Source organism: Tachypleus tridentatus, chromosome 2 (assembly GCF_004210375.1).
Source record: "Tachypleus tridentatus isolate NWPU-2018 chromosome 2, ASM421037v1, whole genome shotgun sequence".
Classification (NCBI taxonomy): Eukaryota; Metazoa; Arthropoda; class Merostomata; order Xiphosura; family Limulidae; genus Tachypleus; species Tachypleus tridentatus.
Genome location: NC_134826.1, coordinates 134,321,032 through 134,387,342, shown reverse-complemented (window position 1 = coordinate 134,387,342; position 66,311 = coordinate 134,321,032). Strand labels below are relative to the sequence as shown.

Below are 66,311 nucleotides of genomic sequence, written 5' to 3'. Positions count from 1 at the left end.
TAGGTTAAAACAAATCTATGTGTTCTGAAAGTTACAGTTACAGTCTTGGTATTCTAATAGTTCTATAGGTTAAAACAAATCTATGTGTTCTGAAAGTTACAGTTACAGTTTTGGTATTCTAATAGTTCTATAGGTTAAAACAAATCTATGTGTTCTGAAAGTTACAGTTACAGTGTTGGTATTCTAATAATTCTATATGTTAAAACAAATCTATGTGTTCTGAAAGTTACAGTTACAGTCTTGGTATTCTAATAGTTCTATATGTTAAAACAAATCTATGTGTTCTGAAAGTTACAGTTACAGTCTTGGTATTCTAATAGTTCTATAGATTAAAACAAATCTATGTGTTCTGAAAGTTACAGTTACAGTCTTGGTATTCTAATAGTTCTATAGGTTAAAACAAATCTATGTGTTCTGACAGTTACAGTTACAGTTTTGGTATTCTAATAGTTCTATAGGTTAAAACAAATCTATGTGTTCTGAAAGTTACAGTTACAATCTTGGTATTCTAATAATTCTATAGGTTAAAACAAATCTATGTGTTCTGAAAGTTACAGTTACAGTCTTGGTATTCTAATAGTTCTATATGTTAAAACAAATCTATGTGTTCTGAAAGTTACAGTTACTGTCTTGGTATTCTAATAATTCTATATGTTAAAACAAATCTATGTGTTCTGAAAGTTACAGTTACAGTCTTGGTATTCTAATAATTCTATATGTTAAAACAAATCTATGTGTTCTGAAAGTTACAGTTACAGTTTGGTATTCTAATAGTTCTATAGGTTAAAACAAATCTATGTGTTCTGAAAGTTACAGTTACAGTCTTGGTATTCTAATAGTTCTATAGGTTAAAACAAATCTATGTGTTCTGAAAGTTACAGTTACAGTCTTGGTATTCTAATAGTTCTATAGATTAAAACAAATCTATGTGTTTTGAAAGTTACAGTTACAGTCTTGGTATTCTAATAGTTCTATATGTTAAAACAGTTACAGTCGTTAAAACAAATCTATGTGTTCTGAAAGTTACAGTTACAGTCTTGGTATTCTAATAGTTCTATAAGTTAAAACAAATCTATGTGTTCTGAAAGTTACAGTTACAGTTTTGGTATTCTAATAGTTCTATAGGTTAAAACAAATCTATGTGTTCTGAAAGTTACAGTTACAGTCTTGGTATTCTAATAGTTCTATAGGTTAAAACAAATCTATGTGTTCTGAAAGTTACAGTTACAGTCTTGGTATTCTAATAATTCTATAGGTTAAAACAAATCTGTGTGTTCTGAAAGTTACAGTTACAGTCTTGGTATTCTAATAGTTCTATAGGTTAAAACAAATCTGTGTGTGCTGAAAGTTACAGTTACAGTCTTGGTATTCTAATAATTCTATATGTTAAAACAAATCTATGTGTTCTGAAAGTTACAGTTACAGTCTTGGTATTCTAATAGTTCTATAGGTTAAAACAAATCTATGTGTTCTGAAAGTTACAGTTACAGTTTTGGTATTCTAATAGTTCTATAGGTTAAAACAAATCTATGTGTTCTGAAAGTTACAGTTACAGTCTTGGTATTCTAATAATTCTATAGGTTAAAACAAATCTATGTGTTCTGAAAGTTACAGTTACAGTCTTGGTATTCTAATAGTTCTATAGGTTAAAACAAATCTATGTGTTCTGAAAGTTACAGTTACAGTCTTGGTATTCTAATAGTTCTATAGGTTAAAACAAATCTATGTGTTCTGAAAGTTACAGTTACAGTCTTGGTATTCTAATAGTTCTATAGGTTAAAACAAATCTATGTGTTCTGAAAGTTACAGTTACAGTCTTGGTATTCTAATAGTTCTATAGGTTAAAACAAATCTATGTGTTCTGAAAGTTACAGTTACAGTCTTGGTATTCTAATAGTTCTATAGATTAAAACAAATCTATGTGTTTTGAAAGTTACAGTTACAGTCTTGGTATTCTAATAGTTCTATATGTTAAAACAAATCTATGTGTTCTGAAAGTTACAGTTACAGTTTTGGTATTCTAATAGTTCTATAGGTTAAAACAAATCTATGTGTTCTGAAAGTTACAGTTACAGTTTTGGTATTCTAATAGTTCTATAGGTTAAAACAAATCTATGTGTTCTGAAAGTTACAGTTACAGTCTTGGTATTCTAATAATTCTATAGGTTAAAACAAATCTATGTGTTCTGAAAGTTACAGTTACAGTCTTGGTATTCTAATAGTTCTATAGGTTAAAACAAATCTATGTGTTCTGAAAGTTACAGTTACAGTCTTGGTATTCTAATAATTCTATAGGTTAAAACAAATCTATGTGTTCTGAAAGTTACAGTTACAGTCTTGGTATTCTAATAGTTCTATAGGTTAAAACAAATCTATGTGTTCTGAAAGTTACAGTTACAGTTTTGGTATTCTAATAGTTCTATAGGTTAAAACAAATCTATGTGTTCTGAAAGTTACAGTTACAGTCTTGGTATTCTAATAATTCTATAGGTTAAAACAAATCTATGTGTTCTGAAAGTTACAGTTACAGTCTTGGTATTCTAATAGTTCTATAGGTTAAAACAAATCTATGTGTTCTGAAAGTTATAGTTACAGTCTTGGTATTTTAATAATTCTATAGGTTAAAACAAATCTATGTGTTCTGAAAGTTACAGTTACAGTCTTGGTATTCTAATAGTTCAATAGGTTAAAACAAATCTATGTGTTCTGAAAGTTACAGTTACAGTTTTGGTATTCTAATAGTTCTATAGGTTAAAACAAATCTATGTGTTCTGAAAGTTACAGTTACAGTCTTGGTATTCTAATAATTCTATAGGTTAAAACAAATCTATGTGTTCTGAAAGTTACAGTTACAGTCTTGGTATTCTAATAGTTCTATATGTTAAAACAAATCTATGTGTTCTGAAAGTTACAATTACAGTCTTGGTATTCTAATAATTCTATATGTTAAAACAAATCTATGTGTTCTGAAAGTTACAGTTACAGTTTTGGTATTCTAATAATTCTATAGGTTAAAACAAATCTATGTGTTCTGAAAGTTACAGTTACAGTCTTGGTATTCTAATAGTTCTATAGGTTAAAACAAATCTATGTGTTCTGAAAGTTACAGTTACAGTCTTGGTATTCTAATAATTCTATATGTTAAAACAAATCTATGTGTTCTGAAAGTTACAGTTACAGTCTTGGTATTCTAATAGTTCTATAGGTTAAAACAAATCTATGTGTTCTGAAAGTTACAGTTACAGTCTTGGTATTCTAATAGTTCTATAGGTTAAAACAAATCTATGTGTTCTGAAAGTTACAGTTACAGTCTTGGTATTCTAATAGTTCTATAGATTAAAACAAATCTATGTGTTTTGAAAGTTACAGTTACAGTCTTGGTATTCTAATAGTTCTATATGTTAAAACAAATCTATGTGTTCTGAAAGTTACAGTTACAGTCTTGGTATTCTAATAGTTCTATAGGTTAAAACAAATCTATGTGTTCTGAAAGTTACAGTTACAGTCTTGGTATTCTAATAATTCTATAGGTTAAAACAAATCTATGTGTTCTGAAAGTTACAGTTACAGTCTTGGTATTCTAATAGTTCTATAGGTTAAAACAAATCTATGTGTTCTGAAAGTTACAGTTACAGTCTTGGTATTCTAATAGTTCTATAGGTTAAAACAAATCTATGTGTTCTGAAAGTTACAGTTACAGTCTTGGTATTCTAATAGTTCTATAGGTTAAAACAAATCTATGTGTTCTGAAAGTTACAGTTACAGTTTTGGTATTCTAATAGTTCTATAGGTTAAAACAAATCTATGTGTTCTGAAAGTTATAGTTACAGTCATGGTATTCTAATAATTCTATAGGTTAAAACAAATCTATGTGTTCTGAAAGTTACAGTTACAGTCTTGGTATTCTAATAGTTCTATAGGTTAAAACAAATCTATGTGTTCTGAAAGTTACAGTTACAGTTTTGGTATTCTAATAGTTCTATAGGTTAAAACAAATCTATGTGTTCTGAAAGTTACAGTTACAGTGTTGGTATTCTAATAATTCTATATGTTAAAACAAATCTATGTGTTCTGAAAGTTACAGTTACAGTCTTGGTATTCTAATAGTTCTATATGTTAAAACAAATCTATGTGTTCTGAAAGTTACAGTTACAGTCTTGGTATTCTAATAGTTCTATAGATTAAAACAAATCTATGTGTTCTGAAAGTTACAGTTACAGTCTTGGTATTCTAATAGTTCTATAGGTTAAAACAAATCTATGTGTTCTGAAAGTTACAGTTACAGTTTTGGTATTCTAATAGTTCTATAGGTTAAAACAAATCTATGTGTTCTGAAAGTTACAGTTACAATCTTGGTATTCTAATAATTCTATAGGTTAAAACAAATCTATGTGTTCTGAAAGTTACAGTTACAGTCTTGGTATTCTAATAGTTCTATATGTTAAAACAAATCTATGTGTTCTGAAAGTTACAGTTACAGTCTTGGTATTCTAATAATTCTATATGTTAAAACAAATCTATGTGTTCTGAAAGTTACAGTTACAGTCTTGGTATTCTAATAATTCTATATGTTAAAACAAATCTATGTGTTCTGAAAGTTACAGTTACAGTTTTGGTATTCTAATAGTTCTATAGGTTAAAACAAATCTATGTGTTCTGAAAGTTACAGTTACAGTCTTGGTATTCTAATAGTTCTATAGGTTAAAACAAATCTATGTGTTCTGAAAGTTACAGTTACAGTCTTGGTATTCTAATAGTTCTATAGATTAAAACAAATCTATGTGTTTTGAAAGTTACAGTTACAGTCTTGGTATTCTAATAGTTCTATATGTTAAAACAAATCTATGTGTTCTGAAAGTTACAGTTACAGTCTTGGTATTCTAATAGTTCTATAGGTTAAAACAAATCTATGTGTTCTGAAAGTTACAGTTACAGTCTTGGTATTCTAATAATTCTATAGGTTAAAACAAATCTATGTGTTCTGAAAGTTACAGTTACAGTCTTGGTATTCTAATAGTTCTATAGGTTAAAACAAATCTATGTGTTCTGAAAGTTACAGTTACAGTCTTGGTATTCTAATAGTTCTATAGGTTAAAACAAATCTATGTGTTCTGAAAGTTACAGTTACAGTCTTGGTATTCTAATAGTTCTATAGGTTAAAACAAATCTATGTGTTCTGAAAGTTACAGTTACAGTTTTGGTATTCTAATAGTTCTATAGGTTAAAACAAATCTATGTGTTCTGAAAGTTATAGTTACAGTCATGGTATTCTAATAATTCTATAGGTTAAAACAAATCTATGTGTTCTGAAAGTTACAGTTACAGTCTTGGTATTCTAATAGTTCTATAGGTTAAAACAAATCTATGTGTTCTGAAAGTTACAGTTACAGTTTTGGTATTCTAATAGTTCTATAGGTTAAAACAAATCTATGTGTTCTGAAAGTTACAGTTACAGTGTTGGTATTCTAATAATTCTATATGTTAAAACAAATCTATGTGTTCTGAAAGTTACAGTTACAGTCTTGGTATTCTAATAGTTCTATATGTTAAAACAAATCTATGTGTTCTGAAAGTTACAGTTACAGTCTTGGTATTCTAATAGTTCTATAGATTAAAACAAATCTATGTGTTCTGAAAGTTACAGTTACAGTCTTGGTATTCTAATAGTTCTATAGGTTAAAACAAATCTATGTGTTCTGACAGTTACAGTTACAGTTTTGGTATTCTAATAGTTCTATAGGTTAAAACAAATCTATGTGTTCTGAAAGTTACAGTTACAGTCTTGGTATTCTAATAATTCTATATGTTAAAACAAATCTATGTGTTCTGAAAGTTACAGTTACAGTCTTGGTATTCTAATAATTCTATATGTTAAAACAAATCTCTGTGTTCTGAAAGTTACAGTTACAGTCTTGGTATTCTAATAGTTCTATAGGTTAAAACAAATCTATGTGTTCTGAAAGTTACAGTTACAGTCTTGGTATTCTAATAGTTCTATAGGTTAAAACAAATCTATGTGTTCTGAAAGTTACAGTTACAGTCTTGGTATTCTAATAATTCTATAGGTTAAAACAAATCTATGTGTTCTGAAAGTTACAGTTACAGTCTTGGTATTCTAATAATTCTATATGTTAAAACAAATCTATGTGTTCTGAAAGTTACAGTTACAGTCTTGGTATTCTAATAGTTCTATAGGTTAAAACAAATCTATGTGTTCTGAAAGTTACAGTTACAGTCTTGGTATTCTAATAGTTCTATAGGTTAAAACAAATCTATGTGTTCTGAAAGTTACAGTTACAGTCTTGGTATTCTAATAATTCTATAGGTTAAAACAAATATATGTGTTCTGAAAGTTACAGTTACAGTCTTGGTATTCTAATAATTCTATAGGTTAAAACAAATCTATGTGTTCTGAAAGTTACAGTTACAGTCTTGGTATTCTAATAATTCTATAGGTTAAAACAAATATATGTGTTCTGAAAGTTACAGTTACAGTCTTGGTATTCTAATAATTCTATAGGTTAAAACAAATCTATGTGTTCTGAAAGTTACAGTTACAGTCTTGGTATTCTAATAGTTCTATAGGTTAAAACAAATCTATGTGTTCTGAAAGTTACAGTTACAGTCTTGGTATTCTAATAGTTCTATAGGTTAAAACAAATCTATGTGTTCTGAAAGTTACAGTTACAGTCTTGGTATTCTAATAGTTCTCTAGTTTTATATATATATGAAACTGATACCATGAATATGAATACTTCAATAAAGTGTTAGTTTAATAGCTACACTTCTCTTGCGACTCAACATTATCAACTTTAATGCTCGAAAATAATTTGATATTATGTGTAAAAGTTTTTGAAACTAATTATACGTATAATTAAGAGAAAGGGAAGTCACCAGCAGCCCTTTCCGCCACATATTTTGATTCTGTATCTTTGAGGCAAATCACAGAATGAGTTGTCAATTTTTATATTGTACCTACAAGTTTTATTTGGTTGAAATTAAGCACAAAGCTACACAATAAGTCATCTGTGTTGTACCTACCACAGGCATATAAACCGTATTCTAGCATTTTAAGTCTACTGACATCCTGCTGTTCCACTGAGGTGCATGCCAATAGTTGATAACGCGGAGTATACTGAACAACATTTCGTTTTGAACCTTGGATTCTTAGATCCGCAGATTAATAAGTACAACTAAAACACCGATGGCTGTTCTTTTCAAACATATGTTAATTTAAATATCTATTTAATTATCTCTTGAAACTAATTAGTTTCGTAATTGAACACATTTAAACTATTTACACGCGCTATTTTTTATTTGCCCGTGAACTTTGTGGTTACAGAGTTTCTAATGAAATATCAGTCACAGAGAACGTGAAAACAAAAAATATTATTAATAGTGTAATTAAACCCAACGCTTACCACTACGGTCGCGTTATTCATTAGCTTCAACAACTGAAAATTACTCGATATCTGGACCCTGTAACCGGTCAGTTATCTTAGGGATAAACTTTTAGTCGTCTAATTGACGTTTTGTGAAGCTATGAAGTTATCAATTGTCGTATTTATTGAAAACAAAATGCTCCCCAAATAGTTTGATATCTGTTTCTATTTTAAGCTTAATAACACCAAAGAAACAACACGTTGTCTTCAGGTGTTACGCTTGCCTCGTAGTTTGTTTGTTTAAAATTAAGCACAAAGCTATCTCTGTTTTGCCCACCATGAGTATCGAAAACCAGATTTTTGCCGTTCCCAATTTACCAACGAATAATAGAACTGAACATCACATTACATTACAACACAACACAACAACCCCACGGCTGAAAGGGCGAGCATGTTTGGTGCGACCGGGATTCGAACCCGCCACCCTCAGATTACGAGTCGAACGCCTTAACACACCTGGCCATGCCTGGCCGCCTTGTAGTTAACCATTCTACTTGCTTTATGATATTATCCACTGGTTCACTGAATATTTATTACCTTGATGAAGTTTATCAGCGTCAGGACGAAGGGAATTATTTACAAACACAAATAATTTCTATAAAATACACCTTATTTTGACAGTACTTAAAAGTATGTATATATATAATAAAAATAGTTTTTTAAATGACAAAGGATTTAAAGTTTGTTATCTATACCATACATATTGTTGTCTATATTTTGTTATGTATACCATTCATAATGTTATCTATATTTTGTTATGTATACCATACACAATGTTATCTGTATTTTGTTATGTATACCATACACAATGTTATCTGTATTTTGTTATGTATACCATACACAATGTTATCTATATTTTGTTATATATACCATACATAATGTTATCTATATTTTGTTATATATACCATACACAATGTTATCTATATTTTGTTATATATACCATACACAATGTTATCTATATTTTGTTATCTATACCATACACAATGTTATCTATATTTTGTTATATATACCATACACAATGTTATCTATATTTTGTTATCTATACCATACATAATGTTATCTATATTTTGTTATGTATACCATACACAATGTTACCTATATTTTGTTATGTATACCATACACAATGTTATCTATATTTTGTTATATATACCATACATAATGTTATCTATATTTTGTTATATATACCGTACATAATATTACCTATACCATACATAATGTTATCTATATTTTGTTATCTATACCATACATAATGTTATCTATATTTTGTTATCTATACCATACATAATATTATCTATACCATACACAATGTTATCTATATTTTGTTATATATACCATACATAATGTTATCTATATTTTGTTATATATACCATACACAATGTTATCTATATTTTGTTATATATACCATACATAATATTACCTATACCATACATAATGTTATCTATATTTTGTTATATATACCATACATAATGTTATCTATATTTTGTTATCTATACCATACATAATATTACCTATACCATACATAATGTTATCTATATTTTGTTATATATACCATACACAATGTTATCTATATTTTGTTATCTATACCATACATAATGTTATCTATATTTTGTTATCTATACCATACATAATGTTATCTATATTTTGTTATCTATACCATACATAATATTATCTATACCGTACATAATGTTATCTATATTTTCTTATCTATACCATACATAATGTTATCTATATTTTCTTATCTATACCATACATAATGTTATCTATATTTTGTTATCTATACCATACATAATGTTATCTATATTTTGTTATCTATACCATACATAATGTTATCTATATTTTGTTATGTATACCATACGTAATGTTATCTATATTTTGTTATATGTACCATACATAATGTTATCTATATTTTGTTATATATACCATACATAATGTTATCTATATTAAGTATGTCATTAGTGGCTTCTGTGAGACTATCACCGATGCTTCACTGAATTACAAAAGGTAGGATTTTCTTATAAAAATCACGTTGTGGTATGAATTATTTAGACAATGTAGACTTAACGCAATTAGTGGACCTCGTGAATCATCAGTTCAGAGTGACATCTGAATGAACAAATGAAGCAAACTAAGAGAAACGGGTTACATAAAACTGGACTATTATGTCGTACAACCAATGACGTGCGTTTTTCCAATCCACTATTACCGCAGAACAACCCGTTTTTAGTAGTGTTAAACATGCGTGAGCTGGTCAGACGATAGTTGAGCAAATTTCTTTTTGTCACGAACGAACCTTGAATTCGCCAGATACGAGACCTGTACTCATTTAAAAAAAGTAATCAGAATTCTATCGAACCTCGGTTTCACGGAGAAAAGACACGACGGTGGCATCCGTGTGTGAAATGACCACACTGACCTCTGTGTACTAAACGTGGCATTATGAAAAGTTTGTTTTAAGACAGCCTTACAAGTAACTAGTTGGTTAACTTCCGGAAGGGGGGTATCGAGTGTTTGGAATAGCCAGCAGGCTCATCTTGTTTAAATCCCATTTTATAACGAGGGGAAGGAGGTAGCCTTTAATCATGTAAATCAGCTCTGAGCATTCACTATTGTCAAAAAGTAAACAGCTCTGATGAAATAATGGGTGGTGTTGCTCCAAGATCACATTAATGTCCAAAAATGATCGCACGCTTAATTAATAAACAAATTTTTTCTGATAATTTACTGGACTATGAAGTCTGTACTGTCCTATTATTATTCGCGGATATGGACTTCCAAAGTACACATTGACATATCAGATCACGTGACACATATTTTGCATACGAATGAACTCAAGAGTATCCATGATATTACTTGCGATAGACGGAATACGGGGAACTCCAATTATTCATTAATTATTTTGAGCAGTGTGCAAAAAAAAAATATTAGTTCCATATAGAATAACATAGAAATGTCAGTTTCTTCACAATGCCATATAAAATTATTTTCAAATACAGCCTGTCATGAACAGATGGTTTGGACGTTTGACTCTAAATTTGAGGAGCGCGGGTTCGTCTTTGTCCCACCAAACATTCTCGCCATTTCAGCTGTGGAGCTGTTATAATGTAACGACCAATCCCACAATTCGTTAGTGAGAGAGTAGTCCAAGAGTTGGCGGTGAGTGGTGACGATGCCTTCTCTCTAGTCTTTCACGGCTAAATTAAGGACGGCTAGAACAGATAGCCCTTGTTTAGCTTCACGAGAAATTCAAAACAAGCTAAATCTTATCAAAAAATAGATATTATAGAATTGATTGGAAAGTAAAATATATAAACATTTCATTTTATAAGACCATTAGTGTTACATGCTACCAGGAAGGTCATCAGTTCCTCACAGAATTCACGTACAAACATACTTTGTATGTTCTCGTTTTAAGAAACCTTACATTCACATTATTTACCATACCAAGCCTACAGCCACAGTTAAAAGGTTTCATGAGTTCTTAACAGGATACGATTTATTTACAGAAACGAATGTAAACTTCTGTCCCTTTTCAAGTAACATGTAAACAATATTCTTGTGTTGATTCTAACACTAAACATCATATTACAAACTACCAGAAAACATCATCTTATAAATTAGCAGTAAACGTTACCTTACAGATCCCTCATGAACTTAAAGAAAGTATTACTTTACAAACTACCAGAAAACATCATCTTATAAATTAGCAGTAAACGTTACCTTACAGATCCCTCATGAGCTTAAAGAAAGTATTACTTTACAAACTACCAGAAAACATCATCTTATAGATCAGCAGTAAACGTTACCTTACAGATCCCTCATGAACTTAAAGAAAGTATTACTTTACAAACTACCAGAAAACATCATCTTACAAATTAGCAGTAAACGTTACCTTACAGATCCCTCATGAACTTAAAGAAAGTATTACTTTACAAACTACCAGAAAACATCATCTTATAGATCAGCAGTAAACGTTACCTCATAGAACCAAAGAAAATGCTGTCGTTCTATCAACTGACCGAAGCCATCACCATATAGAGCCACAGAAATTATGGACACCTAGAGACCCGGCATGGCCATGGAGTTACAGCGTTGGACTCGTAATTTGAGGTGAGTTCGAGACTACTTGTCCCTCCAAATATGCTGAATCTTTCAGCCGTGGGGGCGTTATAATGTGACGGTCAATCTAATTATTCATTGCTAAAAGAGTAGCTCAAGCGTTGGCGGTGGACAGTGATGACTAGCTGTCTTCCCCCTAGTTTTACATTGCTAAATTAGGAACGGCTAGCGCAGATAGCCCTCGTGTAGCTTTGCAAGAAATTTAAAACAAACAAACTTATAAACCACCAGAAAACATCACTTCATAAGCTTATTACATCTTTATCACCGATCTAGAAGTGCTCAAAGTTCAATAGTTCCTTAGAACTGACTAATTCAAATTAGTACGAAAGTAACTAGGTTTATGTTTATGTCTATTTCCAATGTTAAAATTATTAGATGGTTGTCATCGGTTAACAGTTTGTCTCAAGTTTACAACTTCAATTCGACATTTCAATGTTAATACATGTTTTGTTTGTATTTGTAGGCCCACAGGTGACGCGAGGGTTCTTCAGAGTGCCGGATATTTCAAATTTCAAACGTGTTTTCTAGTTACGATTCTGTAACAAATTAGTTCTTTTTTTGCACCTACCAACCATTTCCGAAACTTTTGAGATACATTGCTTATTACAATGTGATGCCTGCTTGTCGATTTTGAGAGTTTAGACCAGTGTAAAAGTGTGTTCAATCAATCTGCTAGCTAAATGTCTTATTTTCCCATATTTGCTCATAGCCTCGTCTTCTCGTAAAATATCAACGGTTTGTATACATACGCTATCTTAATCCTCACAAAATGTATATACATGCAATGTTTTCTTTGTTATCACACAGAAACATGTGAAACTTTCTGTTTATTAACACATAAGCATGACGTGTCTGCAAGTTTGTTTGTTTGTGATTAAACACAGAGCAACACAATGGGCTTCGCTCTGCCCACCAAGGGTATCGAAGTCTAGTTTATAGAGTTTCAAGTCCGCACACATAACACTGTCTGTATGGAACTCTTACGCACAACTTCCCCTTTTTGTTAACATTTGGAAACAACTGTTGTCTGTTCTATTTAATAACACTTATAAACAACACATGTCTGTAAGAAACTTTCATGTTTGAATTTCTTCTTAATAACACTTAGAAACATCACGTGTCTGTAAGAAGCTTCCATGTCTACATTTCTTTTTAATAACACTTAGAAACGTCACATATCTGTAGCACTTCTAGGTTCACATCTCTTTTTAATAACACTTAGAAACGTCACATATCTATAGCACTTCTAGGTTCACATCTCTTTTTAATAACACTTAGAAACATCACATATCTATAGCACTTCTAGTTTCACATTTCTTTTTAGTAACACTTAGAAACGTCACATATCAATAGCACTTCTAGGTTCACATCTCTTTTTAATAACACTTAGAAACGTCACATATCTATAGCACATCTAGTTTCACATTTCTTTTTAGTAACACTTAGAAACGTCACATATCAATAGCACTTCTAGGTTCACATCTCTTTTTAATAACACTTAGAAACGTCACATATCTATAGCACATCTAGTTTCACATTTCTTTTTAGTAACACTTAGAAACGTCACATATCAATAGCACTTCTAGGTTCACATCTCTTTTTAATAACACTTAGAAACGTCACATATCTATAGCACATCTAGTTTCACATTTCTTTTTAGTAACACTTAGAAACGTCACATATCAATAGCACTTCTAGGTTCACATCTCTTTTTAATAACACTTAGAAACATCACATATCTATAGCACATCTAGTTTCACATTTCTTTTTAGTAACACTTAGAAACATCACATATCAATAGCACTTCTAGGTTCACATCTCTTTTTAATAACACTTAGAAACGTCACATATCTATAGCACTTCTAGTTTCACATTTCTTTTTAGTAACACTTAGAAACGTCACATATCAATAGCACTTCTAGGTTCACATCTCTTTTTAATAACACTTAGAAACGTCACATATCTATAGCACATCTAGTTTCACATTTCTTTTTAGTAACACTTAGAAACGTCACATATCAATAGCACTTCTAGGTTCACATCTCTTTTTAATAACACTTAGAAACATCACATATCTATAGCACATCTAGTTTCACATTTCTTTTTAGTAACACTTAGAAACGTCACATATCAATAGCACTTCTAGGTTCACATCTCTTTTTAATAACACTTAGAAACGTCACATATCTATAGCACATCTAGTTTCACATTTCTTTTTAGTAACACTTAGAAACGTCACATATCAATAGCACTTCTAGGTTCACATCTCTTTTTAATAACACTTAGAAACATCACATATCTATAGCACATCTAGTTTCACATTTCTTTTTAGTAACACTTAGAAACATCACATATCAATAGCACTTCTAGGTTCACATCTCTTTTTAATAACACTTAGAAACATCACATATCTATAGCACATCTAGTTTCACATTTCTTTTTAGTAACACTTAGAAACGTCACATATCAATAGCACTTCTAGGTTCACATCTCTTTTTAATAACACTTAGAAACATCACATATCTATAGCACATCTAGTTTCACATTTCTTTTTAATAACACTTAGAAACATCGCATATCTATAGCACATCTAGTTTCACATTTCTTTTTAGTAACACTTAGAAACGTCACATATCTATAGCACTTCTAGGTTCACATCTCTTTTTAATAACACTTAGAAACATCACATATCTATAGCACATCTAGTTTCACATTTCTTTTTAATAACACTTAGAAACGTCACATATCTATAGCACTTCTAGGTTCACATCTCTTTTTAATAACACTTAGAAACATCACATATCTATAGCACATCTAGTTTCACATTTCTCTTTAATAACATTTAAAAACGTCACGTGTCTGTAAGAAACTTCCATTCTACATTTCTTTTTAATAACACTTAGAAACATCACATATTTCTGGCACATCTAGGTTCACATTTGTCCATACTAGTACATAAAACTGAATTCATTTATCCAATAGAGTGATTAACATGGTCCCTCATCAATGGGTTCCACCTCGATTTTTGTAGGTGTTTCTTGCGATATTTAACAGAAACTCCAATTCCATATTTCGGTGCTGTATATCTAAACTTCAGTTTCCATCCAGAATATTAACTTTACATAAAGCTAGCTAACTCTAGTACCATAGGTGATCATGTAAATCTTCAAGTCTTACCTCTAAGCCTAACCATCGTGAAGTTATAGCCTTTTCTTTATACAAGATTATTCCCTAGTACAGCGATCATCTTTCTTATCTTATAAGCCTAACCATCGTGAAGTTATGGCCTTTTCTTTATACAAGACTATTCCCTAGTACAGCGATGAACTTTCTTACCTTATAAGCCTAATTATCGTGAAGTTATAGCCTTTTCTTTATACAAGTTTATTTCCCAGTACAGCGATCATCTTTCTTATCTTATAAGCCTAACCATCGTGAAGTTATAGCCTTTTCTTTATACAAGATTATTCCTTAGTACAGCGATAATTTTTCTTACCTTATAAGCCTAACCATCGTGAAGTTATAGCCTTTTCTTTATACAAGTTTATTCCCTAGTACAGCGATAAACTTTCTTACCTTATAAGCCTAACCATCCTGAAGTTATATCCTTTTCTTCATACAAGATTATTCCCTAGTACAGCGATAAACTTTCTTACCTTATAAGCCTAATTATCGTGAAGTTATAGCCTTTTCTTTATACAAGTTAATTCCCCAGTACAGCGATCATCTTTTTTACCTACAAGCCTAATTTTACAGTAGAATTTTGCTATGATGGTACACTTAAAGCTCAGACCGTGATATTATGGTAATGATACTCTTAGATCACCATATCTTAAATCGTTATGCCACTGCAATGATATACCAAAGATAACCAAATCTCAAGTCGTGATGTCACTGTAATAATACACCAAAGATAGCCAGATCCAAGTCGTGATGTCACTGTAATGATATACCAAAGATAACCAAATCTCAAGTCGTGATGTCACTGTAATGATATACCAAAGATAGCCAGATCCAGGTCGTGATGTCACTGTAATGATATACCAAAGATAACCAGATCCAGGCCATGATGTCACTGTAATGATACACCAAAGATAACCAGATCTCATATCATGAAGATACTGCAATAATACGAAGGAGGTAGGCAAAGTTCAAATATTTAAAGTAAGAACGTTTCAAGTGGACATTTGACTCTCAAGAAAAAAGATATTTTGTAATTATATATAAACCATGCATATTAGGACTACTCATTTAGTGAACTGCAACCAAAGTGATCGTTCTGTATCAGGTATAGAGTTCAAAATAACTGTAAATCTGCTCTATAATCAGATCACATCTCTAAACCCATAAATGGTCCCGAAACTATAACATCGTTAATTTCTGTTCACATGTAACCAGATGTAACTAGTGAACTTATATGAAAGCTTGTTTGTTTGTTTGTTTTTTAATTTCGCGCAAAGCTACACGAGGGCTATCTGCGCTAGCCGTCCCTAATTTAGCAGTGTAAGACTAGAGGATTTTGGTTTGGTTTGAATTTCGCGCAAAGCTACTAGAGGGCTATATGCGCGAGCCGTCCCTAGCTCAGCAGTGTAAGACTAGAGGGAAGGCAGCTAGTCATCACCACCCACCACCATCTCTTGGGCTACTCGTTTACCAACGAATAGTAGGATTGACTGTCACATTATAACGCCCCAACATCTGAAAGGACAAGCATGTTTGGTGTGACGAGGATTCAAACCAGTGACCCTCGGATTACGAGTAGAGCGCCTTAACCACCTGGCCGTGCCGGGCTCTCACACGAAGGAAACTACGGTTTACACTTAAAAGGTTTAAATGGACAAGTATTCAACTAACAGAAGTTCAAGCTATCCCTACTAATTCCGTAAAACATTTATTAAAATAAACACTTCTGAAATAGAGAGAGAGAGAGAAAGAAAAGAGTGCAAGACTGTGGCAAAAAGATGGTTTAGTAATATGAAGAGAAACGTTCATCAGTGATTAAATTACGAGTAAGACAATTATACAAAAATGTGATTTCCTGTACAGACTCTGCAATGGATATGATGCAATTTATAAAGACAGGCATGACTTGCATGCCGACGTTTTTATGGTTGACACATAAAATATTACGTTGCTCGACTGGCAACCCAGATTTCGTCTCTATGCGGAAAGACGTGAATGAACTACCATAAAATGATTCTTTTTGAATGCCGGTCTTAAGTATCAAATCAGAAACACTTGCGTAAGATGGCGTGCAGAAGACGTAAACCTTGACACTGTTGGCTTTAGAATCGTTACATAAACCTAAAATATGTTGTTTCCTCCACTACATGGAGTTCGAATGGAAAAATTCAATGTAGGGGTGATTTCATTTAATATATTTTTTCCCGATTACATATCATGAATTCTTTAATTGTATATTCAATCGATAATTACGACTCAGATAAAGTCTACAGTTCTAGCTGCTGAAATTATTATTATTATTATATTTACTGGTATTCGCTTTAGCCAACTGAAACAATGTAAATATATAAAACTTCACATTTTATTGCGTTTTATTACCTTTGGATTTACGCTTTAAATTACATCATAACATTCTGTAGTGGTTTCCTGATATCAATAAACAGTGAACACCAATAAGAATTTGAAATATTTAAAAGTAATTTTAGCTAATTTTTAAAATGGCAGAGTTAACTTTTGAATCACAAAAACTAAAGCGACTATAAGAAATAGAGAAGGAATGTTAGAATAAGCAGTTAGAACAATCTAGTTTGGACGTAGTTTCAGATTCAGTAGCTATTTCAAACAACAATGAAGTTCATAAAAATATAATAATTTCTGATTGTTGTTCTACACAAAACTTACAATCACTCAATTCACTTCCTTATTGCCATCTTGTGGACACTGAAAGAGTTAATGTAAAGAATGTTTGTGTGTGTTTTCTTATAGCAAAGCCACATCGGGCTATCTGCTGAGCTCACCGAGGGGAATCGAACCCCTTATTTTTAGCGTTGTAAATCCGGAGACATACCGCTGTACTAGCGAGGGGCAAAGAATGTTTGTAATTAAACACAAAGGTACAGAACGGGCTGCATGTGGTCTGCCAGCCACAAGTATCGAAACCTGGTCTCTAGCGTTGTAAGATATGGTGCTGTGCTACTTAGGTGCATGCAGAAAATAGTTAGTTAATTATCAAGGGTGTGGCGATATGGCGATGCAATGTTTATATCGTGTAGTGAAGCGTGGTACAATTGTTTCGTTAAATCGTCTGATACGATACAATTCATGTGTCTTCACAAAATTTCATGAGTTTCCAGTTAACATTGTAATACTATTTGTTTGTTTTTTGAATTTCGCACAAAGCTACTCGAGGGCTATCTGTGCTAGCCGTCCCTAATTTAGCAGTGTAAGACTAGAGGAAGGCAGCTAGTCATCACCACCCATCGCCAACTCTTGGGCTACTCTTTTACCAACGAATAGTGGGATTGACCGTAACATTATAACGCCCCAACGGCTGAAAGGGCTAGCATGTTTGGTGCGACGGGGATTCGAACTCGCGACCCTCAGATTACGAGTCGCACGCCTTAACACGCTTGGCCATGCCAGGCCTCATTGTAATACTTCTGTCCATAATAAATCAGAATTTCTAATGAAGTATTTTGCTGAAAAAAATTAATTATTCAATGAAAAAAGTGAGTATTGAATACTACATATCTTTATTTATCAAAAACGTCTCCCGCTGGGACATTGGTAAGTCTACGGAGCTACAATACTAAAATCAGTGGTTCGATTCCCCTCAGTCAACACAGCAGACAGCTCGACGTGACTTTGCTATTAGAAAAATACATCCTTTACTAAAAACATTACGTGAAAGTAAGAAAACAAATATCAATTTTTTTTATTTGTACTTCTCTTGCCAGATTGTCAGTTGATCAAATCTGAGAATTTGAAAAATCGCTGCAAAATAATGCTAGTGATACAGATAATAAATTACAGACAAGACTGTCAATCTTTGTAACAAACAGTTGGTAAAACTTCTGTATATAGATACGTATTTTATCGACTAATATTGAGACACACACCCATATTACGGCCCGGCATGGCCAGGTGGTTAAGGCACTCGACTCGTAATCCGAGGGTCGCTGGTTTGAATCCTCGTCACACCAAACATGCTTGTCCTTTCATCTGTGGGGCCGTTATAATGTGACGGTCAATCCCACTATTCGTAGGTAAAAGAGTAGCCCAAGAGTTGGCGGTGGGTGGTGGTGACTAGCTGCCTTCCCTCTAGTCTTACACTGCTAAATTAGGGACGGCTAGCACAGATAGCCCTCGCGTAGCTTTGCGCAAAATTCAAAACAAACAAACACCCATATTAAATAAACATATATGTATTTGTTTATCAAACATAATAACATAAAATTTAAATAGAACTTAAAATAAGAACATATTTCTAACATTAGCCTGTTTAATTCGTTCAGGTTCTATTTTTGTTCACTAATTTCCATAGATAATGAAATTTTTCGTGATATTTTTCCTACATGTAGAGAACTACAAATGTCTGTTGGCGCAGTTTATTGTAGCTGTACAATATTGTCTTATTGTTAAATAATAATGTAAATCATCCTCATGTTTTATTGTTTATTCCTCATTTAAGCTGTAAAACTGCGCGTAAAAAACAACGCAGGGATCGAACTCCGAATTTTACAGTAATAAGTGTTCAAGCTTACGGCTGAGCAACAGGGGCCAACCACAATTAGACTCAGCTCCCTTATAAGGTTAAATATATTGTTTCGTGCAATTTATTTGTAAATACAGAATTGTAATGTTTTTATTTAGCAACGTACAATAAGGTCAGCGTTATTGGGTTAAGTATCTTACTTTGTTTAATACACCTGTAGACACGGAGCTGTCGGTAACATGCATTGTTTCTGTTTAGTAATATGCAGTGCGGTCAGTCACAAAATCAACTACCTTAGTTTCATATAAAAAAAAACATTACTGATTTATTCATAAACGATTTTTCTCCGGATCTGAACAGTTGCTTAAGATCTGAGAGTACGAATATTTTGCGTCGGAAAGGATTTACGTACTCTCTCAAAAATCAGTCAGTTTTCGGTGGCACCGCACTATCATAGGCTATATGAGCTGTGCCTATAGCGGGTATCGAACCCCATATTTTATTGTTCTGAGCCCTAAAGATTACCACTGAACTACAGTGAAAGGCATCAGTTTTGTCGGAGTTTGGAAATGCACACATTTTTCATAAGCAAAACACTTCATAGTTCTGTATTAAAATCACTATTGAACTGGAACCATGTTTATCGTTTAAAATAATTTTAAATTCTTATATTTAATACAGATGAAATAAAGTTTTCAATTCTTATATTCTTTATGAGAAGTTTGGCGTATCGGAGGCAGAATGAGACGGTACTAGGGTTAAAAAGTTTATGGTGATTCTAACCAGAGCCATCTCTTACATTACTTGTATAGAAGAGCCGTAATTCTCTGACTTGTTGTCTGCCATACAGGCGAGAAGGTCAGGTCCCCTGAAAATGACTAATTACGTTGTAAACTACAGTTTTGGCGATTAATGCCTTGTTTAGTAAGTGTTTATGTTGGTTTCAGCGAGTAAAGCCGCGAGAGTATAATTGTTGTACTTCTTAACTGTCGACCAATACGTATTCGTTTTAAGTTTTATCTCATAATTTCCACTTACGCTTGTACATCCACTTTAATTGTCAAGCAGTTATACTGCTCCCAGTGGCATGTCTGCAGACTCACACTAATAAAAACCGGGTTTTGATAGTCATGTTGGGCAGAGCACAGATAGCACATTGTGTAGCTTTGCACTTTATTCAAAATAGACAAACCAATTATATTATTTCATGCAAAAGCAATGGTAGTAGCCAGATGGTTAAGGCATTTAGCTCGTAATCCCTGAGTCGCGGATTCGAATCTCAGACACACTAAACTGTCGTGGGAGCGCTATAATGTGACGGTCAATTCCACAAAGCAATGGTGGTGGGTCTTTATCTTACTGTTAAAGCTGGTTCACTTCCTAATATTACAGAATGTGTATCCATAAAACGTAAATTACAGCCCTTCAAGACATGGTTGAGCCCATCTAAGCCACCCCTCAGAAAAGCCTTTTGCTAGTACAGCGATATGTCTTCGGATTTACAACGCAAAATCACGGGTTCGATTCCCCTCGGTGGGCTCAGCAGATAGCCCCATGTGGTTTTGCTATAAGAAAACACAACACACTCCTCAGAAAGAGATTTATACTACCCCTAACTTTGAGTTAAAACACTTTTCAATACGTTATTGTCAATTTAATCCTCTGGTTCTTCCATCATCTTCCGTATTTTAATTACTTGTAAAACTAATGCATTCCAATCAAGAATACCAGCGAAATATAACTCCCGAGAAGTTAAAAATATCATTATATAAAATAAGCAGAAAATGCTCAACACGTGCGTTTTATTTTAAATATTTGTTTTGAATGTAGCGCAAAGCTACACGAGAGCTATCTGCGCTAGCCGTCCCTAATTTAGCAGTGTAAGACTAGAGGAAAATCAGCCAGTCATCACCACCCACCGCCAACTCTTGAGCTACTCTTTACCAACGAATAGTAAGATTGACTGTAACGTTATAACGACCCCACTACTAAAAGAGCGAGCATGTTTGGTGAGACGGGGATTTGAACCCGCGACCCTCATATTACGTGTCGAGCACCTTAACCACCTGGCCATGCTGTGCTTTTTATTTACTTGAGAGTACGTTATGCCTTAAATTTATATTTTCATTATCGATACAATATTTTTTGTGTTACACTTTGCTAAGGCGTGCGACTCGTAATCTAAGGATCGCGGGTTCGTATCCCGGTCGCGCCAAACATGCTCGCCCTTTCAGCCGTGGGGGCGTTATAATGTGACGGTCAATCCCACTATTCGTTGGTAAAAGAGTAGCCCAAGAGTTGGCCGTGGGTGGTGATGACTAGCTGCCTTCCCTCTAGTCTTACACTGCTAAATTAGGGACGGCTAGCACAGATAGCCCTCGAGTAGCTTTGTTCGAAATTCAAAACAAACAAACAAACAAATACACTTTGCTATTATTAGGTACAGGTTTTTCATTGTGTTGTTCCTATGTTCAAGGTTTTTTTTTTTAATTTGCTAGTAAACATAATTCAATGTCCAGTTCACGTAACGATAACAAATTATTTTAGATTTTCCTTAAACTTTTTACAAGCTTAAACACTGAGAAAATTATAGGCCACTTTTGCAAATAACGATAAATGCACGACACTAACGTAAGAATAAACTTAATTGTACCACTTCGTTTGTTTGTTTTGGAATTTCGCACAAAGCTAGTCGAGGGCTATCTGTGCTAGCCGTCCCTAATTTAGCAGTGTAAGACTAGAGGGAAGGCAGCTAGTCATCACCACCCACCGCCAACTCTTGGGCTACTCTTTTACCAACGAATAGTGGGATTGACCGTCACATTATAACGCCCCCACGGTTGGGAGGGCGAGCATGTTTAGCGCGACGCGGGCGCGAACTCGCGACCCTCGGATTACGAGTCGCACGCCTTAACGCGATAGGCCATACCGGGCCGTACCACTTCGTAACTGAAACGAAAACACATATTGTTTCAATCAACCAGTTAGAAACAACCCTGCTTTCTTCTATTGTTCCTGAATCTCGTATTTATGAGATACCCTTGAATTTACTCGAAAACGTAACGTTAAAACTTTTAAAACTTTCTATTTATGCGAGGCTTAGATTATTAAACGTTTGATCTCTCTGCCATCATTACGACCCGTAGCTGTCTCTAGTTAAAAAACAAATTATAACATTAAAAATATACCTTAAATCAATATCCGTTTAGTGTGTGTGTGTGTGTGTGTTTTCTTATAACAAAGTCACAGTGGGCTATCTACTGAGCCCAGCAAGGGGAATCGAACCCCTGATTTTAGCGTTGCAAATCCATAGACTTACCGCTGCACTAGCTGGGGGCAATATCCGTTTAGACTGAAAATTACACAGAGAAGATATTTAAGAAATCCTAAATTTTTTTATACTTTGCTCAAAATATTAAAATACAATCAAATAAATATTTCACCAAAAACGTTATATTTGTTTTAATTGTTGTGATATTTTTTGTAGTCTGTCTCTTCAAATTAATCACTTTATGTTTGCTGAACTCCGAGTTCAAGCCCTACAGCTCAAGCCATCATGGCTTTATCAAACTCCTTCAAACAACATATTCCGTTTCTGTGTTAAGTTTCTCCATTGTGGTGACTTTCTTTGGATCATTTTAAATTTTTCATTTCACAAGACATTCATTTATGAAAAAGACTATCCGCCTCCGTACCTCATTTTGAATTACTGACCATTGGAATGCAACTAGTCAGTAGCACCATATCATCGACGGTTCACGTTAAAGGATGATTAACTGTCACTCTTATAACTCACCGGGGTGGGGTACGATATTTTTTGGTAGGGCACAGATTCGAACCAAACTCGCTAGTTTCAGTAAACCAGGGTTCTACTACAGAACCACCCTGCCCCTCACCCTCAAATCCTACTTTTAACAGAACCAAACTGAATTAAAATGCAAATATTCGCTCTACAGGAATTTGTCAAACAATGATAATCTCAGGAGATTTGAAGGAAAGAGCTTGGATGCTGTTTCAAGGAATATGTTTTTGGAAAATGTTAATTATCATTTGATGTGTAATACCATTTATCATCAACTTACTTTCGCTGAAATTACAGGAGTGGACGAGTGTAAACTGAATAATATCATTGCGAGCTTAGCGCCATCTGTGAAAAGTATATATCGTAATAATATTATTTTATCGTGTTTCGTTTGAAAAGCTTCGAAACGATTAAAGCTTTATAATTCAATATTCAAACTGTATATCTAAAACAAATACTATTAAAACAAATTATATTATAATAAACTGAGATTTATACTCAGATCTAACTAAAAGTTTCTTGTTTTCTCATTCCCGTCGCGCTAAACATGCTTGCCCTTTCAGCCGTGGGGGCGTTATAATGTTACGATCAATCTCACTATTCGTTAGTAGAAAAGTAGCCCAATAGTTGGCGGTGGGTGGTGATGACTAGTTGCCTTCCCTCTAGTCTTACACTACTAAATTATGGAAGGCTAGCACAGATAACCCTCGAGTAGCTTTGTGCGAAATTCAAAAAACAAACAAACAATAAATCAAGTTCAGACATTTGCGACACTTTGATATCGAGGTATCGATATATCAGTATTTGTGATGTGTTACTTACGTACTTTACTTGTTGCATAACTACGCTTCATAATCTGTAACTTTTCACCTTTGGTCGTTACACAACTCAATCTCTGGGTTATAACTTATCATCCTTTGTCACCACATATCCCTGTGCTGTGCTACATCACTCGTCAACTTTTCTCGTGAAACATCCTGGACGCTTGCATTTATTTGCATCTTTAATAACAGAGGACAAACACCCCATTGTGTAGCTTTGTGCTTAATTCCAATCAAACAAACAAACACAGACTACGAGCACAACGCCCTCACCACTTAGCCATACCAGACCAATTAAAACACAAACAATTATCCTTCAGTTAGATAAAAATGGACTTCTAGTGTAATCTGGAGTTCGGTTTCCTACAGTAGACGCTGTACATAACCCACTGTGTAGCTTTCCACTGAGAGACACATGAATGTCAGTTCCCATTTGACGTTTTTATGCATTTACATGTGAATAATTGGAAATTTAAACATGCCTTTCATGTGCAATGTTTTACATATTAAATACGATGTGGTCTTTAACATTAGTGTGTTGGAAAATTAAGATAACATAAATTATGTAAATTCGTGTTAGCGTTTAAGTTGAATGTCGATAGATGGCAGTAAAAGTTCTGTCCATTGAGGCATTATGGATAACACGTAGAATGTCTTTCATACTTTTCATAACGTGAATGAAATAAGACAAAATCAACGCTTTGTTTCGAAAAATGGTGGTTCTCTGCATGAACTATATTCGTTATAAAGGTGAACGCAGTACATGTCCACATAGGGTTGTACTTAGACAAGCCAAAACAGGAATTTGTAGTTTGAGTAAATAATTACCTACATTTCTTACCTAATAATTACCTATTACCTACATTTCTTTATAACGCCTATTGGCACATTTTAAGTTCCCAGTTTCTTTAGTTATCTTCTTTTATGTTCATCTATGGTAAAGGATTACTTGACATGGTAGCTAACTTTATACATTGTAATGATAATACACACTGATAGCTGATACGGTTGGTTCATGATGATTTACTGTAGCTACTAACTGTTTGATCGCATTAGTTCAAGATGTAAAACGCTAATCTTCAGATGGAAATTATCATGGAGATATTTCTGGGAATACAGTGGGTATCTATGGCTCTATATAACTAACTCTCTGTTTATAAAGCACAGCAATGGGTACATATATGCCTAGACTCAGATATAACCTCTACTAAGCTCGTATAACATCTCATCAATTGAAAAGTTACCTTTTCAAATAAAATATGAACCTCTAAAACAACGCTTTAAATAAATGTATTTTAAAATAATTATTCTACGAATATATGTAATAAGCGTTATTATCATTATTGTAATATATACATATATTGATTTTTTTACGTCTTCATTTCATACAAAATATAGAGACTGGCTCCCTAAGTACAAAGATTGTATAGTGTACAAAGCATTGAACATACACACGTTAAAAATCACCTGATGTTCGTCTATTATTGGCTTGTAATATTGTTTAACGTAAATCTTTAAAGGAACACCATATATTTGTAAAAACGCTAACTTCAAGGGGTAATTATAACATCGTTTACCTTAGAATTATGACTGTTTTTAGCTTATGTAAAATATAAAATGAACAAATCGAGTTTTAAAACATTTGGACCTTTGGAGTATATTATTTAATATTCTACAAGAGGTTTGAGTGCAATGTACTAAACCGTTTTTGTTGAAGATGACAAAAAAATAATAATAATTACAAACGGTCCATTTTGAGCGGATTTTCTTTACCTTTCAAGTCCAACATAATGCTTTTTGCGTATTTTTATATGTATACAGCCTTCGCAGTCAACAGTTAAAGTTTCAAAGTGTTATTTAGGCTGAATATTTACTAGTTAAGGTGCTTTCTGTTTGCTCGAAAGTTCTATTAGGGTTTTGTACGATTCCTTGTTATTCATGCCAAGCGTGTTAAGGCATGCAACTCGTAATCCGAGGGTCGCGGGTTCACATCCCCGTCGCGCCAAACATGCTCGCCCTTTCAGCCGTGGGGGCGTTATTATGTGACGGTCAATCCCACTATTCGTTGGCAAAAGAGTAGCCCAAGAGTTGGCGGTGGGTGGTGATGACTAGCTGCCTTCCCTCTAGTCTTACACTGCTAAATTAGGGACAGCTAGCACAGATAGTCCTCGAGTAGCTTTGTGCGAAATTTCAAAAAACAAACAAACAAACAATTTCTATTATTAACCTCGATAGTGTTTCATGCTACAAATTAAATCGTAATTTATTTCATCAACAACAGATGGCAATACTTAACTTGAAAATCGAAATTAAAAAAAAGTTATACGACAGACTCATAATAAAACGCCAGAAACTGGGTTTCGATATGAGAAGAGCACAGTTAGTTCGTTATGTAGCTTCTTTTCTTAACAGCAAACAAAACACTTTATATAAGCAAATGTTTGGTTTGTTTTTCATTTCGCGCACAGCTACACGAGGGCTATCTGCACTAGCCGTCCCTAATTTAATACTAAAAGACTAGATGGAAGGCAGCTAATCACCAACAACCCACCGCCAGCTCTTAGGCCACACTTTTACCAACGAATAGTGGGAATGACTATCAAATTATAACGACCACACGGCTGAAAGAGGAAACATGTTTGGTGCGACGGGGATTAGAACCCGCGACCCTCCGATTACGAGTCGAACGCCTTAACCCACCTTGCCATACCGGGCCAAAGACAAAGTTATCCCTCTTTCTCAGTATTAAACTAATTTATTTCCAATTTAAAAAAAAATACTTAGGTCATTGACTTTAGTATTTCCTTTATTTAAACATTTAAAATATGTTTATATACAAATCTTAATTTCAAATTTAAATGGCATATTTCGTACGAAACATATACAAGCAATCATCTCAATATTTTACATAATGCGCGCAAATTCCTTTATTTCTAAGTGTTTTGAAGCTTTCATTTATTTTCGTTGCTAAACCAGAAACAGTTTTTCATTTATAAGCACCAATTTCTAAGGATCTCATACAATCAGTTGTTGTTTCTTGTTTTGAATTAAGCGCAAACCTAAACAATGGACTATCTGTACTCTGCCCACCACGGGTATCGAAACCCGGTTTCTAACGTTATAAGTCCGCAGGCATGCCGCTAAGCCACTAGTGGGGTCATACAATCACTTTTAGGACATGTTGAAATAAATGACCGTTTTCATATTCATTCCAACTGCACGCCGATTGTTTATCAGTAAAAAATAAATAAACTTCATAATCACAGTTGTTTCAGCACTTCTCTAATGTTTAGTTTCCCTCTGGGACGTTGGTAAGTCTACAGATTTACAATCCTAAAATCAGGGTTTATATTTCCCTCGATGGGCACAGTAGATAACCTGATGTGGCTTTGCTATAAAAAGAAACTCACAAACACTCTAATATGTGGCTTTCAAGGTTTGTCAAGAAGTCTCTGTATAATAATACAGTTATAAACAACAACATGAACCAATACAGGTGTTTTAAACAACAGGCCACAAACGTTCAGATTGTAGGGAGTTTCATAATTCATTGTTTTCCTCATGACGAGATGTTCTTTACTGTACTATACAGAGACAGGATACGTACTGTTTAAACGTTCTGGAACCTCACTACGTCGTTACAGTCCATGTCACCAAGTCTAAGACGATCATACATCTTGACAATAGTTCTGCAGTCTAATTTCAATGTTGAAAGGCTTCATCTAGAAACTGCAGTGTCTGAATAACATTCTTCCTTCCCTAATACTTGCTATAAGGTATCTACTGTACGAGACCAACAGTTTTCAATGCTCGTTTCAACAGTCCAGTCGCGTAATTGTCCATAGGCGCAACGTCCGGCGACTAGAATGGTACGTCTTCATATGAAATAGTATGAATATCCGTTTTATTCTACAACTTCTTGAGATTGATACGAGCTTATTATGTCCACGTGACTTGAAATTTGATGGTCGCGAGATCGAATTCCCATCATTGAGCATGCTTGTCCTTTCGGCCCTGGGGACGTTGTAATATTATGGTCAGTCCCACTATCCAGTGGTAAAAGAGTAGCCCAAGAGTTGACGGTATGTGGTGATGACTGTCTGCCTTCCCTCTAGTGTTTCATTGCTAAACTAGGGTCGACTAGCCCAGACAGCCCTCGTGTAGTTTTGCACGAAATTCAAAAACAAACAAACAAGCATTATTCTTTGATATATACGTTATTTGAATATTCATCCAAAACTCAACTTTCCTATTTAGATATTAATTGTTTTAAGATTTATTAAGATGCAATGATTTGTTTAATATCGACTTTTGACTTATTTTTATTTTAATACGTACATATCGGGTAGCGCAGCAGCAAAGCCTATGTAGGCACGTCCAGTCTTCGATTTCCTTTCTTCCTTCTTACCATCTGTAACTCACAAACCACAGTGTGCTTACTTTAAGCCCTCCGTCATCTGTAACTCACAAACCACAATGTGCCTACTTTCATCCCGCACACCAAAAGGCTTCACTACTCCCTAAGACGTGCCTTTTTAACCCAAGGCGCCAAGTGCTACGCCATAAGTTATATAGAGCCCAAAATATATGCGATGATATTGTTTAATATCGTCCAAAATGCATGTTAGTCAATAGATGGCACCACCCTTGACGCTAAACGTTATAAAAAAAGTAATGAAAAAATTGTGGTGATGTTGGTATGGACAAATATCAGAAACTAAAGAGGATTTGGGTTGGAACAAAAATCTTCACCCGATTTTCCTGCAACCCACCATCCAATATATCCACCCTTTAAGTGGGTAAATGCAAAAATTGGTAACAAATTTTCCTCCCATTCCAAAAGCTCTCTAGTTTCTGTTCCTTTCCCTACATCAAACAACTTTCGAATAAACATTTTCATTGCAAGTATATCTACAGTTTTGATGGGTTTTATTTACTATATTTCATTTCGTGAATTACTTTGTCATTAAACAGTTAATTAACAGTAATAACGTGATACACACATCAACGTAAATTTTATTTAACAAGATTCGTACTTATTACGTATTCCACTAAGATGTTTACTTTAATCCTCCCCTCTACAGTCCCGTTCCGGCGATTCCGTGGGGCACCCACGTTGTCCACATTGTTTATGGTTGATCTCATCGGCTTTCGTTTTTCTCACCGAGTTTAATGATTCTTTGATGCGTTTAACAACTGTATGGCCAGGTGAGTTAAGGCGTTCGACTCGTAATCCGAGGGTCGCGGGTTAGAATCCCGGTTGCATCAAACATGCTCGCCCTTTTACCCGGGCGGGCGTTATAATGTTACGGTCAATTCCACTATTCGTTGGTAAAAGAGTAGCCCAAGAGTTGGCGGTGGGTGGTGATGAGTAGCTGCTTTCCCTCTAGTCTTACACTGTTCATTTAGGGACGGCTAGCGCACATGGCCCTCCTGTAGCTTTGCGCGAAATTCAAAAACAAACAATAACAACAGTTTGTTGAGCGCCACCTATTAAGAGGTTCTCGGGTAAAGCAAGCTAGAAAAAACAACACGTTACCTAACTTTACATGCTGTCAATGACGTAAACATCGCTTTTGGCAGAAGTTGTACGAATCATTAACTTGTACTCGATATTTATGCACATCTATGAGGTTATTGAGTGTGTCTAGTCGAAATATTTTAGAAAATATTTGTCATTTTCCTTCAAAAAGTGATGTAAGCATTTGATTGTGAATATAGGCCACGTGACATTTTAACGTCATTGCCAGACCCCTCCAATAACATACCACTTATGAGGTGTGTCAAACTTACATACTCTATCTTTTGTCTTGGTGGCATTTGGTTGGTGTAAACAAACGTTCGAACTGACTTTTATGTGCTAATTAAATGGAATGTTTCCTTTCTTTAAAATATAAGTTAATTAAGTAAAATTACTATATTTTATATCTCTAAAATAATTTTAAGATAATGTTATCTAAAACGAAATATATAAATTTGAATTTCTATACTTTCGTTACAATGTGACACTTGTGTTATTACACGATATTTAAATTTACACTGAACTCTAAACTTAATAAGTGAGTTTGTTTGTTAATGAATTTCGCGAATAGCTACACGAGAGCTATCTGCGCTAGCCGTCCCTAATTTAGCAGTGTAAGACTACAGGAAAGTCAGCTATTCATCACCACCCACCACCACCTCGTAGACTTCTATTTTACCAATAACTAGTGGGACTGACCGTCACATTATAACGCCCCCACGGCTGAAAAGGCGAGCATGTTTGGTGCGATGGGGATTCGAACCCACGACCCTCAGATTACGAGTCGAGTGCCCTATCCACCTAGCCATGCCCGGCCACCTTTGTAGAGTCAGCTGGAATATTTGTCTTGATAACCAACGTTTAAAACGCTGAACGTACATGTAATGCCACAATATTATATAAAGTGTTTTCAATCTACAGATGCAATGTCTTTTCAATAAGGCCCGCCATGGCCAAGAGTGTAAAGGCGTGCGACTCGTAATCTGAGGGTCGCGGATTCGCATTGCCGTCGCGCTAAACATGCTCGCCCTTTCAGCCGTGTGGGTGTTATAATGTGACGGTCAATCCCACTATTCGTTGGTAAAAGAGTAGCCCAAGAGTTGGCGGTGGGTGGTGATGACTAGCTGCCTTCCCTCTAGTCTTACACTGCTAAATTAGGGACGGCTAGCACAGATAGCCCTCGAGTAGCTTTGTGCGAAATTCAAAAACCAAACAAACTTTTCAATAAATGGCTGATTAAATTTTTTTGTTTCATTACCTTATTTTATTATTAAAAATAGTTTCTTAAAATGTTCCATTATTTGCACATTATTTTTTATTAACTTCTTTGATAAAAATAGTCCTGGAAACTGAAAACTCTTCGTGCTTGGTAGAAATGAGAGTCCAGTATAAAATAAATAAATAATGACTTAGAGAAGACTAAAATACAAATTTAATTAGTAAGGATTTAAGTTTAGCATGTTAATCAGTAAAATTGTTAGCATTAATTTATCAACTTTGAAAATGTCTGTTAAATGTTATTAGCAAATTAGGCCTACAGTAGTTTGTGTCGAAAAAAATTTGAAGTAAAGCCCGTGGGTGAAAGTGGCTACAGCAGACGTCAAAGATAAAATAAATTATTCAATTGCTGTTGGTTGAACCAGCTCTAAAAATGTATTTTTCTAAATAAATTGTCCAAAAGAACCCGCCCAACGATAGAACATACTTCTGCTGCAATAAACTAGATTCGCCGAATTCACGTCTCATCAATGCTGTAGTAGGCCTAGTACAATTATGTAACGCAACGTTTCTGTTGTTTATTAGGCGTTGATAATAACTGAATCTAAAATACTTTATCATTATATATGATATGACATACTGTCATAATTAATCATTCATTATTATTCAGTGGAATGACTGTTTACTTATTTGTTTGTTAAGTTCTTTTCTTCATCAAAAATGTAAATTTCAGCAAATTGAAGACTGTTTAAAGGCCCGGTGTATTCTTTCATTTGCTCCAGTGGTGGCGCGAAGGATGGGGGAAATTACTCCTGTGTACCATGCAAAGGCTGAACGCTCTTTGGGGCTGGTCACCAATTTTGTTTTGAATATTAGGGACATCAAAATACAGCCTTGCCCCGGACTCAGCGAATCCTCCTTCTGTCACTGAAACGACTAATGTTACCGAAAAATAAATAAAAGAACAAAATAGAGCTCTGCGTTATTGTATTTTAAATGAAAATCAGATTTTTGTAAAAATAATCACAACTAAAAAGAAAAATAACATTCATAGATTTGTTGCAATATAAATACTTACATGCTTAAAAGTTCGAATGTGCCACAGAGGTATAAAAGATAACAAAACGAGGCACTTAATTTAAATATACTAAATGATTAGAATATTGTGCGTGTGCCATTACACCTGTTGTTGCTGCTGGGTTTTTTTCACTTTTTGTGGGAATTCAGTTTAAATCCAATAACCTCTCTGTCTTAAACGTTCCATAAGAAATAGTTGAAACATGCGTAATTGCTTTTAAATTAAACTGTCTCGAAAGCTTCGTGTAAGGTTCACAGCTAACTGGAATATAAGGTAGCATACTTGTTTGTTTGACGACGAAACATTTTAGCCAAAGCCAGTTTATCACGTACACTCAACCCCAAGCTTCTCAACTGGCGGGAAACCTGGTTTATTTAAATCGACACGTGTCCAATCTCATATCAGTTGAATTTTCAGTATTTCCCGTAGGGGATTGTTTACCCGCACGAGGTGACATTCCAAAAATATCCAATAAGCTCGAAGTCCTTTCAAAGAATTGGCGAGCATAAGGAAGAGAGAGAGTTTCATTATTATTTGTGACCTTGGCCAGTGGTTTGTTATGTTTTAGGACATACGTTTATCTTACAGTTACAGTACAAAGTTTTTGTCAAGTTACTCCAGGAAAATCCAACCCAACTGTAAGAAAGACGTACATATCCTATTACCAAGTTTCACAACAAGGTAAGGAATTCTTGTCGTTACATGAGTAGCGAATTCATTCACAGCATATCCTTTAAACCATATCTGTTTCGTGCGCTATAAATTGTATAATAAAAATTTACCTGTATAAACCAGACTCGCGTGCGTGTGAGGTTAATTCCCAGAGAGAACTGACGACACACGCTTCACCAAGCAGTTTACCTACACAATAGTATGTGGCTATTTTTATCGTATTTGTATTAGTTCTAGAAATTCTAAAATTCATGTAATACGCAAGTTATGATATCATTTAAGTTATACAATCGTATAAAAAATGTTTAGTCACAACGTAATAATATAATTTATCAATTTTTATTTTCGCAAGTTTACAACAAAACCACATTTTAGGCTTAGTTCAAAATTCATAATCTACTTGTATTTATGTAGTTATACGTAAAATTACATATACGAACCTCCAAATGTTTATATATTATTGTTTTGTAATAGAATGCCCTAGTTAAATTAGTATTTTTACTTTATAAACTGTTTTTGTCCCAGTATTTCCATTCCATTATTATGTATTAGCATATATTCTTGTTCCGTCATAAGCTTTTAATATGCATATAATCCCATATTATTATTATTATGTAGCAGCGTGGAAATTACCGTTACTTTGTAAAATGTTCCTTATGGTAATGTTCCTTTTACCAACATCGTAACTTGTTGTTGTTCCTCTTGACAATGTCCTTATGTTATTGTTGTTACTGTCAGACTCTTTGTAAATGTTCTTATAAGAGGGCTATGATTTACTGAACCCATAATCTACTCATCAGATATATTTAGGCCCGGCATGGCCAAGCGTGTTAAGGCGTGCGATTCGTAATTTGAGGGTCGCGGGTTCGCATCCCCGTCGCGTCAAACATGCTCGCCCTTTCAGCAGTGGGGGCGTTATAATGTGGCAGTCAATCCCACTATTCGTTGGTAAAAGAGTAGCCCAAGATTTGGCGGTGGATGGTAATGACTAGCTGCCTTCCCTCTAGTCTTGCGCTACTAAATTAGGAACGGCTAGCGCAGATAGCCCTGGAGTAGCTTTGTGCGAAATTTAAAAATAAACACAAAAAACAAACAGATATATTTAAATTGTCATCAGAACCTTTTGTGTCTCGTCTACCTTCCCATGTCGTTCTTACTGTTAGTACTGCTCAAAATGTCCAAACACCTTGATTGTACATAAATTTAACATTAATTTTACATAGCAATATAACTCCTATTAATTGGATTTGGAATCTTGTTATATAAATCTTTGTGAATTTCCGAAACCACTACCAACAACTAACTCCCTATGGGAAAAAAATCATTTCCCTGTTTAACTGTTGTGAACTGAAACCTAACTTACCGTTTGATATTTAATGTGTCGTTATACTCTCATATTTTTCCCGCCTTCTTTTTTTTGGACATTTTGACGCTATTCGTTTTTTTTTTTCTCTACTCTAACATTATGATTATTTTTTAGCAATTTCCTTACGTGTAATTTAGTCAAAACTCTAAGTTTTTCAGCACAATTCATCTTTCGTGCTTCCATGACGTGAAGAAGTATGAAGTTACTATTGACAACCACTGATTAACCCTTTGAATACTGAAAATAAGTTGGTTTGGTTTTTTTTAAATTTCGCGCAAAGCTACTCGAGGGCTAGCTGCGCTAGCCGTCCCTAATTTAGCAGTGTAAGACTAGAGGGAAGGCAGGTAGTCATCACCACCCATCGCCAACGCTTGGGCTACTGTTTTACCAACGAATAGGGAGATTGACCGTCACATTATAACACCCACACGGCTGAAAGGGCGATCCTGTTTGGTGCGACAGGGATGCGAACTCGCGACCCTGAGATTACGAATCGCACGCTTTAACATGCTTGGCCATGCCGGGCGCAGTATTACATGAAATTTGGAAAACTTGCATGCAACAAACTTGAAGTATTTCGATTAGTTAGTTTTAGATTTATACCCAATTACATCAATATAACAATTTCAATAACTCAACTGTTTTAGTTTTAAATTATGTTTAATCCTAGGGTTAAATGTATCAAGACTTATTAATGTATTTTAAATGTGAAGGTTTCTACACGAGTCAAGGATGTGTAAAAGTTGTATTGCGTACAAAGTATAATAAAAAAAAAATATTTTCATGGACAAATTCGCCATCAGTAAATTTATATTATTAATGAAAAAACAAACACTGAGCGGGTAATCAAAAGTGGAGTTAGAAAAAAAACAACATTAATTTTCGATTGTGTGTTGAGTAGATATACTTGTTTTATTCTGTTTTTTATATTCATTTGTTGTCTAGTCGCTCTTATGTCGAACCCAGTGGCATCTCTGTAGACTTCTGATCTGGCATGGCCAAGTGTGTTAAGGCGTTCGACTCGTAATCCGAGGGTCGCGGGTTCGAATCCAGCCACACCAAACATGCTCGCCCTTTCATCCGTATGGGGCGTTATAATGTGACGGTCAATCCCACTATTCGTTGATAAAAGAGCAGCCCAAGATTTGGCGGTGGGTGGTGATGACTAGCTGCTTTCCCTCTAGTCTTGCACTGCTAAATTAGAGACGGCTAACGCAAATAGTCCTCGAATAGCTTTGCTCAAAATTCAAAAACAAACAATTCTATCTGTCATGGTATTTTTCTAGTAGTTTTATTCCTTTTCAATTTATTTGAAGACTTCCATAGTCTTACCTTCACTTTACTATTCCAGAAAAATCTGAAATCCGTACAGTTGAACTGTGTTGGTTGTGATAAGGGGTTTCTTGTGAGAATTTAACTTTTTCATTTAGATTTACTCATGTATGATCTGGCACATACATCCAGAAGATGGTCTTAACATACAATTGTTTTGCTTTCTTCCATCAATCAGGGTAGAAATCAATCTAAATTGTATTCAGTACTACCTATGAATCTCCAATAGTTTTAAAATCACGTGATATCCACGCTAGGTTTTAATAACTAGATGATATATAGTAAATACTAAAGCATTATGTATTTAAAATCTAAATAAAAGGTTGAAAATACAAACTCATTTCAATTGCACTCCAAGTTTAACATATCTGTTGTCTGGTTTAGTTCGTTTGAAATTGTGCGCAAAGCTGTCGAAGGCTGGAGGAAAGGAAGCTAGTCACCACCGTCCACCAGCAACTTTTACCAACGAATATTGATACTAATCATTACATTATTATGACATCACAGTTAAAAATGAAAGCATGTTCAGTGATAGAAAATCCGCTGTCTGATTTGATGAGAAGAAATCCACTGAGACAAAGTTTTAAGGCGGTTTGAATGTGTATTGATGAGAAACTATTATCTGTATATGATTATGACAAACTATTATCAAAACGTACATTTGTTATTAAGTTAAACTCTTAAAAAAGTTTTAATATCCATTCAAGCAGTCTTCAAGCTTTACGTCCGTCTGTTGTCTTCTATTTAAACTGATGTGAGTGATTTAATATCCATTCAAGCAGTCTTCAAGCTTTACGTCCGTCTGTTGTCTTCTATTTAAACTGATGTGAGTGATTTAATATCCATTCAAGCAGTCTTCAAGCTTTACGTCCGTCTATTGTCTTCTATTTAAACTGATGTGAGTGATTTAATATCCATTCAAGCAGTCTTCAAGCTTTACGTCCGTCTGTTGTCTTCTATTTAAACTGATGTGAGTGATTTAATATCCATTCAAGCAGTCTTCAAGCTTTACGTCCGTCTGTTGTCTTCTATTTAAACTGATGTGAGTGATTTAATATCCATTCAAGCAGTCTTCAAGCTTTACGTCCGTCTGTTGTCTTCTATTTAAACTGATGTGAGTGATTTAATATCCATTCAAGCAGTCTTCAAGCTTTACGTCCGTCTGTTGTCTTCTATTTAAACTGATGTGAGTGATTTAATATCCATTCAAGCAGTCTTCAAGCTTTACGTCCGTCTGTTGTCTTCTATTTAAACTGATGTGTGATTTAATACCCATTCAAGCAGTCTTCAAGCTTTACGTCCGTCTGTTGTCTTCTATTTAAACTGATGTGAGTGATTTAATACCCATTCAAGCAGTCTTCAAGCTTTACGTCCGTCTGTTGTCTTCTATTTAAACTGATGTGAGTGATTTAATATCCATTCAAGCAGTCTTCAAGCTTTACGTCCGTCTGTTGTCTTCTATTTAAACTGATGTGAGTGATTTAATACCCATTCAAGCAGTCTTCAAGCTTTACGTCCGTCTGTTGTCTTCTATTTAAACTGATGTGAGTGATTTAATATCCATTCAAGCAGTCTTCAAGCTTTACGTCCGTCTGTTGTCTTCTATTTAAACTGATGTGAGTGATTTAATATCCATTCAAGCAGTCTTCAAGCTTTACGTCCGTCTGTTGTCTTCTATTTAAACTGGTGTGAGTGATTTAATATCCATTCAAGCAGTCTTCAAGCTTTACGTCCGTCTGTTGTCTTCTATTTAAACTGGTGTGAGTGATTTAATACCCATTCAAGCAGTCTTCAAGGTCTGTTCTCTTCTATTTAAACTGACGTGAGTGATTTAATACCCATTCAAGCAGTATTCAAGGTCTGTTGTCTTCTATTTAAACTGATGTGAATGATTGTCATATGGTGTTAAATTCTCCCCCTTATTTTTTTAACGGCTGACATTTTTGAGGTTCATTGGTTGGTCTCGTGGATATAGCCTTTCGTCCTTGTTCGTTCTTCAGATTTTATATTTGTTTTGTTTCTTTTAATTTCGCGTAAAGCTACACTAGGGATAACTGAGCTAACCATCCCTAATTTAGCAGTGTAAGACTAGAGGGAAGGCAACTAGTCATCACCACCCACCGCCAACTCTTAGGCTACTTTTTTATCAACGAATAGTGGGATTGATGAAGAAAACATTGAGATTAGGAATCGTGTGCCTTCACCAACTGACCATGCCGAGCCGCCATTGTTCAGGAGAAGAAATTCCACAGGAAAAGGAAAAAAAATTATGGAAAGCTTGGAAAAAAACTCCTGTAAAAGTATATATCCAATGTACGCTAGCGAATTTTTCTTCATCAACTTTAGGAAATCTTAATCAAACACATTTCTCTAAATTTATCTTCTGTGTATTTTTTGTACAGTATCCATTATTCACGTGTCTCTTAAATTCATTTTCTGGGTATCCTTTATGTGGGATCCACGTGTAACATACCAGATATGTAATGGCATGTCTTAAAATTCTAAGAATTTTTTACTTTTTTTACAGTTATGTCAGTTTTAACCACAATACTTCATGACTGAACTGATTTTACAGAACCATTGTGGTCAAAACACGTTTCACCGGACAATCACGTATGCTTAAAATATTCGCATATGTTCACAATTTAAAAATAATACATCAATTTCCTTTTCGTGGCCAAGCTGCAAGTGCGTGGAAAGTCTGTGGTTCGTGTCCAGCTGCTATAAAATCAATTTCTGTTCATTAGGAGTAAAATGTTTTATATATTTCTTTCTCACCAAAGTTAAAATTGATAATAACATTTATGAAACAAATACCCGGGGACATCAGCAAAAATTTATAGAACTTAAAATCCTAAAACCAATGAAACATCAGAACCCACATAAATATTATGTAATTTAAGTTTAAGTAATTATTTTTCTCGGGTCTGTTTTTTCTGCATTATTATCAGAAGCTGGAATCGTAAAAAAACATATACCTCATTCAACACAAACTCCTTAAAAATAACTTAAAACAACAATACTAATCAATAAAAAAACAGTCCGGCATGGCCAGGTGGTTGAGGCACTCAACTTGTAATCCTAGGGTCGCGAGTTTGAATCTCCGTCACACCAAACATGCTCGCCCTTTTAGTTGTGGGGCGTGATATTGTGATGGTCAATCCCATTATTCTTTCGTAAAAGACTAGCCCAAGAGTTGGCTGTGGGTGATAATGACTAGTTGCCTTCCCTCTAGTCTTACACTGCTAAATTAGGAACGGCTAGTGCAGATAGCCCTTGAGTCGCTTTGCGCGAAATTCAAAACAAAAACCAATAAAACAAAAACGTTAGATCTTTACCTTTAAATACATTAAACCTTAAAAGATCTCATGAAATTGTTCTACTTAAAATAATAATGCAAACAATATATTATACTAACCCGAAATAACACTGTGTGCATGTTTTACTGACTAACAGAAACAAATGTTTTACGTGCTGCCATATTGACCAGCTGAAGTAAGTGTTTACATGCTGCCGTATTAAACGTATGAAATTAACGCTGTATTCGGACTACCCTAATCCTTGTTAACAAGTCCGTAATATGTGTATTTTTAATGATATAGTTTGTGTTGCAAGCAGTTACGGTAAGTTCGATTTTTCTTTAACATTTACAATGACGATTATTTCACTTGAGCAATTCTTCCTTATAAACAATGCCGAGTATACACGTGAGCTTAATGTTTAGCTCAAAATTATTAACAAATTAACTTGTATGTGACCAATGAAATACTAAGATATTCAATGTTACTAGATGCATCCTGGCACAAATTCAAAATGTTCGAGGTCGTAGTAATTTGTTTTATATTCAAGTACTGCATGCAAGTAGCAAAAAGGATAATTATTAATGGACGCTCTTAGTTTTATTCGAACTTACGGCTAAAGATGGAATTTTAAAATATTAATATGAAACTCTACTTCTTTAATACGTTCTGGAATCAGATCTTTGTGCGCGAGGTAACAAATTTAAAAATAATAATTACGAGATTTAAATAACTCTTGTAAACCTAGCCCTACTTTTCCTTCTATGTCTGTCACGATAAATATCACACGGAAACACACACTAAGTTTTCGTAATTAATTTGTTAATATTATTCCACTTATTACAAGATTAACTATATAACTGATATCCTGGTGTGAAATACGTATTACGTTAACTACTAGGAAATTAAATTTTTCTTGGATTTTACATCTGTGTCAAGAGTGCTCCGTTGGATCTGTCTCCAAATTTACGTCACGGTACGTAGAAACTTACCCGGATTTCACGCCCTGTGTCACGTTGTAACGTTAACTCGCGTGTGGTGTAACGTTGTAACTGCTGTCTTATAAATAACAGCATCTTAAAAGATTTTTTTTGGAAAGTTAATCGAGTCGTAGCGTGTGGATTTAAGCGCAGAAAAAGTGTGAGCTCATACTAAAATGCATAAGATGGTAAATAGTGCTTCTGATTATATAATTTTTGCATCCTCCTATCTTGAAAGTAAGAAAGACTACTGAATAATTTGCGAAAAAAGTATTTAATCGTGTTTTTAATTTTTACCTTCACTGCAATTACCAATGATAGTGAACTTTGGGAAAATATTGTTGTTGTTTTTCTCTACGAATAAGAATTTGCTGTCACTTTGCTAACATTTTATTTACATCCAAATATGACTTAACATACTTTACCCGAAACTGAAAATAGCTATATTACTGTTTTTGTTTTGTTTTCTTGTTGTTTTTTCGCAATCCCAAACCTCGTTTATTTTGCTTAAAGTGGAGATAGTTACGATTGGAAATGAACTATATCCTGCTGCGTAGAACTTGCTGCTTTTGTCATTTCCTTCTGACGAATAGTAAACGTGAGAAGTTCTGTTGTTTAGTGAAATTATTTGTTTATTACTCAGTCACTACGATAACTCTGAAAATACAGATAGTTATTGTAACACTAAAATAAGTGTTACAGTTTGATTACAGATGCTACTGTTGTAAGTCGACGATATTTTTGTATGAAAATCATACTAATCGAAAAGTGTAAGACTTTTTTTGTATTGGTTGAAAATTATTGTTAGATGATATATCATACGTTATCTCGGAGACAAATTGTAAAAGTAACAAATAGAGCGATAATGCTAACATTATGTTTCTTATAGTTAAAACACAGCGCTGCATTTTGTTCATTTATTATTACATTTGTATTATTTTCGTCAGAAATTTCACATGTCAACAAACTGGAATATGTTATTAGTATTATTGTTACGTCAGTAATATAAACAAAACAAATGCTTCTAAAAATATAATAGCATCATTAAGGACAATAATAGTGCTTCTGAACTATGCAAAGCAAGACAATGATTCCTACAACAACTTTATTTTTCTTTAGCGAAGTCACACTTAGCCTATCTGCTGTGTTTACTAAGGGGAATCGAATCCCTGATTTTAGAGTTAAAAGTCCATAGCCTTATCGCTTTCTTACCGACAGACTAAATAATAATACTCCTTTTTGTATGAATATTAACATATGAAAACAAGAAGTTATAAGGTTATATTTATTATTATTGTAATGTTTGTTTGGATTTTTTAGGTTCACATTAACAAGATGGCCTTGCTGTTTTGGACAATTGCTGTTTTAGTTGTAGCCTCATGTGTTGCTGTAATGCCCTCTGGAGAACATCGTAATTCCTCTACTGAAGAGGACAAAGTGGTAGAAGCCAGCAATCGGTTCGCTGTGTCTCTCTTCAAAGAGTTGAATAAAAAAGGCAATATAATTATCTCCCCCTGGAGTTTGTCGACCGTTTTGGGAATGGCGTATCTTGGTGCTAACGGAAGTACGGCTCAAGAAATGGAAGACGTTTTAGAGTACCGAACCGCGGGTATTGAGGGGAAATCGGTCCACAATGGTTTTAAAAAGCAACATAATATTCTAAACGATGCTAATACAAAAAATGAAGTCAGTAGCGTGAATGTAGCACTAATTAACAGTGAATATGAAATTGCTAAGTCCTACAAAGACTACTTAGAACTATACTACAATTCCACAGTAAAAGAACTGAACTTTACACAAGCGGACTCAGTGTTACAGTGGGTTAATACGTGGGGTTATTGGGCATCTCGTGGAAAGATCACAAAAATGCTGACAGAAACCCCACCAAAAGAAACGAGACTCATGCTTCTAAATGGCGTCTACTTCAAAGGGAATTGGTTAAACCCATTTAATCCTGAAGACACACGTCTTGAAGATTTCCTCAATGACGACGGTAAAACAGTGATGGTTCCTATGATGCATATGACTGAAAGTGTAGCATATACTGAAGATGTAAACTTGGGCGTCTATGCCGCAAGTTTCCCTTACGAGGGTGAGAACATGAGTATGATAATACTTCTTCCAGCAGAGAATTACAACTTGACCGATGTAGAAAACCGGTTCACTCCAGTTATTTTGGATGACATCTTATCCAGTATGAACAAATATAAAATAAAAATTGGTTTACCAAAATTTGAGCTAAAAAACGATCACAAACTTAAAGACGTTCTGCAATCCTTGGGCATGCAATCGGCGTTCAGCAAGCATGGGGCTGATTTTTCAGGAATTACCGGGACATACGACCTTTACGTAGATGAAATCTTCCATAAGACCTTTATTCGCGTAAATGAAGAGGGAACAGAGGCTGCAGCAAACACCGTTATCCAAATACACAATAGACGGAAACTACCTGAATTCTTTGTGAATCGACCATTTCTCTTCGTGATCCGTGACAATCGAAACGGTATCATCCTTTTCTTGGGGCGTGTCGCCAAGTTAATGTGATTCTGAGAATGTTGCAGTAGTTAATTTTATTTGAATATTTAGGGTACTTGACATTAATACGGGTGTACTAACTTCTTCCTAGCGTAAATTATTTACCACAACTTACAATCTAACGTAAAAAACAAAAAAAAACAACAATCTGTTATCATATATCAATCTGTTTTAATTATATTTTTATTATAAAAGTGTAATTTTTAATCTAGAGTTAAAAGGAAAATGCAAATAATTTACAAATATAGCGGATGTTTGTTTTTTTTATCTTTTAAATATTCTGTAAAATTAAAGTTATTATGCAAAATGTTTTTAAATGTTCTTAAAAGAAATAAACTTGTCTCGTCATACCCGCGTTAGTTTTTTTCCAATAATTGAGCTTTACGGGTCTGTACACAAAATAAGTTCTCTGAATAGTATTATAAATTCATTATACGTGTTAATAATCGATGTGTAAAAAATAATTTCCTCATTTATAGGTTATTTATAATAGAGGATTGCAGAGGACGCCATTTAAAAAGAAGATAAAGCTAACTACTTATTGTGGATTTTTGAATGTTAGTTTGTTTTATTATTTTTATCTTCAGAATTAGAGGTGAATAGCAAAAATAACTAGATGTAGTAAGAATTGAAACTAAAGTGGTATATTTCAGTAGTGTGACTGTAGTATAACGTTAGATTAGGTTTAGTACACGTAACATTCTTTATGCTTAATTATAATTCAACTTGCAGTGAGATTTAAAGCTAAATAGTTAATAAGTAGTATATTGAAATCTAGTTAATTATTAAAAGTCCTAACAGTATTAACAACAGGCTACTGGTATTTAATCATAGGATCGAATTTGTATTTTAATTCTACAAATTAATGTAATGGTTAAGACTAGTTCGAGGGTTAAGCGTTCCCAGTTTGTTAGGTGCAGCGAAAGGGTTTTACGTTCGAATTCACAATCGTTGTACACCTTTAGGAGAGCTAGTAGTGAGGATGCCCAATTTATATGTATAATTTTTTGGATGGAGGAAAAAGTGAAAGCTGCTCTAACTAAAGTTGAGGAAATAAAGATAAATATAAACTGTGGCAAATGGCAGGAGGACTTGAATAGAAGCTTAGACTTTTACATGTAAGAGATCAATAATAACATTCAGAAAGTTAGAAAGGGTAGCATTAAGATCAAAACTAGTGAACTTAGTTGTAAAAACTTTATTATCTTGAGTAACAGTTTTAAGCCCTTGGAACTACTAAAGGGAGGGAAAGCAAATGAATAGAGAAATATATGAATTATGAACTTAAAGATGTTAGTTATAGATGATTCCTTGATGTGGCATATGGAACGAATAGTCTGTAGGTAAATAGGGACAAAAGAGTTACATTATGCTACTTTGGGGCACAGATGAAAGACAACTAACAGAACAAGAGGTGTGAATGGGGCTGGCATTGATGCAGTTTATGTTGTGTACGTATAGGCTAACAATATAGGGAAGAGTAAGTCGGAGGAGATAACGGATAAGTGGAAGGGGTTGATACGTATTTATAGATAGAGGCCATAAATTCATTTTATCAGGGGATACTGCCAACATTTAATTGTGGAAATGAACTTGTAAATTGGTCACTAGACCTAAACCCAAGGCTGAAATTAATATGTAAGGATGAGCAGGTTAGATGGTTGGAGTTGTGGAATTGGCTCAGCAGGAAGAGGGAACTTTTTGGAATGGATGATTTACACTTAAGTAAGATAGGGTCTGGCATGCTTGCAAAGGCTACAAACTCATCTGTAAGAGAAGTTTTAAACTATAACTGGATAGTGGTATGGGCAAAGATAAACTAAATGTAACAAAACTGAGATGTAGAGGAACGTTTAGCATAGGATATCAGTATGAAAGCAATTATAAGAATAGGGTTAATTGTTACTCTATTAATGCTAGAAGTAATGGAAGTGATTGAGAGAGTGGAAATTCGAGAACATTGCTATATTAGGCTTGATGGTTTGCTGCATATAAAAATCAGGAATAATAATATTTTTATTACACACTTCAAAACTAATACATTTTGAAGAGATGCAACAAGAATTATCTATTGTGAATTGGACAGCTGAGCTATTTGGAGACACTGAGCAATTGTGAAAAATCTTAATGAAAAAAATTTGAATATTCAAAATGAATACATTCTTCACAGAAAGGAAAGGGTATCTGCAAATAAAAAACTAGGTTGGGCTGCAAAGGGTACAAGAGGTAAAATAAATTTAAAAAAAATATCAGAAATACCAGTAATTTAAATTGACTTCTATCATAGATCAAGAAAGCTGCTCAAATAGTAAATTAAGACATTTAAAAGTATGTACAAAAAATTTGTCTCAAAACATAAAAATTAATATTTTAAAAGTACAGTAAGGATAAAAAAAACTTAAGATTGAGAGAGGACTCTTGAGGGATAACAAAGGAAGGCTTGTATTTTATGTGTATGAAATGGCTAGGTTACTAAATTTTGCTGTTTCTTCAGTTTTTACTAATTAAACTACAGCAGTATTCCTCATCTCGACCAACTGATAGATGAGAGCAAAGTTGAACAAAGCAATTGAGTAAATTCTGAATTTGTTAAAATAAAACTGGGAATTTAAAAAAACTGTTAAGACTTCTGGTCTAGATATTTCCCCAAGGTTTGTAAAGGAGGTCAAAGACTGGATATATGAACCAATTGCCACAATATTTTGTAAGTTCTTGAATAGTGGACAAATACCACAGAATTTGTTCCAGTAATTGCAGACCAGTTAGCCTTTATAGTTATGGGAAAATGTTTGGAAAGTCTGATAAAAGATACCTAGCTAAGTCATTTAACAAAGTTTAGAATTTTATTGGATAGTCAATATGGTTTCACTAAGGAAAAATCTTGCCTTACAAATCTTTTGACTTGCTTTGAAAATATTATGGCGTATGTAGACGAGGGTAAATGCGTGGGTTTGATGTATCTGGATTTTCAGAAGATATATGATAAAGTGCCAAATGAAGGCTTGTAAAGAAACTTATCTTTGTAGCTGTGGGGGATAAGTTAACTAATTGAATCGAAGAGTGACTTTATCAGAGAAAGTGGAGGATTGTTATAAATGGAAAGTTCAGTCAAACTGAATTAATATTGCAAGTGGTGTACCTCAGGGCTCAGTTTAGGACCATTGTTTGTTTTTAAGTTAATAGCATAGATGAAGGAATGGTCAATAAATTACTTTAATTTGCAGATTATATCAAGGTCTTAGTGTTGCTGACTGTGAAGAGGATGCTGCTGATTTACAAAAGGATTTAAATCATTTAGTGGTTTGAGAAATAAATGGCAGATGGGTTTTATTTATGATAAATGCCAGATAACACATGTGAGTTATCATAATTTGGATTATTTGTATAATTTAGATAGAAATAACCATAACAGTGTCATGAAAGAAAAGTATCTTGGTGTAATAGTTAAGTCCCTTAAGCCATCCAAGCAGTGTGTTGTTGCAAATGGTAAGACAAATATGGTTTCAGGTTGTATCTTGAGAAATATCGAATACAAGTCTAAAAAAAGTTATTTTATTTTATAAGCCACATTTGGACTATTGTGTTCTGTCTTGGGCACTTTGCCTTAAGAAAGTCATTGAATTGTTAGAAAGGGCTCATAGGAGCGTTACTAAAATGGTACCTGGGATGGAGGGGGTTGCCATACCAAAAGAAATTAAGACCCTTTCAGTTGTTTTCTCTTGAAAAATGAAGAGTTAAAGGGAATCTTATTGAAGTGTTTAAGATTGTAAAATGTGTACGTGTTTTCTTATAGCACAGCCACAACGGGCTATTTGCTGAGCCCACGGATGGTAATTGAACCCCTAATTTTAGCGTTGTAAATCCTTAGACTTATCGCTGCACTAACGGGGGGGCGATTGTAAAACGAATTGATAATGTTGAGGCATCAAATTTTTTTTACACTTGACAGCAATAATTATAGAACTAAGGGACACGCACACACACACACACACACACACACATATTTAGGCAATGTAAGAGCCATCTTCAACTGAGATAAATTTATTTTTGAAATAGGATGTTTGTTTTATGGAATGGGTTGCCTTCAGATGTTGTGGAAGCAGTAAATTTGTGTGAGTTCACAAGAAAGCTTGATCGATATAATAATAAGGGCTGGCTTTAAGTCTTGTTTTTAAATTTATATATTTAATAGTTTGGCTTAGAGGATGGGACAGCTGACGGAAAAGGGGCATCTAATTTTAAAAATAAAGGTGAAAGCGATACTTAATTCCTATAAACAAAATAAAGATATTTTAAGAATTTAAAAATAAAAAAGTCTTCAACAGTTATATAAAACTAACGTTGCCTATTAAATCAATTTGTAGTTATGTTCACTACTGTAAAGCTTTTATTGACATGACACAATAAGTTAAACAAATATCCCTCGAGAGCGCAAATCAACCATATCCATGACGTCATATGCAAATAACGGAAAATGTGAACACATGAATTTGTTTGTTCTGAATTTCGCGCAAGGCTACACGAGAGCTATCTGCGCTAGACGTCCCTAATTTAGCAATGTAAGACTAGAATGAAGGCAGCTAGTCATATCCACTCACCGCCAACTCTTGGGCTACGCTTTTACCAACGAATAGTGAAATTGACCGTAACATCATAACGTCCCCACGGCTAAAAGGGCGAATATCTTTGGTGTGACGGGGATTCGAACCCACGATCCTCTAAATTATATTTCGTATTGCTTGACAGAGGTAATACGTATCAGGGCCTTAAGAAGTTGTAAGGCCATGGCCTGACCGCTTTTTCATGGCATGTATAGCTACAGTTTATATATTAAAACTAGTTTCAGTTAAGTCGATGCATTACGTTGTGCGTCAGCAGCGTTTTAGTTTAAATAGCTCAGGACTGAATTTCATATATTAAATTTTGAAATCTTTTCTAGGTGGGCATACCTTCAGACCCACTTAGAAATGGTATGTTCTGCATGCTAGTTGTGTGCCTTTCACATGTCGTGTGTTACATTATTTAGATGCAGCAGTGCCTAAACATCCCATACAGCCATGAGTATTGAGTAATCAAAGTTGTACTTCCTTCCTACATTTTATATCTACTGCATGTCAGTGGTTGTACTAGATAAGTGAAATAGAGTACAATGTTCTTTTATTGTGCGGATTTGATGTTTCCTAAGTGTGAATTAATTATTAGATCCAGGAATGTGATTTTTGGAATTATGCACAAAGCCACACAATGGGCTACCTGTGCTCTGCCCAGTACGCGTATCAAATACCGATTTCTAGTGGTATGAGTCCACAGACATATCGTTATGCCATTGGGTGGCACACTGTGTATATCAAACCTGTCATGACATATCACATATATTAAGCACGTCATCACGTATACAAAGTAATTAAAATATACGTCACACGTAGTATTAAAATCGGTATTACGTCTCACGTTAACACCACTGAAAACGGTAATAAACGAATTGTTATTATTGCGTATGTTTGGTATCATTTAGTAAATTGGACATCAATAGAACAATGAATCAACGAAATGATTAAAGTAAATCTTAAAATATATAAACACTGCAGTAATTGGTGGATTAATCTTCCATTTCACTATAATAATTATTAAAATAATGCATAAAAAAGTTAACTTGTGTTGCTCTTTTACTCACTAGATGGCGTTCCTATTGAATAAATATCCGTGTCTAATTTTAAGAAAATAAACTGTTTTTGCTTGAATGGTATAACATGTCTCTCTGTTATTACTGAACTATTACTAGTTCTTATACAGTACAGTGTTTTATTTCTCCTTTTTGTTTTATTTAATCGTTTAATGCTAAGTCATGTTACTCGTGTAAATATAAATATAATTCTGTAGAATTCACCTGTCAATATTCGTAAAGTATGACAAAGAGCAGTTTTCTGAAACGTTGATAAATAAATTTTGATTGTTTTACTTCGCACATAAGTATTCAAGAGTTAGCTGCGCCAGCCATCCCTAATTTAGAGTAACATACTAGTCAATAATAGGCATTTAGTCAACACTATCTACCGTCATCACGAAAAGTTGTTTAATTATTTGAAAACCATTTCGACACCAAAACTTCCTTTTTCTGTGAGTTTTATTGGTGACTGTGTAACGAAGTTCGTTAAAATTGTTTAAGAACCTGAACTGAACACATCAGAGTGCCAAAGGCGATGTCTTACTCGGGCAAAACAAGAAACTGGTATTTCTAGTTTTAGAGAATAGATATACGTTCAGGCTTGTACAAGTAAATTATTGATATAAGAGGAACTCCTCCCCAGACGTATTATAATTATTCAGTGAGAACTAATTAAATATGAAAATAAAATAAAAATAGATATCAAAATACATCCGTGTTTTTCAGTTATTATTTTATATTTTTGCACGTTATGAATAATAGCAGTCATTTTACATATTGCGTCCTTGACAATTGTAAGAAAACAATAACCATAAAGAAGTTTGCTCATTCTTAGAATAAACACGCACACACACTGTGTTCATCTTGCATGTATACTGTTGGCCAAAATCTTAAGGCCAATGAACATGAAAAAATATGCATTTTGCGTTGTTAGACTCGACCACTTATTTGAGTAGAGCTTCGAAAGATGAAAATAAGAAAAGGGAAAATAAAAAAAAAAGGTTTTAGCATTTAATAGGGAAAATGTGAACACTATGAAATTAGCATAAATACTAGCTTGTCAAAAATTAAAGACCGTACCAAAAAAAAAAGCCCTAAACAGGGAAGGAAATGCCCAACAAGAGGTCTCGGTAGTGAGTTGCACGGCCATCATTGCGTATAACTTCAAACATTCGTTTTGGCGTGTTCGATACAAGCGTTTGAAGAAGGCTGGCTGGAATGTTATTCCAAGTGGTGAAGATGGCTTCACGAAGATCTTGCACTGTTTGGAATTGACGTCTATTTCTATAGACTTCCCTTGCCATCCACCCCAAACATTTCCAATGGGATTCAGTTCGGGCGATCACACTGAATGGAAAAAAAAATCACGTTATTCGACATGAGAAAATCCTTTGGCCTGTGGGCATTGTGGATTGCAGCGTTGTCCTGTTGAAAGATCCAGTCATTTTCACAGAAGCGAGGGCTTTCAGTAAATAAGAATGCTCTCTCCAATATGCCAGTGTAGCCAGCTGCTGTTTGACACCCCTGTATAACATGAAGCTCCATTGTTCCATGGAAGGAGAAAGCACCCCAGATCATGATGGAACCTCCTTTACTGTGTCGTGTAGAAAATGTCTCCGGTGAGATATCCTTATCGTGCCAGTAACATTGGAAGCCATCTGGACCATCCAGGTTAATTTTTTTTTCTCGTCAAAGAACAAAACCTTCGTCCACTTTTCTACGTCTCATGTTTGGTGCTTCTCAGCAAAGTTTAACCGAGCTGTTTCGTAGTCTGGTAGGAGGCGTAGCCTTTGAAGACGTTTACGGTTTTCAAAGCCTTTCTCTTGTAGATGCCGTCTTATTGTTCTTGAGCTGCATTCTGCGTCCGTAAGGGCCTTAATCTGGTGTCTTGCCGGACAACTCGTCGAATCCTCCTGCTTAACACCGGCGAACTTTTATTGAGGCGACCACTTGAAATTTTCTTTCCGTATCCTTTAGAGTCTTTTAAGAAATTTGCAACAGCAGTTTTACTACGCCCAATCTCACCAGCGATGGCATGTTGAGAGAGACCTTGCTTTTGCAGCTCGACAATTCTGCCACGTTCAAATTCTGTTAACTTTTTAGTCTTTGCCATCTTTTTACCCAATGTAACACAGGAGATGTCAATGGGAGATGTTGACAACGCTAATGCTCGAACACAAATGACTAAATTTCGTTACGTGTTTACCGATTAACTCTTCATTTCAGTATGGTCTTATATTTTTGACCAGTTAGTGGTTAGGCTAATTTCATAATGTTCACATTTTCCCTATTAAATGCTAAAAACGTTTTTTATTTTTATTTTCCCTTTTCTTATTTTCATATTTCGAAGCTCTTCTCAAGTAAGTGGTTGAGTCTAACAACGCAAAATGCATATTTTTTCTTTATGTTCATTGGCCTTAAGATTTTGGCCAGCAGTTTATATACACACCGTGTTCGTCTTACCCCACGAACGTTGAATACCGACAAATATTACTAGAAAATCGCTTTTAATCCTGTTCGTAAAAAAACTGTGTGCACTGAGTGTGCACATTTCTCTTACCCGCATGTCGGATACAAAAAGTGTTTGCATTGTAGTAGAAATCATTTTTAGGAGGTTATACCATTATCACGGTTTGACTATGTAACACAAGATGTATGTCTGGCCCAGCATGGTCAGATGTTTAGGGCGCTCGCTTCCCAATCTGCGTGTCGCTGGTTCAAATCCCTGTTATAAAGTTACGGTCAATCCTACTATTCGTTTGTAGAAGTGTAGCTCAAGAGTTTGCAGTGGGTAGTGATGACTATCTGCCTTTCCTCTAGTCTTATGGTGTTAAATTAAGGACATCTAGCGCAGATAGCCTTCAAAAACTTTCCGCGAAATTCAAAAACAAACAAAATATGCCATATCTAGGGTAGTCTGGGGGCACACTCCCAAAATATTGAAAATTTAATGCTAGAAGATCGAATATTGAGCCATTTTAACTATAAATACTGTTTACACACAGCTTAACGTATTGAATTAAAAGATGCAAGTCTTACCACATAAGTTATAGCTACACATGCCATGAAAAAGAGGTCGGATCATGACCTGACTGGCCTTACCGCTTCCTGTGGCCGCATTCACTTATCGGCTACACTTGTACAAATTTTACTTATTGGGTACAGTAAGGCCAGTTGATTGAAATGGTTATCGACGAACAACACCTAATACAACATCAGCTAGTGTATTAAGTTACTCTAACTGTCATTATAATTATACAGAGCTTATCTTGTGTGAAATACAGCGGAGAAGGTTACACATTTCACAACTGACTCACAGTTGATGATGACTATTACAAAGTATTCTCCAGCTTGTTTGGCGTTACGTTGGTTTTTACGTCAGTTTGGTTTGAAATTCGTACAAGCTACACGAGGGCCATCTGCGCTAGCCGTACCTAATTTTGCAGAGTGAAGGCAGCTAGCCATTACCACTCTCTGAGCTGCTCTTATGCAAACGAATAGTGGGATTGATCGTACCATTTCAATGCTTCTTCGCCTGTTTGGTGAGAAGGAAATTCGAACCTGTGACCTTCAGATTGCAAGTCCAGCGCTCTAACCTCCTAGCCACTGACGTAAGTATTACATTGTTTATTCTTTTAAAAAATATATCTAAACACGCAATGCCTGATCAAGACGATTGTAGGACCTAAGCGCCTTCTGTTCGTAGATCCTATCAGTCTTATAAATTAAACCAAGTATCAACTTTTAAGGAACATTTTCATGGGCCCATGGCTTTCGTAGGCCCTAAGTACAATGCCTAATAAATGATCCGGCCCTGTAGACATGCATACGCACATGCTTCTAACACATCAGTGAGGACAGCAGTAGAACAATGCGTCATTTTCAGCAATCACATTGTTTTTGTTTTTTAGCGTATTTCAGCGTTCGTTTTATCTTGTATCAAACAGAACTACTTTCAGTCGAACATGTCCCTCTGTGGTGGAAAAACCTGCATCGGTTTTGTATATCTTATTTTCTACACGTTGAATAAAATGCTCGGGTTTTCACGTAATGACAGATTTAGCCTTCTGAAATCTGCTGATACGTTAATTGTAAAGTTGTGAAACATGTTTGAGAACTCTGGTGTATAATGACGGAACCAGCTCCACTTGTAATAGGTGTTTACTGAAACGAATTTTTCCGTTGTTTTCATTTGTATGAAATCCTATTGAAATATACTTGAGCAATATTGGTCAATGTAAATACAACGTTTGCTACGTTGTATCGTTTATTGTTTTGTTTTTATAAATGTGTGTTTTATTGTTGAATGATTTGATTTCCCAATATAATCTTCATTATCTGGTAATAAATATTAAAAATGGATATTGTTTAAAATGCTTAAACCCTTTTGTCGTAAAGGCAATTGTGTGTCAATATCTGCCTCTTCGAAATTTGAAAGCTTTCAAATAATAAAAGAACAAATCCACACCAATTTTGTGCACATTCGACATATCAGCCAATGAAATCGTAACTTTCTAGAGCTACTTACACGGTTATACATTAGATATTACATTATGCTTTGAACATGAAATACATTTTGTACAACCTTGGAGCTAATAATGCTTTGGTACGCTGCTTAGTGAATGGCTTATAAGATCTGTGGCCTGGCATGGATAGGTAGTTAAGACACTCGACTCGTAATCTGAGGGTCGCAGGTTCGAATCCTACTATTCGTTGGTAAAATAGTAGCCCAACAGTTGGCGGTGGGTGATGATGACTAGGTGCCATCCCTCTAGTCTTACACTGTTAAATTAGGGACAGCGAGCACAGATAGCCCTCTTGTTGCTTTGCGCGAAATTAAAAAACAAACAAACCCACCAGATATGCTCGCTATTTCAGCCGTGGGGTATAATGTGCGATCAATCCCACTATTCGTTGGTAAAAAGCACAAGAGACGGCGGTGGATGGTGATGACTAGTTGCCTTCTCTAGTCTTACACTGCTTAATTATGGACAACTATCGCAGATAGCCCTTGTGTAGCTTTGCGCGAAATTAAAAACAAACAAACTATGAGAATTTTTTACAGCACCAGGTGTATTAGTGACCTAATAAGGAGCTTCCAAAGTTGTTGACCACACCAGGTGTATTCGAGACCTTTTCAACTAAGTCCGTATCTTGAGAGTTTTATTTCAGGATTTGATTTCAAACAGTCTTCAGTTACAGGATGCTGACTGACAAATATATACATATATATTTATTTATTTATTTAAACACCTTGATACATTCTACAAGATACGTATCGACAACCACGAAATGTCACTTTGACCCTTTCAACGATGGATTGTATCAGCATTTATAACTAATATCTCCTTACATAACGTGTTGCATGTTTTAGCTGATGTTCAACATATCATGAAGTTCATGTTGTGGAGTCGCTTCTTGTTTTATTCCTTGTTGTTATGCCAAATACATTATTCGTATAATAAACGAAACGTAAGTGACTTACGATGCCAGATTAACCCTAGTTTGTACTGTTACGGGAAATATAATGTGTTTGATTTATACCGCTGCCAATAAAATTTCCTGAATCTACTAAAACAAAAGAAAGAAATATTGTTCATCGGAATTGCGTTTTTGGACAATTTTATTTTTTATTTTCCATGAATATCTAAGAGTGTAGTTAACAATTTATGTCTGAAAAACAGTGAAGAATCAAACTGTTATTACTTGTACGTATACATACATATATAGGGATATATATAGGTGGACATGAACTATTATACTACTGCTGTTAAAAATAATTTTAAATTGTATGGTACCACATTGATAATGGGCTGGTAGTGTCTGTCGTCTGAATGAAGATGCTTATTACAGATCCTTACAAGCTAATTAAAAACATCCAACTGTTAGCTATATATATATATATGTGTGTGTGTGTGTGTGTGTGTGTGTACTATAGACATGGTTAGTTAAAAACCTTATGTCATTATACACATAATAGGGTTTTATTCTGGTAGCTTTTTAATTGAATATTCACAGATAATTATGCTCATTTGAACGATTCTGTGGATCTAGTAGACTTAAGCAATGGCCCCTAATGTGCAGACTTGTTGCCCGTGATAGCATTTTATAACTGAACACGTGTCGTCAGTCTGCGCAATGATTGTGATATGACTCGACACGTGGTGTACTTTATATTGAAACAACATTTACTTGGGATCTCGGCAGCTAAGGTTCTCTGAAATATGCATAATTTTACGATAAGCGATATTTCATGATGACTGTTGGAGACACGGTTACACATATTTTACTTTAATACCAGTTTTGGTTTTCACCACTTCAATCTACATAGATAGTATGACAAAGGATCTGTGGCTGTTAGTCATAGTTGTTTTTTTTTTTCCTGATTTATCATTGCATTTTTGATATATTAAAGTCTATAGATGGGAATTTCCGCCGAATGATTAAATCACTTCAGGCAGAAATTCATTTGTTTTGAATAGCCAAACGTATAGCCTGTTGCGTCATTATACATTCTATAAAGGAATGAAAACCGGTCTCAGTCACAGAGGTATAACACACGTACGGTTATACAAGAGGCTTGGATGTTCTTCTCTGAACGGTAAGAACTTCATTTTTGTATTTAATCGTGATATAATCTGCAAGAAATAAAAATATTATAGACAGTCCTGACACACACACACTTTCCTTGCACTGATTATAGTGAAATTAAAACTGTTTTTAAGCACAGATTTAGTTTTTATTCTCTTCTGTGTACATAAAGGTCTTGCACTAACGTCAAAATGTCACGTGCTTTATGGTTTACTTCGCCATATTGAGTGTTGACATTCATTTTAGGTAAAAAGCGCCAAATTGGCCTTCTAATATTGTATTATCTAACGTTGTTAGACATTGAGAAACTAACCAGATGCAGAGTTTCGGACCCGTATCATTACTTGATAATGTTTACACATCATTGGTAGCGTTTAAAGCTTTACCTAACTTTGCATTACTGTAGATTGCTGTCGATTTGTAGTAGGGAATTTGTAGCGTCTAAGATGAGGGTGCGCCTAGTGGCACATAGGTCTGTCTACCGACTTATATCGCTAAGAAACGCGTTTCGATACCCGTTGTGAGTAGATCAAAGATAGCCCATTGTGTACCTTTGTGCTTAATTCAAAACAACAACAAAATAGCGGCGTTGAAAGTCGTACAGTGTACAGAAGTCACGTGCACGACCTTTATGTGAGCCCGTCTGTTTTCTTTGTACAATCATTTCTGTGTGTATTCATCTTTACGTGCGAATTGTTAGATAAAAACAATATTAGAGCTCGTAGAAAAAGAAATCTATTTACCCAGCGTAGTTTGTCTTAGATAGTGTGTGACACTGGATGTTGAAAATACGGTGTAGTTTGTCTTGTATAGTGTGTGGCACTCGTTGCTGAAAATATGGCGTAATTTGTCTTGGATAGTTCGTAACACTCGATGATGAAAATACGGCGTAGTTTGTTTCGGATAGTGTGGGACACTGGATGGTGAAAATACAGCGTAATTTGCGACTGTAATGTAAATCACTTTCACGTATCAGCCCTCAAATGTAGTCTCCTATCATGTTTTCGTTATACGCTCCCAGGTCACAAAAGCAAAGTTTAAAGAGAAAAATAGGTCTTTTCCATTTACTTTAGGCATAAGCAATTAGGAAACAACACTTTCTGCCCAGGAACAAGAAAAAGTAAAAATTTGTTACATGGTGTTATTCAACTCGCGTATTTACATCATTCCAGACATGTTTTAATGAAACCTAAAACTCGCGCCAAAATAAACCAGTTATTTCTTAAATGTATCAATTAATTGTTTCGTAACTTCAGTAAAAAACCACAATCTATTGTTATAGATTTACACAACAACAAATTTGGAATATATATATATTGGATTGAATGTTACAAAATTTGACCAAAAACACCGATTCTTAATTCAATCATAACTAGTAGTTACGAATCGGAAAACAACTCCTCAATCTGTACAGGAGAGAGTCGTCAAAGAGTTGATGTGAACGAAAGAGTTGAAGCAATTTGTGACGAAATATATCAACTCCAATAAATATATTAAACCAGTGGTATTTGTAAGATATCCTAGTCCGTTGCTAAACTAAGACACGATGCATTATAATTCTATGAATTGAAGAATGTCAAAAATAACACTATATAACTAAAGTGTTCATTAACCATACTATATCTGTCATGTGAAGTGCCAACAGTGTCTGTATCGGGGCTTTTTAGAGTGGCTGGAATACAACATATATAGTAGTGGTCGAGACACTACTTATATAATAAAGTTTGTTTGTTTGTTTGTCTTTGAATTTCGCACAAAGCTACTCGAGGGCTATCTGTGCTAGCCGTCCCTAATTTAGCAGTATAAGACTAGAGGGAAGGCAGCTAGTCATCACCACCCACCGCCATCTCTTGGGCTACTCTTTTACCAACGAATAGTGGGATTGACCGTACCATTATAACGCCCCATTATATAATAAAATAACTTTATCAGTAACTATTTATTAGAAATTACATTAAGTTCGTCAAGTTCAATTTTTATCAGTTTTATGAATCGTTTCACAGATGGGAATTAGAATTTATGGGCGGATATTGTAATTCAATACCTCTGCCAGTAAGAGCAATTAGCTAAGATGGTTACATTAAGGTATTAATATCATGCATTATCACCATCTAATCTTACAACTTCCAAAGCATTATCTAAGGGAGAAAAACCTCTAATAAAGTGTTAAGACACACGTTGGTGGTTCATATTTCGCTAGCTTGATTCCATTATTTCCAGTTCTATAGTAGGAGTCTTAACAACGTTAACATTCTTATCTAACGTGCACACACACGCCCCCAAGTGGCATGTCTGCAGGCGTACACTGCTAGAAACCGGATTTCGACACTTGTGTTGGGCAAAGCACAGATAGCCCTTTGTGTAGGTTTTGTGCACAATAGCAAACAACGACTCTCGAATGATTTTACTTGCGAAAATGCTGTCCATACCAGCTGGCATCTGAATATAATACAATATATACGTGTGTGGCACAAGGAAACGTGAAGCTTTCAGTTACTTAAGCTAATTAACCTACATAAATAACTAATAAACGTTCATGTTTTATTTTACATAAGAAACCGCCGTTTCTTGTTCGTTTCTTTATTTATCTACGTGCTATATAACAAAGTGCAAAAAAAAAAGTTATAAAATAACGTTAGTTTCTGGTTTTTCAGTGTATATATTGTAATTAAAATAAGTTTAATTTATTTCCACAAACTTACAGGTGAAAATCACCCAAGTCATGTTGTTGTCTCTGGCATTTATTTTGGGAACTGTATCTATTTATGATGCTCTCCCATTGGAGGATCAGATTGGTGTCGTCGACTCTGTGCAAAGCGATTACAGATCCGTGATAGCCACCAACCAGTTTGCTTTGTCTGTCCTAAATGCACTGGATAAGAAAGCGAATATTATTATGTCTCCTTGGAGCTTGTCCTTGGCTCTAGGAATGGCCTATCTTGGTGCTTCGGGTAGCACAGGTCGAGAAATGGAAGAGGCTTTGGGGTATCGATCTGCGGGAATTCAAGGCAATCAGGTTCACGAGGGCTTTAGAATACAAGAAAGTGTATTGAAGAGGGTTCAGGTTAAGAATGAACTGAGCAGTGCTAACATTGTTCTTGCCCAGGAAGGGTACACTGTATCTAAGTCCTATAAAGATGGCTTAAAACGATACTACAATTCTTCAACCATAGAAATTAACTTCGGAAACCACAATCCGTACTCCAGTGGGTAAACGCTTGGGGATACTGGAATTCAAATAGCAAGATCAAACAAATATTGACAGAAACACCACCAGAAACCACCAAGCTGATGTTACTGAATGGCGTATATTTCAAGGGTAATTGGTTAAGTCCGTTTAAACCTGAAAATACGAGTTTAGAAGCTTTCACCAATGAAAGTGGTCGGAAAGTGACTGTTCCTATAATGCACATGATCAGTAATGTGTCCTATGTTGCTTATCACGAGTTAGGCGTCTATGCTGTAAACCTGCCTTACGATGGTGAAGACATTAGCATGATGGTGCTTCTTCCAGAAGAAGATAACAACTTAAACGCTGTAGAAGACAAACTTACACTGGCTGTACTGGAAGACATGTTAGCTCAGATGAAAATGCAACCAATAACTATTGGCCTGCCAAAGTTTGAGCTAAAAGACGATCGCAAACTGAAAGAAACATTGAAGTCTTTGGGCATGCAGTCGGCATTTAGTGAGAATAAAGCTGATTTTTCAAAGATTGCAGGAACAGACGACCTCTACTTGGAAGAGGTCATCCACAAAGCTGTTATCAATGTTAACGAGAGGGGTACAGAAGCAAATGCAAACACCATTATCAGTATAATGAGCAAACGGAAACTTCCAGAGTTCATCGTGGATCGACCGTTTCTCTTCTTGATCCGCGACAGGCGAAGTGGCGCCATCCTCTTTCTAGGACATGTCGTTGAGCTGGAGTGACCATACCTCATATCATTGTATAAGTTTATTCAGCTGTTACAAAGAGTCTTTGTAACGTGTGTCGCATACTTCAAGCACTGCATCTTTATAATCGAACTTGTCTAACTCGCGCTTAATAAAACACATTCTTATTAAATATTACCATAAACGGTTTAAAAAGGGATATCTGAATATACGTGTCTATGTCAGAATCTACTGTGTTACATGTAATAACCAACTTTGTTAAAGAAATTAAACATCATTCTTAAACGTAGTGGCTGTTTTCGGGTTTTCATCTACTTTTTTTTTTTTAAGTATGAAATATGTATTATTACTAGGCACACTACACTGTGTCACAGCCAACTGTCTAACACGAATCAGTATACTCACCACAACAGGACAAACATTACCTACAGTCAACTGGATAACAAGAATCAGTATCCTAACTATAGAGAGACAAACATTACCTACAGTCAGCTGTCTAATAAGAATCAGTGTACTCACCAGAGCAGAACAAACATTAACGACATTCAACTGACTAACAAGAACCAGTATCCTAACTATGGAGAGACAAACATTAACTACAGTAAACTATCTAATAAGAACCAATATCCTAACTATAGAGAGACAAACATTACCTACAGTCAGCTGTCTAATAAGAATCAGTGTACTCACCAGAGCAGAACAAACATTAACGACAGTCAACTGACTAACAAGAACCAGTATCCTAACTATGGAGAGACAAACATTAACTACAGTAAACTATCTAATAAGAACCAATATACTCACTACAACAAGACAAACATTACCTACCATTTTTTGTTTAACAAGAGCCAGTATACTCACCAGAACAGGACAAACATTACCTACGGTCAGCTTTCTAACACGAACCAGTATACTAGGTAGAGAAGGACAAACATTACCTACAATCAACTTTCTAACACGAATCGGTGTACTTACTAGAGCAGGATAAACATTACCTACAGTCAAGTATCCAACTAAATTTACAACTAAAAAATAACTTCACTTTAAAACATTTGCTCTGCGTGAAAGAAGAAAAAAGATTATTTAGAGATACCTTATTCACTTTAAATAATTTAAGTTTGTTTTCACTTCTGGAGAAACGTTATTGTGGTAAAAGGTCACTCAGGTAAAAAAAATAAAATGTGTGCTTACAACGAAACGTTAGTTTAGCGGTAAACAGAAATGGTTCAGAAACATCTTTTATTGAGATTGATTCCTGTATAAGGTTTTGGAAAAGAATGTGTGAAATATTTGACTCAAAGAAAAGTAGTTCTTTATTCTAACGCTAGGGAATAATGTATTATTGTGAATTAATTTCTAAAGCCACTAAGGTATTTGATTCGAGAATATAAAACAATGTTTAGCAACTCTAGTACTAAGCCAATTTCAGGACAGAATAATTCAGTTGGTAATTTCTTATGATACTGTAGTTAACTAATAGCTTATTACTGTAGAATTGTAACAACGCCTATGTATTATAATTTGCATTTTTAGTACTAACTATGAAAATTAGTGAATTTCTATAAAAACAAACCAATGTTATATATACCTCTACAAATATATACACGTATAAAAGAGGTTATGTGTATGTGTGTGTGTAGATACACAAACAAAACTACAATGTTGAATTTCTTCGTTGTTTTCTACCAACTTCGTGGCTTCAATAATGAATATTCAGGATATAAATCTACTGATAATCTATAACAAACACATTGTAATATTTATTTTCAACTACATATAATTAACCTCAATTAATTATATACTTTTCGTAATATACAAATATAAAATACGATCCTTAAAAACAATAAAATACCGGTTATACTTAACACGTGTTTTTTCTACCCCCAGTTATACAGTGGTATGTCTATAGACTCGCACCGCTAGAAACTGGTTTTCAATACTCGTGGTGGGCAGAGCACAGATAGCCGATTGCACCAAACATGCTCGCCCTTTCAGCCGTGGAGGCGTTATAATGTTACGGTCAATCCCACTTTTCGTTGGTAAAAGAGTTGGCGGTGGGTGGTGATGACTAGCTGCCTTCCCTGTAGTCTTACACTGCTAAATTAGGGACGGCTAGCACAGATAGCCCTCGAGTAGCTTTGTGCGAAATTCAAAACAAAAACAAATTCTTGTTTCTGATTCTGTCTTCTGTTATTCAATTATATCTTCAAAATACCATTGTTGTCTCAATTATTTCACTTGTTTCATCTCCTTCATACCCTAAAAATACGCCACGAAATGCAGGTTTTCATGTTCTAAAACTCGTAAATTTTCGGGAAAGCATGACGGATCCCCTTATGGCTTACATTTTGTCACGAGGGGGCGCGAAAACTGACTTTGTCCCCGGGCGCTGAAAACCGTAGCTACGCCTCTGCAGTAATGTCATTATTAAAGACAGTTTCTGTGGCCAGCTCTTCAAAGTTGTGTGTTATCAGTGTTCAAAAGAATACCAATCGATACCAGAACTTTCTTATAAGAAAACCGTGGTTACTAACCGTTGGTAACTGATGAAATGAAAATATTATTAATTGATTACTTGGAATTAGGCACCATCCCTCAGATTACGAGTCGCACGCCTTAACACGCTTGGCCATGCCGGGCCGCCAGAAACAAGAATGCATATAAAAAAATTAATACAGAATTATTTTATACTAAAATAATAGTCAAATATAACATTGCGAACACTTAAAACATTACTTTGGATATAGTAACCCGAAAAGTTAACATAAAGTAAGAGAAATAGTTTGATATAATGCTTTGGATGTAATTATGTAACGTCAAAGAGAAATTCTTCTTGCCTTTGCTGCTGCAAATTTATCGATTAGTTCCTCTAAATGTATGCTGTCGGTAACTTCTCGCTCCACACTCACCAAAGCCAAGGCTGACAATCTTTCCTGTCCCATGGATGATCTCAGGTAAGACAGGATAAGTTTTAACTTACTAAAAGACCTTTCACAACTGGCAATAGATGTTGCAACAGTCAGTAAGATCTGCAGACCAACTCTCAGATTTAGAAATACATCATCCCCATACTGCACAATGAAGCGAAGCAGGTCCTCTGGTGTCGAAAGCTTAACATCAGCCCTTGTCTTGAGTAGCATTCGGCAGTCCATTATTTCACTTAATATCTCCAAACCATCCAAGTCTGTATCATAAGAGCTTCCCATAAAAAATGCATCTCTGTTTCAAGCTATTCTCATTAGTTGTGAACATCAGTTCCTTTATGTCTAAAAGAAAGCCAAAACTAGAGTCCAGTTTCTTCAAGCTGATGAATCTGTCTCCCATTTCTGTGTGTATTTTGTCAATCATACTTTTCATCAGTTGTGGCATTTCATTTTCTGCTGTGAGTCCTACATCCTCTGCTGTTTCTCCGGACATTTTTTCTTCTTCCTTTGCCATCTCTCAATTTGGACATCACAACAACTGCACAGTTCCTTTGCTTCTTTAAGAGAATTCTTGCATATGGCATCATACAAGGAAATACCCTTGTAAAGCCTGAATATCTTGAGCAGCATTATTGAAATTCATGGTGTGGTCCTCAAGCCTTTTCTGAACCCGGTCAATCTTGGCAAGTACAGTATTCCAGAACTGAAGAAGTACCAAAAACTCAAATGTTAGAATCTGATGTAACAACTGAACTGCATCACTTCTTGTATCTGAATTATCCTCCTGATAATCCGCAATATTTTCCAGTAGTTCTACCAATTGTTATAGTTGATCATGTATCAGTTTAACAGTTTTTACTTTGACACTCCAACGAGTTTCTGATTCTGACTTCACTGATACACCAAGAGCAGTTTTCAGTCTCTACCATCAAAGAGTTGACCGCGAAAAATAAACGTAGATAGCTTGCACAGTACTGAAAAATGTCACGCCTGCTACTTCATGACTAACAGCATAAACCACAACTAAATTAAGTCTGTGGTTATCACAGTTAACAAATATAGCCTTTGAGTTGAGTGCAGCAAGTCTTTGTTGCACTCCTGATTTGTGGCCAGACATTACAGATGCATTGTCGTAACACTGTGATTGATAGTCTTCGAAAGGTAATTTATCCTTCTCCAGTTGTTGTAATATTATGTCTGCAATACTTGCTGCATCTTTTTTTATGGGCTTGAATGAATCCTACGAAAGACTCCTTCACAAGTACAGTTTTTTCCTCGAAGTTTATACCTACATATCTAATGGTCTCCGACATTTGTTCTTGGTGAGTAGCATCAGGAGTTGATTCAAACATTATTCCACAGTATTTGGCTCTCTGGATGTCACACACAAGTTTTTCTCTAACTGTAGATGATAAAAGCTGGATGAACTCATTCTGTATTTCTGGTGAAAGGTACGTAATTGATCCTGGATTTTGCTGCACATACAAAAGGTGGCCCTTCATGACTGGATCGAACTCTTTAACTAGCTTCAGAAGTTCTATACAATTTCCAGCGTTTCCGTGACTCTTCCCTTTTCAGTTTCAGTGGTACTTTCTCTGTGGCCTCTTAGAGCCAAATTTTGTTGGGCTAAATATTTTATGCAGCATAACTCCCTCTTAAGTACTTGTCACCATTGTTCCTTCACTTTAGCAGTTTGATTTGGAAGCTGTGTATCTATTAAACCTTATTTTTTTTATCAGCCTCCTTTCCATTTCCTTCCATGTTGTGAAAGAATCCCGATGGCTTTAGGAATTCTCATGTGCAGTAATTTTTTCTGTTTTTTTTCCAACTATTTAAACCATTTTCAGTTTCCAGAGAAGAACAGTTACTGACTGCATCTTTCGATGGGAAAATAGATTAAGTCTATTTGAAACCAAATCCCTATTACATTTATCGTTAACAGCGAGGTCGTTATGAATATTTTTAAAATGATATGACCGATACATGAACATTGCAACTAATAAATGAATTATAGACTTAATAGCAATAATTTTCACCTTGGGCACATAACGGTGTATCCAAAAATCTTATCATAAAATCTAAAGGCCTAGCTTGAGCAATTTTGCTCTCATCTAAATCATTCTTGTCACAAAAATAGCTACGCACCTGAGATGCACCTATCCACGAATTTCTGATAAAAATTATTCCAAACGAGCGCCACTCATCCACCACCTCGGACGCGACCTTGTTGGTCTCTTGGTAAGTCAGATTCCAAATCAGCCGTTGCGCGCTCACCCGTTTCAGTTTTAAGATTAATACCGAAAAGGTACGAAAAGTCCGGACACGTATCTGCTATTCTAGTCCAGTGTTAGATTTTCTTGGCTTCGCTTTGATACTTCAGTCAGATTTCCTTGGCTTCGTTTCCAGCTTTACCAGACTTGCGGGGGTCTGATAAAGTCATTTTAACTCCCATTTCAATTATCTGTTACAGCCGTTCGGTTACTCCCGAAGGACAGGTCGCTGAGGTCATGGTAGCATTCCAAAAACTGGATCAAGTAACAGACAATTTACCGGCTTTGTTCCGTGAAGTATCTGTGTAATGTGCGTTCTGATTACTGATTTACAGCATATAATGTTACATTTCACAACGTTTACGCAATGTTACATAACAACGATGATTACGTTGCATGATGTTGCAACTCCCATATATGGGTCACTGGGCATTAATTGATTAAGAGGGGAAAACATTTCATTCTGAAATTCATTCCTGATTATGTAACATCAATTTCGCGCCCCCACCCCCGATGCTACGCCCGGGGACAGATGTACCTCCTTGCCCCCCCTAGCTACGCCACTGCATTACTGATAGATGAGTATCCACTACATGCCACTTTGAAAGTCTTGCGAACCAACTATTATATGACCGAGTGTATTGTACTTTTAAGATTTAATCTGTCACATGACACGTTATCTGTTCAATCTCTTGGACATGAAAGTAATTATCAATTGTCGCAAGAAGATACGGAGTCTTTACTAAACGGTCAACAAGTGTCTGATTGGGAATTTGACTTTTATCAGCTATAGATAACGTAATCGAGTTGTTTCTTCTTCGAATTGTATAAGAAATTTACTAAAACAAGAGACTAAACAAGGTTATTTACGAAGATAATTTTTGCACAAAAATAGTATGTTATTTCTTATCCACAATAATGTTAACAAGTGTTGTTACTTATCTCAGAATGATTATGCGAGTTTTGAGAAAAATTAGCTAAATACATGTATTATGCTTATTTTATATACTATAAACCGTACAACAACAATAGCGAAAAGAAAAAAATGCATTTGAAGCCTTAAGTAAAAACAAACACATTAATTATAAAAGTTCTTGGAAAACAACTGAGTCTTCGAACGCTGATTTATTCCTTTAAAAAAAAAACAGTGTTGCCCCCAGTTGTTAGGAGATAATTATTGTATCAAAAAATCAAGCACTGGTTTCACTGGTTCTTTATGCTGTGTCAAAACTAAAAAATCCAGTGCATGAAAAAAGGACATGCAATTAAAACAAACGAATGGTAAAGTAAATATATTTTAGACTAATCATAACATAGAACACCTAATAAAATCTGTCTTTTCATTGGTTTTATGGTCGAAGAAGACTTCCTCGAAAAGTCCGTAATAGTCGATATGGAATTACATTTCTTGTAGCTCCAGGCGAAATTATTTGCACGTGCCTGAAATGAGGGTAAAACTATGAGACGTCACTAATAACAAACAGTAGGTTTTACAATTTCTTTATCATATGTTCTGATTGAATTTTGTGTTTTAGAAGATATGCTACATGTATCGCATCTTCCCGTGACACTGTCGTAACGGTCACGTGCAACTCACACAACACTTCAGGTAAATTATTAATTCTTATCTCAAACGCCTCTTTCTCCTTGCGAGACTGGTAAGAAAAAAAAAAACATTAATTATACACTCGTGTGTTAGTTTGATGTTTTTAACATGTACAGCATCTTGTGGGATACACTGGCTAAAAGGAGAGGTAAGAGACCCTCGAGGAGTTAGATAGAGCTGTTCTAATTTTGAACAACTGACTCTTGAGTGGAAAGCAACTAGCTAGTCACGACACGGAAGTGTCATCATGGAGCAAAGCTTGACCTCATCTCATACAAGAAACTTTAAAAGTAGTGCTGTTTTGTAGTTTGTAAGATTTAGAGTAGTAAGTAATATAATAAAGAAAGGCAGCATATTTCAATAATGAAACAAAACTTTTGATTCACTTAGGTTTGACTTTTTCACTGTAAAACTTGCACAAAAACAACGAATAATAAAAAATTAAAACACATTAGACTGAACTACCGTATTTCCTGCTATTGAAAACACTATTTTTTCCCCCAAAATAAGTTTTAAAAATTTACTCTGCATCTTCCACGCCGAATTTTAAGTTACTCGTAGGCCTAAACCTAAGCCTAAAGGTAGCGTTTCGTTACTAGACAACTCAAGTTCCTCTATACGACCCAGAATAAAATGTATAAATTACTTAGTATTAAATAATAAATTAATAAACAAGATTACCGTAAATGATTACAAAATCCATTAGCGCTTCCATGACCCAACACCAACAGATCGTTTGAAAAGGCCAACAATTGCTCAGATGTGCGAGTGGTGGGTTGTAAAATCTTGGAATTCAGTGAAAACTGAAACAGTAGGTTTTTGTTTTTGTTTTTTTTTAATGCGGCATCAGTAATGCGTTAGTCGGCACAGAAGATGGCATTCTATTTGAAGACAGCGACATTTCAGACAGCAGTAATGATGACAGTGATGTAGATAATTACTGAATTTTCACGATTTAAAGATTAAAATATTTCTCCTTATTTGTATGTGTTGTATTAAATCCTTATTCTGTTATAATTTTATTCTATTGTAATGTTTGGTTTGCCATTTTTGTCATGTTAGTGTAGTGTTTACAAAACTGTGATGTTTGGTTTTTTCATGTTGGTGTGGTATTAAAAAATAATTATTAATTAATTAATATCAAGTCGTTTAAAAGAAAATTAGATATAACTAAGAGAATTATTGAAGCTATTAAATATTTAAGTTAAAATAAAGAAATATTTATAGTTTATTCAGAGAAAGAGAATGGCAGTTATTTGTAACGGATAAGATCGTGTAAATAAAGTACAGAAACTTCAGATGAAAGTAAATTCAGAAAACTTACATTTTGATCTCCCCCACCCTAAAGAAAAAGATCAGTGACAAAACATTTTGAAAAAATAAACATATCATTAAGAATAACTTTGAGGCCTCTAAACAATTGTCAGGCTTAAGGTTTAATAGACAGTTTCTGGTGTAAATCTTGATTTTTTTACATCAAAATTTATTTGAAGGA

The 66,311-nt window shown here is 34.7% G+C and overlaps 1 protein-coding gene and 1 pseudogene across 5 annotated transcripts; both read left to right on the top strand.

Annotated features, from left to right (window-relative positions):
- Positions 1-32,117: 32,117 nt before the first annotated feature.
- LOC143245177 (intracellular coagulation inhibitor 1-like) lies at positions 32,118-42,213 on the top strand. Of its 4 annotated transcripts, none has more exons than XM_076491212.1 (2): positions 32,118-32,360; positions 40,649-42,213. In XM_076491212.1, the coding sequence occupies exon 2, from the start codon at positions 40,664-40,666 to the stop codon at positions 41,870-41,872; it is 1,209 nt and encodes a 402-aa protein (XP_076347327.1). In that variant the 5' UTR covers positions 32,118-32,360; positions 40,649-40,663; the 3' UTR covers positions 41,873-42,213. The 4 variants fall into 4 exon arrangements, with proteins under 4 accessions (XP_076347327.1, XP_076347329.1, XP_076347326.1 ...); XM_076491214.1 differs by lacking the exon at positions 32,118-32,360 and adding an exon at positions 32,429-32,550; XM_076491211.1 differs by lacking the exon at positions 32,118-32,360 and adding an exon at positions 39,360-39,516.
- An 11,722-nt stretch (positions 42,214-53,935) lies between these two features.
- On the top strand, positions 53,936-58,305 carry LOC143245175 (intracellular coagulation inhibitor 2-like; annotated as a pseudogene). Its single transcript, XR_013025491.1, has 2 exons — positions 53,936-54,129; positions 56,824-58,305. The product of XR_013025491.1 is annotated as an intracellular coagulation inhibitor 2-like (transcript).
- Positions 58,306-66,311: the final 8,006 nt, after the last annotated feature.